We start from the raw sequence: 60,948 nt of genomic DNA on the forward strand, positions 1-60,948 counted from the left end.
GCGCACACTATTTGAAACAGAAGAGTAACAAGAAGAGGTTTTCAAAAACTTTTTTTTTTTTTTTTTTAAAAGAAAGAGGAGAAAGAGAAGAAACTAAAGCACTTTGAATTACTTAAAAATAAAAAAAATAAAGTGGTCAATAATCTCCCCGGCAACGGCGCCAAAAACTTGTTTGAGTTAAAATAATACCGCAAGCGTACGGGTCAATCGTAGCTACGGGTCGAACACGAGGAGATATACGCCACTCTATTTAATTAACTTAAAAGTAATGCAAAGTGGACCAAATTAAAGTGTTAAATTAAACTAATTAAACTAATGAAAATTAATGCATCCTAACTCATAAGCATCTAACAAAATTAAGGGATTAAATTGGCGTCCTAACACATGAGCATCTAACCTATCAAACTAAAGCGAATTGAAAGGAATAACAAAAACGTAGCCACACTTCATAATCACATAAAAAGAAATAAGGGAATAAAAGTGCATCCACATACCACAACCATATAAAAAAAATAAAAGAAATAGAGGGAGAAGAAGAAGAAGATAGAGAGAGATAGAGGAAAGGGAGAATGAGATTAAGGGTTTAGAGAATGAGATACCTTGATGTGCTTGAATACTTGAATAAACTCACCATGGCTTCCTCTTCTAAATCTCCATGTCTTGTCATCAACATAGGAACTTGGACTAGGAAGCTTTAAACTAAAACTATTACAACCATTAAACTAGACTTATGAAATCAAAACTAAGAACTTGAAATCAAAACTAAGAACTTAAGCCAAAAATAGGAAAAGATGAGAAAATTTCACTAAGTGAATGAAATAAAAATTACACTAAAAAACTGAATTAAAATTGAACTAGAAACTAACTAAAAACTGAACTAAAAAACTACTAAAAAACTAACTAACTTCTTACAACCCAAAGGGCAAGGGGTATTTATAGGGGGAAGAGAAGAGAAGGGAGAAGAGGGAAGTGTAGGAGAAATATTCCCTAAGAAAAGAGAATATTCTCTTCTCCTTCCTCTTTTACAATGCCTTGAATCCTAAGAAAAAAGAAAAAAATAGAAAGAAGAAGAAGAGAAGATTGTTTACATAGACCTTCTATTTCTAGAAAAGTAAACTTCCACTTCTAACAAGTGCTTCATTTTCTTTGTAGATATCTTCTCCAAGCAATAAAATCAAAGAATCTTTGATTTTTCAACTTTCCATAGGTGAGAATATCTTTCAAAATAAGTCTATCCCAAGTAGAATTCCAGAAGTGCCCTTGAGAAGTTGAAGGAGAGAGAGAGTAAGGGTGATGACTAGGATTCCTTCAAGAATAAATAAAATACCCATTATGTCCTTCAGAAAACGTGGAGCATGGGGTGTTTATATAGGTCTCACCATTGTGTTCCTTGCGAAAAATCACACAAAATAAACCCAAATTTCATCCAATTCGGAGTTGGGGAGCCCAAGATATCTCAAGTTGAAGTTGGACTGTCTAGAGCCTTCCAAATGGAATCTTTCGGGTACAGTAAAGTAACTTCTGATAATTGCATTAAGGCCCCTAAAATCTGAACTTCCGCTTCACTTTGTCCCCATCCGACTGTCAATAATTATAAATAAACCCCTGCAGACCATTTTCACGCGTCGTTACGGAAACGGCCATAACTTCTTCGTTTCAACTCGGAATTAAGTGCCGTTTGAACCATTGCGAAGCTGACTCGATGGGCTATGCATTCATCTACACTTCTAAAAAGCTTAAAAACATCTCCTTAGCATCATCTCCTTCATTTTCACAAGAATTCACCTAAACCCTGAAAAGCACAAGAAAGCACCGAGTAACTCTGTCCAATGTGGTAAAATGTATAATTTATGCCCTAAAATTTCACACATAAATGTGCTCATCAGCTTCCAGGCATATTCGCCCGAGGTTTTATGGTAGTCCTCATAATCATCCAACACCTTAACCCCTGTTGGTAAGGGTGCGTAGCACGGGTGATGAATCTCTAACCCCATGTCTATATGGCATCGTATGAGTCAGGAGGTGTCAACCGTATCCCATACGATGGGCTACCACAGGCCTCATTTCCAAGCCGACTACGGCATCTAGTCTATCAATCACAATCATCATGATATATTCAGACAGAGTTGATTAACAATCACACGATGTGTAATAATTATGAAATTGTAATTGATTAAGTAACACAGCATTATAATTAAAGAATTTATTGTCGGCATAATAACAATTATGTTACACGTACATACACGATAGCATTTCACTCACCTGGGTCTGGTTCTATGAAATCAGTTGTAGTTTTAATTTCGGCTGCGGTCTGGCAGTATACCTCAAGCGCGGGATCAAACCCTAAGTATAAATCAGAAATATGTCATTTAATATTCCAAACTATTTTTGGATGTCCTAGGGTTGATCTAGGCTCACTGGGTTGACTTGGGCATAATCAGGTATCACTTGGAATTCTCTGGGCCTTACACTAGGCTTTAGGCCTAAGTCTCGGTGCATCATCCGAAGAATGTGGTCTAGGGGCAGAATGGTCATTTACACCTACTATACATGGTTCAAAGTCATAACAGCCTTACAACACTGATCCTAAATCAGCAGTGCTGCAGGACCAACACAGACAGGGTTTCCAAGCCCTACGGGGCCCACTTGGGTACCCAAGGTATCCATAATTATGGACAGATGTGAGGAGGGGTATTTTGGTCATTTACCACCTCCTTACACTGTTTACAGTCCATGGCTGGAGGTCCCCAAAGCAGACCAACAAAATTGCCACATTTTATTCTCTGGGTGATGTCTGCATCACCCAGAGCCTGCTTAACACGTGAACAGGCTCCAATTCCTATGTTTTGCACCATGGGCAGTGCCTTGATCATTCCCCCATGCATGTTAGGTCATAATGGACCCCCTGGGGTGTAGTTTGTACTAGACTTCATGGATTTTTACCTGGGCCCACCACTTGGCTGCCAGGAGCTACCCAGATAGCCCAATGAATAGTAACCCAGCATAGCTTCAGCTACAGACCATGGATTTGCCTGCATGCAATGGTTGTTTCACAGGTGTTAGGGCCATCCAAGGCTGTTGCAACTCATGGCTAGGCCGCATGCAGCCAGGGCACATAGATCTGAGCCCAGACTGCCTGTTCTTGGTGTAACAGTGCAGTGCAGTCTGGCACAGGCATGGGTTTCGGTCCTAGGTATGTAACAGCCATCAAAACATAATCAAAAAGCTCAGATCCTTCATGCATCATGTTTGCATGTTGGATCTGAGGTGGTTCATGGCAGTCCCCAGCTGTTCTGGGTTGCCAATGGCCAGAAATGCTACCAAACAGCAGAGATACATGGAGAAGAATGGTAAACAGCAACATAGTAACAGGTGTGGGTATAGTTTTTATACCTAAACAGATTGGGTAGGCTGCTGGAACAGATTGGATGCAAGGGTGAGCTCTTCCCCTTCTTCTCCTTCCTTTCTTCTTCTTCTCCTTCTCTTTTCTCTCCAAGATGTCAGCCGTGTTCCAAGGTTCTAAATGAGCTAAGGGTCCCCCTATATATAGGCCAACCCCCACTGAGGCTTATTTGGCTGCTTAGGTCCCTTTTGGGAATGTGATTTTAAACTGATTCTCAGCCATTCTGGGCACTCAGGTGGGGTCCACAGGGATCCAAGGGTATGAGGTGGTCTCCTAAACTCCCTTCTACCTATGGAGGGTGTTCATGTCCAATATGGGTGGTCCCCACACATCTGTATATTAAAATATTGCATTTTTCTACTCTGGGCGATGTGTGGATCGCCAAGAGATTACAGCAAGGCTGTTTCTCTTTGGGCTTTCACAGGGGTTTGACCCAAGGTTAGGGCCTTGCACCCACATGCCACCCAAGGCCCTTTGCACCTATTTTTAGGTGTGGGACCCACATTCATGGAGAGGAGAGAGAATATCTGGAGTCCAAGTAGTACATTATGCTGTGGGCAGTGCAACTGCAAGGATCTGCAATCCATCTTCTGACAGGTATGTAGGAGGACATCCTTGGGGGTTCTCCATTAAATTCAATCACCAGGGTGATACTCCACAGTGTGCTAGGATGCCATATCAGGGGTTCCTGTCCTTCAATTAAAAATTCCAGCCAGTCAGGGGCAGGTTTGACATTTCTCCCCACCTTACAAAAATTTCGTCCTCAAAATCTGCTTACCTTGTAGCTCGAAGAGTTGGGGATTCTTTTCTTTCATCTCTTCTTCATGTTCCCATGAAGCCTCTTCTGTGGGATTGTTTCCCCATCGAACCTTTACAAAGGCGACCGTACGGTTACGAAGATTATGTTCCTTCCTATCCAATATCTCCGTAAGCTGTTCTTCATAGGTCATATCCACGTCCAACTGTTCAGGTTTAGTTGATAGTACATGTGTCGGGTTGTTGATATATTTTCTTAGCATCGACACATGAAAAACATTGTGGACACCTTGTAAAGATGGTGGTAATGCCAGTCGGTATGCTATGGGTCCCACTCTGTTGAGAATCTCATAAAGACCAATGATTCTTGGGCTCAACTTGCCCTTCTTGTTAAAACGTAGCAATCCCTTTGTTGGAGATACCCGGAGGAATACCTTTTCTCCGATATTAAATTCAATATCCTTTCTTCGATTATCAACATAACTCTTCTGCCTTGATTGGGCCGCCTTGATTTTCTCTCTAATGATATCTACCTTGTCATAGGTTTCTTGTATCATCTCTGGCCCGAGATATTTTCGTTCTCCAACCTCGTCCCAATACAATGGGGTCCGGCACTTTCGACCATAAAGAGCTTCAAACAGTGCCATGCCAGTGGTGGAGTGGTAACTATTGTTGTATGCAAATTCCACCAATGGTATATGGGCATCCCAACTGTTGTTCATTTCCAAGACACAGACTCTAAGCATGTCTTCTAGAGTTTGGATAGTTCTTTCGGATTGTCCATCCGTCTGCGGATGGAAAGCCGTACTAAGATTTAGCTGAGATCCCAGTGCCTTCTGTAGACTTCTCCAATACCTTGAGGTAAATCAAGGATCCCTATCAAATACAATACTGATAGGCACGCCGTACAAGCGAACTATATTTTTAATATATAGTTGGGCAAGCTTCTCCATTGAATAACTTATTTTGATTGGTATGAAGTAGGCTGCCCTCGTCAGTCCATCTACAATCACCCAAATTGCATTCATTCCCTTCCTAGTGTTGGGTTGATTTGTCACAAAATCCATAGTAATCCTTTTCGACTTCCATTCAGGTATAGGGAGCGACTGCAACAATCCATACGGTCGGTGTCTCTCTGCTTTAATTTGTTGGTAGGTGAGGTACTTGGACACGTATATTGCTATTGTCTCCTTCATCCCAATCCACCAATAGTACTTCTTCAGATCCTTGTACATCTTTGTGCTTCTAGGGTGGATTGAATAGGGTGAGGTGTGTGCCTCTTCAAGGATTCGGTCTTGGACATCATAATCATCAGGCACGCACAACCTATCTCGAAACTTCAATGCCCCATCATGGGCCAATGAAAAATCTGGGTCCTTATGGACTCCTTGTTGCACTTCCCATATTATTTTGGCCAACTCGGGGTCCAATAGTTGCTTTGCAATTATCTCTTCTTGTATTGATGGCTGTAATTCCATAGCTGCCAATTGTATAGCCATCCCTGCGATTATGAGTTCCAGATCAAACTTTTGAGCTTCTTCTATCAACTGCTCGCTCACGACCAAGGAAGCGAGGGATGCGGTTTGAGATTTTTTGCTTAATGCATCTGCCACAACGTTGGCCTTGCCAGGGTGGTATTGGATCTCACAGTCATAATCCTTCACCAGTTCTACCCACCGCCTCTGTCTCATATTCAGCTCCTTCTGGGTGAAGAAATACTTCAGACTTTTGTGATCGCTGAAGATTTCACTCTTTTCACCGTATAGGTAATGTCGTCATATCTTTAACGCGAAGACTATCGCCGCCAATTCTAAGTCATGAGTGGGGTAGTTTTTTTCGTGTTCCTTCAGTTGTCTTGAGGCATAGGCGACCACTTTACCCTTCTGCATTAAGACATCACCCACTTCTATTCTGGTTGCATCGGTGTATACCACCATTCCTCCAGTACAATCTAGAATGGTCAAAACTGGTGTTGTTACTAGCCGGTTCCTTAACTCTTGGAAGCTTTTCTCGCATGCTTCATTCCATTCAAATTTGGCGCCCTTCTTTGTTAGCTTTGTCATTGGTGCCGAGATGAGCGAGAAATCTTCAATAAATCGGCAATAATATCCAGCCAAACCTAAGAAAGTTTGGATCTCAGTGGCACTCTTCGGAGTCTCTCACTCGAGAACCGCTTTCACCTTGTCTGGGTCCACTTTAATGTCATCCTTGATGATGATGTGCCCCAGGAATCCAATTTGGTGAAGCCAAAATTTACAGTTGCTGAACTTGGCATAAAGTTGGTGTTCCCACAACCGCTGTAACACAAAGGTAAGGTGTCGAGCGTGCTCTTCTTCACTCTTGGAGTATACCAAAATATCATCAATAAATACGATGATGAACTTGTCCAACACGTCATGGAACACTCTATTCATCATGTCCATGAACACTGCCGGGGCCTTGGTTAATCCGAACGATAAGACTAGGAATTCATAATGTCTGTATCGAGTTCTAAACGCCGTCTTGTGAATATCGTTGCTCTTGATCTTTAACTGATGGTATCCGGACCTAAGATCAATCTTGGAGAAGACTCTTGCTCCTTGTAGTTGGTCAAATAGGTCGTCAATGCGTGGCAATGGGTATCGATTCTTGATGGTCAGCTTCTTTAGCTTGTAGTAGTCGATACATAGCCGCATGCTACCATCCTTCTTCTTTACGAATAGCACGGGTGCTCCCCAGGAGACACGCTGGGTCGTATGAAACCTTTCTTCAGTAGATCTTGTAATTGTATCTGCAACTCCTTTAATTCAATAGGTGTCATCCGATATGGTGCCTTGGATACCGGTGCTAGACCAGGGGTCAGATCAATTGCAAACTCGGTCTCACGGTCAGGCAGTAGCTGGGTCAGATCTTTTGGAAAAACATCAGGAAATTCTCTGACAATGTTAAGTTCCTCCAAGGGCTTTATCCTTTCCTCAGTGCCTATCACCGTGGCCAAAAAGCCTTGACATCCTTCATCCAGCAACTTTTGCGTCTGGAGAGCGGATAAGGTTATCCTTTTGGGTTTCCTCATCAGTTCACTTTGATAGGTGAAAACGGACCCATCCTTCAATTTGAATACTATCTTCTTTTCCGCACACATGATGTTTGCTCCATAGGCGGATAGCCAATCCATGCCTAATATCACGTCAAAGTCTTTCATATCGAGCTTTATTAGCAGTGTGGTCAAGTTCCTTCTACAAATTTCTACTTGGCAGGGGTTGTAGACTTCCTTCAAGCTCACGACACTACCCATCAATGTGCTGACTACTAAATTGTGCCCGATGTCTCTCGGTTGATCTTTCATCCTACTCGCAAAGGTGGTGGAAACGAAAGAGTGGGATGCGTCCGAGTCGAATAGCACTCGTGCAGGGATGGTTGAGACACTCAGGGTACCTAAGGTTTGTATATAGTTTAGGTCACAATATACACTGGTTTCCCCTACAATTTAGTAGAGTTCAGTGAACTTACCTGTCATTACATCTGGGTTTGCCTTAGCTTCTTCATTTGTTAACGCGAATACCTTCCCTCGCGTCTGATTGCCCCGAGGTTGAAAAGGTCTAGCGTAGGACTGATTCAGCGAGTTATTGTTGTACCCACGCTGTCTGCATTTTTTGGCCATGTGCCCTTCCTTGTTGCACACGTAACACTTATAAGGTGGAACAGCTGGTGTTGAGGCTTAGCTCACTTGGCTTGTGGCTGGTCAGGCTAGCGAAGCTGCTGTTGTCGCTTGACTTATAGCCGGTTGAGCAGGTCGATTGAAAGTGAGGCAAAAAGGGTTCTGGCCCACATTCGGCTTACGGAACGGAGTCAAATTGGGACTTGAACTGGTTTCTCAAAAAACCTTGTTTGGCCATCCAAAGGTCTAAAAATTACTTGGCCTTTTGCTCAACTCGGGTGACGTCGTAGCCTTCTCTTTTTCTTTCTCCTTCAATCTATCCTCCATAGTCTTCGCCTTGTCGACCATTTGAGCATAATCCTGAAAGTCCATAATTGACAGAACAAACCTGATCTCAGGTTCAAGTCCCTTCTCAAACTTCTTTGTCTTACTGACTCCCCCTTTCAGGTGTTCTGGAGCAAAATGGAACAGATCTTCAAACCGTTGTTGATAGTCCAGCACTGACTTGGTTCCTTGTACCAGTGCTGAGAACTCAGCTTCTTTTCTGTCCCTAAAGCTCTCTGGGAAGTAGTTCCTGAAGAAGACTTTTATAAATTGCTCCCACGTAGGATTCGGATGAGCAGCTTCAAGATTTGGCTTAGTAGCCTTCCACCAGGCTTCAACCTCATTCTATAGCTGATAACCCACACATATCAGCTTTTGCGCATCCGAACACTCGAGCACATCAAATGCCTTCTCTAAGGCGCTAATCCACCGTTCCGACTGCATTGCCTCGAAATTCAATCTGAAAAACACAGTTGGTTGGAGTTTCTTGAATCTCTCCATTACCTTAGCGATAGAGTTTTCCCCTAAGTGTTGAGGCACAGGTGTTGGGAAAAGTACGGGCTGATTAGGTGGTGGAGGTGGTACTGTACTTTCATGCATCATGGCCGCAAATTGCGTAGACATTTGACCCAGCAGTTCTTGTTGTTGTTGCATGGTCCGCATCATAGTAGTCATGAAAGCATTCACCTCACCGGCTGCTATACCCGGCTGAGGTGCTGCAGCAGTGGCTTGAGCAGCCGCTGGTGCCCCTGACGAAGCAGCCGATGCTTCAGAATTTTGGGCCTCAGTTCCATTACAGTTCAACCTCTGGTATAATGCGAGGGTGTTTTACTAGACAGCCACCTCGAGAACTTCTTGTGTTGACCATGGTTGTTTTTCTGAAAAGAGCAACATGTTCAATAATCCAACACCCTTTATCGAGGCCAACAAATAATTCCTAGTTATTACATGTACATACCTATTCCATAGTTCCAGTGAATCCATGTAGTCATACCAGCAAGGTGTGTTTTATTGGCTTATTCATTCAATTCTTACTTTTATTTGTTTTGTGTTATATTATGCATGAGGTTTGCTTAAGTTTTAAAAATTTAACAGGAATTCTTTTAATTACGTACCTGGCCCTAACAAGCAAGTAGTTCTAGTCTCTTTCCAATCATAAATTTTTACTTGTGCAAGTGTTCTATGTCACTCCTAACTTTGTTAGCTAAGGATAGGTAACTAACTCGGTCCTTCGGTCCACTATTAGCTGCAAGTCCCAAGAAGAAAATCAATTGGTTCTTGGCACGGGGCAATATCTCTTGTATCCTGATCAGTCTTCTCCTCAGTTGCCTAATATATCGCATGTTGCTGGGGTCTCCAGGCTTGAATGAGGTAGTAAGGTCCTATCATGAAGAGATTCTAAGCGTCAAGTCACTATAGATACTTAATTAAAAGAATTAAGTACATGCCTACAGGAATTTAAGTAGTCATGAGTAGTAGAAAATAAATGGGTTGGCTCGAGGTATCTTAGCGTCTAGGGGGTTCAACTTGATAGGACAACCTATCGGATCCTATTCTTGGTTGACCTACGTGGTGGGTAGGGTGAGATCTACGCTCCCTAAAATCTCGTAAATACATATTACAACATACCTAAATACCTGTGTTCAGTTTGCATAGCATCACTCCACCTTGGTTCATACACACATGGCAATAGGCACATAATATTAAATATTTAAGTATACCCTACTAATTTATAGGTATAGATAATTATTCATCATCATTCATCTTAAACAAGGAAAGAAATTTCTTAAATTCTCTATGCTTTTTATTTTACCATGTTAGCCCGCAAGCATTGCCTTATTTAGTCATAGATGTATTTTTAATTAAATTTAATTTAAACTTTATTATTATTATTTTTATATCCATACATTTGTAAAATTTATATTTTTGTGTTTACTATGCCATTTCTCGGCCAAACTCATAAGTTCACAAGTCTGTATGCAAAACAACAAAAACTCCATTCTCTGGGCGATGTCTCTGGGCATTAGATGCATCGCCCAGTGCTATCGCCCAGAGAATCGGGGCCCAATTATAACAGTCCGAGAGTGACCCAAATCATTTCATTTGTTCTCTAGAGCTTCCCAACCACCTAGGGCAGAGCTCCAAGGCCTAGTGTGACTATTTCCACACCATATCCACTCATTTCCATGGGTCCTCCGCGATCCTACGCGATCTTGGGTAAGATTCTTCAACTTTTTCTCCTGTTTTAGGTCATTTCCCATGTCTTTCTTGTCTTAGTTAGGGTTTTACTAATTTTTTTCTTGCCCTAACTAATTCTATCCTCTCATTTTTGCAGCCCTATCTCTACGAGTCATAGAACGGCAAGGAAATCCGTAGCACGTAAGAGGCTACGGTTTAAGAGCAAGCATTCCTCATCTTCCTCTGTGCCACACACCTCATCGAGAGAGGATTCTTCATCAGAGGAGCCGGGTTTTGATCGGTTCCTATTCTCTAGGTATGAGCATTCTCGAGATTGGGACAAATTTAGGTCCCTTCAGATTGTGAATGGGAGGATGGTACAGGTGGACGACTTCCACCAGTACAACTTATATTCTAGGTTCAATATCCTAGGTTGGGCTTCTATGTTGTCACCCACCGAGCCATGTTACCCTAACTTGGTTTGTTATTTTTACTATAACCTACTGCCATCTGGGGCACAGGAGTTTGGGTTGGAGAGCAGAGTTAAGGGGGTGGATATCAGACTTACCACAACCACTTTAGCAGAGATCTTGGGGTTGCCTAACACAGGCGAGAGGTGCTATTATAAGCCCAGGATAGACATATCAGACATGTTTTCCTTGGAGACCAGGAGGAGGGTCTTCAAAGCATTGACTGGTTCAGAGGAGACTCCTAAATCTGAGGCTGCCTATAAGCCCAGTGCCCGGGTTATTAGTAGATTTGTTTCGTATAACATTTACCCGAAGGGCGGGAATAGAGGTAGTATTTCTATGTTGAGAGCCTACATCACTTATTGCTTGTTGGGTGCGGGCAAGGGGGGTCCAGTTATAAACCTCCCATATTTACTACTTTAGGGCATGTTGTATCACGTGCAAAACCCTTCTGATGGGAACCTTCCATATGGAAGGTTCCTAACTTTGGTCTTCAGACAATTTGATGTTCCCTTCGGTTTTGGGTATTACCATCCTGGGTTGACCTTGTGCCCACAACTTCCTCGAGGCGCCCACTCACACCTTAAGTACCTACTATAAGCAGCCAGCTCTAGCAGTAATGGGAGCAGCTGACTCTAAATCGATCAATTTTTTGGATATAAAGGCCAATGAAGAGTATGAGATTAGCATTGCTGAGATCATTTCCGACAAACCCTATATTTGCAAAGCTCTAGCCCCGGCCAATGAATAGTCAGGGGGCAACCCAAATTATTTCCCCTAAATTTCACAGCTTAAGAACTAGAACAGGGAAGGGCCAGATTCTTGCTACGGGTTCTACTCTTGCCTTGGTAATCCAAGGACTTTCACAAAGATAAGTGGTATAACGGAGACAAAGGAAACGTATATTCACTGTGACTATGTCTGAGATGAACAATCTATAGTGTAAAGTATAAGGATACAAGAAACGAAATTCCTTAAGTTCACACCATTGCTAAGATTAAGGCTAAGAAAAGTAAAGATAAGTAAAAGTGCAGGCTTTTTTGGATATTTGATTGTCCCCTTCTTTACATCATTTCCCTGCTATTTATATGATGACCCAAATAACTGATCAGACGGTTACTATGCTGGATCCATCATGGCCACCAACTCTCATGATCCCCGAGTTCGCTCTAACTGAATGCACGAAGGTAACCACCTGGCCGATTGTAACCATCTGCACTTGACCGACCATAACTGCCACTTCCTTTTGGCCAAGTAGATCAGCTAGGCGTCTTCTGACCAAGTACTGCTATGGAATCTTTGGTCTTCATCCTCTTTGGCTCGTGACCGAAGTTTCTGGGCAAAATTTGGGTGTAAACAATGCCCCTCACGAGTTTCGTGGATGGATTCATCTATAGTCCTTGGTACTCGTGCTAATTTAAAATTTTGCCAATCAAAAATATCTTTTGTAGCACTAACCGTTAGATGGTACGAATTTTGCAAAGCACATTTTGCGCAATACGTGGGCCAATAAAAAATTGGCGCTCGAAGTTGTAATCAGTCTTCGTCGTTTCCCTAGGAAGTAATCATTCTTCCTTTTTGGTTTAGGACTTAACAAGCTGCTTGCTTAAGAACTCTTCCTCTGTTCAACCTTTCTCACTTTCCTCTTCCTCGTCTTTCTTCGTCCTCTTCTTGATCATTCGTTCCCAAGTTGAAATCGAGAAAATGAGTCAATCTGGACCTGGTGCGAGTGGCTCCAAATCCGTTACAGAGCGTCTTCAAGAGAGGCGGGCTGCGCTTCACCCTACTGTGAACTTAGAGGTACTTACCCCTCGAGTCGGTCATTTTGCCCTGGGTCCTGTCTTTGATGACCCTACTGCCACTGACTCTCTCCTACGATTTTTGTCTCACCCAGAGGACCATCCTTACTTTAGGAAGGGAATTCTAACCACTCTAAAATATAAACCCACCGCTGTGAAGCGGCATTGGGCCTCTGGATACACCGAGTGGAATGACTGGGTGGAACGCATGTCTACTGTCAAGAGGGAGTCTTGGCAAAAGCTAGGGATTTATGAAGCCATTTATATGTCAACCATCCATTACCCTTGTGATGCTGACCTCCTTCATGTCGCCCTTCATTTTTGCTCTCGCTTAACCAATTCCTTCCACTTTAGCTTCGAGATGTTGAGTCCTACCTTGTTTGATATTGGTGCCCTCCTTGGCCTCAAAGCTGAAGGAGAGGAATTTAATGGCAGTACCGATAGTTCCCGAGTTGGTTGGGACCTAAACTTTAACAAGAAATCCAGTTACACTTCGTACCTAGCCCATTACCGAAAACAGAATGGTTCGGTCAACAGACAAGAGTATGTGGCCTTTCTGCTATCTTGGATCTGCCGTTGTTTAATTTGCACTCAAGTCGATAAGATTACCAAGGCCTATCTCGGCCTTGCTAATGCTTTGGCAACTAACTGGCCTATCAACCTTGCTGCCTTTGTACTTTTTTCCCTGTACCAAGGTTGTAACGACCTCGTGGAGTCTGGTTTTGCTCATGGTGGGGGACCCTTTTGGGTTCTTCAGCTGTGGTTGAGCGCCTACTTCCCTGAGTTCAGTCCTCCTCGCCAAGTCAATGAGTTCCCTACAGTCGGGTTCAAGCTACTCTGCCCACCAATAGTCTGGTCTCTTATGGATTGCTTTCAGTTTTTCTTCTCACTTTTAGAAGATCGTCCCTCTGCCTCTTTCATTCCTTTTCATCATTCAGAGAGTCTACCCCCTTGGCTACGAGAAGCCATCCATGATCCCTGTAGGACATACGGTGTTATGGGCTTCGTACCTGATGTGTCAGGATCTTCATTTTGGAGTTTATCTCAAGTACACCAAAAATAACATGTGCAGCTCAGAGCCCTACAATCCCTAATTCTGGGCTCGATAGTTCGGCTTCGTTTAGGCCATACCTGTTCCCTATTTCTTCTTGGTCTCCGAAGGTAGTCTTGACCGTTCAGTTTTAAAAGATTATGAAAGTATTGAAGATATCACCCTTATGAGTGAGCTAGCCCTTTCTTCTTTTAAGTCTTGTTACTTCGTCCCTTTCCCTGCGACAACCGAGGACTTCCTTGCTTGGTGGTCGAAGTACTACTTTTTGGTCAGAGATGATGCTACTAACTCCTTTGATGATTGCCAATCTTCTACTTCTGGTCGAGATAACTCTAACAAATCTTCTGAATTGCTGCAAAAAACGAGGAAGCGACCGACCAAAGGTGAAGGTAACGTTGTCTCTCCCTTATACCAATCCATCGTAGACTATGAAGAGTTTTTTGGTATCAAGTATCACCCAGACTGGCTGACTATGAATGAGAGACACCGCGAGGTTGTTCAAAACCTGAGAGAAAGACAATTACTCGACTACATGTCTCGACTAGAGAATGCCAGTCGTACACTAAAAGGCTTACGAGTAGACATGAGGCATTTCGAGAGAGAATTTGCTAAAACATTGGATCGGCAACCTCCCCGGCCGAAGGTCCATTTTGCCATAGCTGATGTTGATCGACCGATGTCTTTTATTACCGCCCAAGATGTGACTTTTTTTGGTCTCTACGTCTTAGAGCATGAGTTTCGACTAGAAAAACTTTATGTTAAAATCCTCATATACCGCAATTGCCTAGGTATCTCTAAAGTTTTATTTCTGTAAATTCTTCTGACGCTTGACTCTACTCTCTTCTTTTGTCTTCTAGATGCACTGCCCCCAACAAAGCAGTCCAGCAAGACCCCCACTGACTCAAAAGCGACAGAGGAAGAGTAGCCCTTGAAGCGGCTTCGACGGGGACCAACCAGCAACTCCTAGAAGGTCGTTGATGTGGAGGCCATTGAAAGTGATGATTCAGACGCCTGGCCTATTGCCAAGCTCCAGCGCCCTTCCGCTAAGTCTGGGGCTCGGCCGATCCGATCGATCAAGATCAGGAGCAAGCAGGACGAGGAAGCTGATAAGGCGACTCTTTCTAAGTCCTCTCGATCCAGTTCCAGCAAGTCTACCTCCTCCATCCTTGAGACCGATGCTCCCAAAAGAAGTCTTTTTGGGCATGTGACAACTTCGTCGCCCTCCATCAAAGTTAGTTCTATCACAGCTTCACATGTTCTATTGTCCAAACTAACGAGCCTTGAGAAAGAGATTCCCCCAGAACAAGTACTCCAGTCGGCGGAGAATGTTCGTGCCGAGTCCCTTGCTGTTGTAATTCATTTGTCTGGGTTAGAGACCACTGCTGCGGCTATCCCTCCGATTTCTAAGTCTCCTGTATCCTTGGAGAAGGAGCAACCTTCCCGACTTCCTTCAATTCATGAAGAAGGGCAATCCTAAAAAATGCCCCAGCCAGAGGTAACTTGCATCTCTCCTCTCTCTTTCAGAAAATGACCGAGCTTTCCTAACTCCGAGGTTTTCTTTTGCAGGAGGGAAGTCATGACCCGGTGATCGAGCTACTTGATTCTCTAGAAAACCTGCTTACCGTAGAGGCCCATGACGTTCCTATCCTAGAGGATGTTGTGCTCACTCCCCCCAACTCTCCTGATGTGCCCATAGCATGGCAGTCTCTAGATGAGACCCACGAGCTTCTGTGGTTGAGATTCTCGGCCAAGATAAAGCGTCTGCTATGATTGATGCCCTGCAAACCATCATAGCCTATCCCGAGACTGACTTCAGTTAGCGCAGAGCTGCTCTAATCTTTGTTGACTTGCTTCGCCTTATGATCAATAGCCTCCCTCTGGCCCTTCAAGCCATTAAGGATGAAGAGGAGAACTCAAGACTGAAAGCTGACAAGAGAGAGAAGCTCCGGTTGATGGCCACAGAGCTATGGGGACTCCAAGCGGCCGAGAAAGGTCTAGTGGCCGAACTGGCAGAACTAGAAGCTAAGAGCAAGGCTGTTTCTGAAAAGCTGACCTCGACCCGGGAGGCATTCGCTAAGGCGGTTGCAATCGGGACGTCTAAGAAGGAGGCCTATAGCATGGTCTTGGCCACGAAGGGGAAGCTGTCGTGGCAGGTTTCGGTTGCTCGGATGGAAATTGGTAGGGTCCAAAAAGAACTTAATTCAGTGAAGAGTGACCTGAGGGGGAACCCAGGTGAATTTTAAGAACATTTGATTTGGCCATCTTTTCTTTGAACTTGGCCTTTTGTAATTTGTGGATGACATGTTTCGGCTAGGATAATTTTTCCTTTTTTTTTGCTTAGTCGTGTGGACAGTCGTCTGCTCGGCTAAATGAACTGCTTTTGGTTTAAGCTAGACCATTCTGGATTCCCCCATGGTGGGATAGTATTGCTTTAAGTATTTTCCATTTAATAGTCTCAGTTGAACCTGACCGTCTAAAGTCCGAAGGTGGTATGCCCCCCCCCCCTTTAGCACTTGATGAACCACAAATGGTCCTTCCCAAGTGGGTGACCATTTCCCATACATGGGATCCTTGTGACCGATTGGTAATACGGTCTTGAGCATTAGGTCTAAGTCCTTGAATGCTTTTGGCTTTACCTTTTTGGTGTATGCTTTTGCCACTTTGGCCTTCTGGGCTGAGATGCGATCGAGAGCTAGCAATCTCTCGTCATCTAAGCCCTCCAATTCGGTCATCATGGCATCGGTATACTCTTGAGGGGTTAGCTCCTATTGCCTTGATATTCTCAAGGACTTCACGGTCACCTCCATTGGAAGAACTGCGTCGTGACCGAAAGTTAAGGCATAAGGGGTGGTCTCTGTCACTGTCCTTTTAGAAGTTAAGAAATAAGAGGTGATCCCTGTCCCTGTCACATGGCATCCAATTACGCACAAGGAGTGAGATCTCACTCCTCGTACGAGGAGCTGAGCTGGACTCGGTAGTTGCAATCTTGTTATGTCTGGATAAATAACAAACCTTTATTACGTTAATAATTCCCCAAAAAAAATAGCAAAAAATGAAGATCAAGGAGCATTTTGGTAAATTCCAAAATATAGGAATCAGCCTTAACTGGAATTGAGATCGTCATCGCCTATTTCAATTCGAATTGGTTCGGCTGATTATTTCTGAAACTATGCTGACATTCGAAAGAAATATGTACAACGTCTAAAAATACGGAAACAGTTCCAATAACCCTAGAATTGGCCCTTTGATATGAAAACTCAGTGATTCTAAATCGGCAATCAGCGACCCGATTCCTCAACTTCGGGATCAATTCCAATCCAAATCGGTGATCACTGATCCGATTCCTGATTTCCATCTTGAAACCGTAAATGTGTGTTAAAATTACGGAAGAATACGGTAACTTCGCGTTGCGGTCGAATTTTATTCGCAATGCGTATTAAGACGGCCCAAAATTACGGCTATATGATGTTTCCCGACTCGCTCTCCGTCTCCAATCTCCTACTTCTCAGTTTGAGACCAAAAAAACCCTGCAACGAACTCAGCCGCCGGAAGTAGTAGGGTTTACTCTCTCCCTCTCTCTCGTTCGAACTCAGTTGCTGGAAGAGTAAGGTTTTCTCTCTCTCTCTCTCTTTCTCTCTCTCTCTCTCTCGCATCCATACATATTCTTTAATATTGAATGCCTGTTTTCCTTCCTTCTTTTTATAGTTTTCAGAGCTTCAAATCTGATGGTCGTTCATGTTAATGGCCCTTTTGCTCTTTCTGAAACTATATTTAACATTGTAACTTATATCCAATGGCAACCGTGTGGACTGTTAGCTCAATACTGCCTCTTCAACACTTAGTGTTGTGGATGCATTTACCATTCTCTTCTAGATAATATTATTCTGAATCGTAGAATCTCCTGTGCTGTATTAATTGGGTTTATTCAGTAAATGGGTTTTCACTTTTCAGAGTTATGCTTGTGGAGGAAGATGGGGAAGTTGCTTTCATATGAGAAAGTGTTAATATTTTCTGAGCTGTTGCTGAGCTTCTGACACTAGGGTTTATTCTCTGCAGTTTAGTATCTAAAGTCTATGGGTAAGAAGCGGAAACACAGTGAGGTAGCGGCTTCAGAACCTAAGAAGAAAGATGAAGCTGCTCCAGAGAGACCCAAACGGACCCTTGTGGGATGGAAGAACAAGGTTGAAGAGAAAGAAACTGATTCTCTAGTTTTTAGGAACAAAGAGAAGGTGTTGGTGACATGTTCTCGTCGCATCATTTACAGGTAATTAAAAATTTCCACTGCACTTCCTTTGCAAGGGTATTTATTGTCTATTCTTAAGTTTCGTTGGGATGGTGATCTAATTGGCTTTTAGGTACCGGCACCTGATGTTGAATCTGGTGTCACTCTTGCCTCATTGCAAGAAAGATAACAAGGTTGAGTCCAAAGAGAGCAAAGGGGCCACTCTGAATGAACTTGTTGAGCTGAAAAACTGCTCCGCCTGCTTGTTTTTTGAGGTAACTTTTGGAAATTTGATGATTGTTTTATTTGAATTTAGTTAGGTTTTGTTGCTCTTTTTGGGGGGGAGTTGTTCAGTGAATTTCAGTTGTACTGTTTGATGTACACTGACATGGTTTAACATGTTAAATTTCCTTCGACTTCTTGTTTGCTTGGTTCATTTCTTACATTTCCGCAATGTGAATTTTAAATGGAGGAAACAATCCAGTTCGACATTTATATAACATTAAGGGGGGGGGGGGAGACGAAAGAATCGGACTTGTGACTCTGCCCTTCCTAGTTTGGCAACTGCCTTTAGTGAGATATAACTTTTATGTTGTCATCAGCAACAAAAATTATGGAAGATAGTAGCTGCAAAGATCATACATAAACCCAAAATATTAAAATTTAGGGGGGGGGGGTTTAAAAATCAGTAATTTTGGAAACTACATTTCTTTTTAACCTTCTTCCATCTACACCACCACCAAAGATAATTAAAAAGCTCAAGAGAACCCCATAAGAAAGTTCTGATAGGCCCCAAAGTGCCAAGCCTCCTATTACAGACTTGTATAAACCTATTGTTGTTAAGGTGTGCTCCTCATCCATGTGCATTGCACAATAGGTGAGAGGCACACCCCTTGCAACTGTCACTACTTCAGTAGGGTGCTTACTGTTTAGTACAACTTTGTGCACTGTTTTTACCAGGCTGCTTTTTCCAAACAACACAGCATGACCTCTTTTAGTTTGACTATTGCAGCCTTAAGGTCTTGCTTTTGTTGAGTAAATAAAGCCTACTCTATAATATTTTTAATTGGTTATGCTATATAACGTCTTTGTTTTCTTTTCATGGGTTACTTATTACTTGTCTGGCATAAGATCACTAGTTAAGTAGTTATGTTCCTCAAGGTTATCTGACATATATGAATGTTTAAAAGGATCCGATAATTCATAGTTTTTCTTTTTTTTTTTCCGGTTCTTTCACAGCTTGTAGAGAGACTGAGAGAACCACAATGTCTTTGATTGTGGACTTTTTGAATCAGCAACGTTTAGTTTAGGGAGTAAAGGGTTAACAACAGAGAAATTAGCTGTCAATGGATCAGTTGTAGAAATATTAGAGATTGACCTCTTGAAACCAGACAAACCTGCAAATAGATTTTGAACAACATTTGAAGCCCAAACATCATGAATGCCTTTTCTTCACAAGCCAAAAAATGCAAAATCTATCGTTCCAGTTCAAAGCAGAATCTCTGTATTCCTCTCAATTATGAAATGGATGACAAAAAGAGGAAATGAATGCTTTGGAATATAGTGCCTGAGAATATCTGAATCCCCCAAGGGAAGGATATGGAAATCGAATCATCTCCTACTATTGTACACTGATTAAATGGAACAATTCTTAACATTGGCTGTCCCTGTGCTTCAAAGACTCTTCAATGAGAAAGTTAATTAGCAAAATCTGAGCAAATTTTTTTCTGTTACTTTTGATATTGCATATTCTATGGATCTATCATCTATGTGTCTTCATGACTCATGAGGTCACGGGTGGCCTGTTTTTCCATACAACTTTTTATTTTTGGGGCAGAACAAAGTTCTTTCTTGTAGTTTGAAAATGGAATAGGGTTCTTTTTCGTTTGATTTAGTTTATTCCTGTTTTGATCCTGATACTGTTGTTTCCTGATTTCAGTGCAGAAAACAGAAAGATCTTTACCTCTGGATGGCCAAGTGTCCTAATGGACCATCTGTAAAATTTTTGGTTAATGCTGGTAATTTCATTCTCTACTTATATATGATAAGAAGTTATTTCAGTTATGTTTTTAAGAAATGTGAAATTCCCGCACCTTTGTTTAGAATTTTATTTTGTATATCCAAACATAATGTTGGGGTTGTTCAGACTTCTTTGTTACCACCTTGGTGCAATCCGGGTTTCCAAAACCCGATTTGGATTGCTTTGGACCCACCCAAACACTTGCACAACCCAAGAATCACGAACAATGGTAAATCTGTAATTTCTATAGCATTCCAGTACTTAATAAAGGCAAGAGCAGATGGTGGCACTCAGGCAGTACAGTAATTTATTAGAGTCAATTATAAAAATAGGAAATGGTATTCTTGGAATTAATAACAACATAAGAGGGGAGGGGCAAGTAGGTCATTTAACTCAAAGGGTATTAAATCGTGAGGAGGAGGATGGTTGTCTTCTACCTCCAGATGCAACCAGAGGCCATTTTTCTCTTGAATGCAAGTAATATGAACTCCAACAGATCACAATGGTGAGGAGTATTTTAGTCTGCTACTCACCTCAGCGGAAGAGCAGAAATCAGATTCGAAATCTGATGTAGGGTTCTCATCTCAGATGGCTTTTCAACCTCAAACTCTACAATATAGGACAGCCTAGAGAATTTGAAGCAATCCAGGTTTCCAAAACCCGATTCGGATCACTTTGGGCCCAACCCAAACACTTAAACAACCCAAGAATTACGGGCAACGGCAAATCTGTAATTTCTATAAGGTTCTAGCACTTAATAAAGGCAAGAAACAGATGGTGACAGTACTGTAATTTATTAGAATCAACTATAAAAAATAGGAAACAAGTGAATGGAGTATAATGTGACTGGGAGGGATATTCTTAGTACCAAATAAGAGGGGAGGGGCAAGTAGGTCATTTAACTCAAAGGGTGTTAAATCGTGGGAAGGAGGATGGGTGTCTTCTACCTCCAGACACAACCAGAGGCAGGAAACAGAACCGACATGTATCGAATGAAGTTCTTCGTTCCAGCATCAATCTTCTTACATTGGAGAATCCCAGACCATGGTTCTCTTGAATGCAAGTAATAAGAACTCCAATAGATCACAATGGTGAGTATTTAGTCTGAAACTCACCTTAATGGAAGAGCAGAAATCAGATTTGGAATCTGATGTAGGGTTCTCATCTCAGATGGTGTTTCAACCTCAAACTCTACAATATAGGACTCCCTAGAGTGATGAATGACTGCCTAAAATATTAGGTAAAACAGATGTGCCACTAAGAGATTACTTCCAAGTTGTGGGTGGCTGTGAGTACTGCTAGAACAGGGTACTCCCAAGTTAGAGGGAAAGCAGAATGCAACAAAATAGAGGAGAAAAGAAGAACGAAGAAGGATTAAAAGAAGATACATGAGAAGAGAGGAGAGATGATAGAGAGACGCATAGTTAGCCAGCAAGCCTCAAAAAACCACTTAGGTAAATGAAATCCAATTTTCTTTTCAATTCGATTCCAATTCCAATTCCAATTCCCTTCCCCTTCTACCAATTACATTGGCAGTATAAAGAAAATTCGCTTGCGTAAAAATAGATATCCACTAAAGTAATAAAGGGGAGAAGTTTTGTGCATGGTCATGCAGCAAATTGTTGGATGGAGGTGAGGGGTTGTGCATCATACACAGTCATATTCATCCTATGGTTGAGAGTGTGACCATGCACAATACCTTTTTCCAATAATAAACTAACAAACTAGGAAATAATTCCTACGTAATCTACCCACCCAAATAAAATAAAATAAATTAAAAATATTACATTTTATGTAGTCTACCAGACCAGAAGATTGGTTCAGGACCAGTTCTTGGTTTGGGCCTCCAAACTGGGTCATGTCTGTCCAGCCAAGCTAGAGCAATTGCATCATGCCCCCTTGTTAGTTTTTTGGAGAGATGACTGGACCAACCTGGATCATTCATCTGATGGGTGATATCCTTAGTTTTTCATGTATGGAGTGTTACGAAATCTCTTTAGGACTCCATCTCCTTTTAATAAGTCAGTGTGCTCCGGTATTTTACAAGCTTGACTATACAAACTCTATCGACTTGCATAAAAATCTATCGCTTTTGCATGTAGTGTATATGAGAGGCACAGATATGTGTACTTGTTGAACTGAAAAACCTATTTCAACAGTTTGGTGGAAAAGATTTCAGGGAAAATGTTGAAAGAAACAGTGAAGCTATCAGGTTCCCAATTTCTTTCTGTTCTCAGTTGCTTTTGGCCCAAGAATGATGAAAACTCATCTTTCTGTGAGCTATTATGTGCTTACTCAAAACTTCATATCCGGGACCCCCTTCCTCATTTCAATTTTTTCTTTTCCATGGAACTGTGCATTGTTTGCACAAATCAGCTTTTTTAAAATTGCTCTAATTTTTTTTTTGTTTTAATTTTAGTGCACACGATGGAAGAATTGAAGCTTACTGGAAATCATCTTAAAGGTTCACGGCCAATTTTGACCTTCTCGTCTAATTTTGATAAAGATCCTCACTGGAAGCTTTTGAAAGAGCTGATCTTGCAGGTAAGATGCTATTCATATGTTTTTTTTCTGTTTCTATTAATAATTAGTTTGGTTTGTTGTTGAAACTTCTTTGTTTCCAAATTTGTGTGTCAAAATTCTAGTTTAATGCGTTAGATGGATAAGGAAGAAATGATCAAGATTAACTAATATTACATCAAAAAAATGATACTCTTAAACTCATCTAGTGTGTTTCTCATAGCTTTCTTGATCTAATAATTGCTGTGGTAATGATATGCAATGCATGCACACCAAGAATAATGGTGTTATGTTTTGCCCCAATTGTAATCTAATAAGACTTTTGTTGGATGTTGGGTGATGTAGATAAGTCACTTAGGGCTTATTGTAGTGGAAATAAGCTTTGGGTTGGGTCATATATGCATTGGGACTTTGATCCCATGGATTTATTTTGTAATTGGCCAATTTAATGAGCCTAAAATATGGGTAGAAAATAGGAAAACGGGATTTACTTCCTTAGTTTAGTTAGAGTCCTATTTTGAGTTTGTTTTCTTTATTATTTTACTTTCTTAGTCAATTTATGTTCCCCTATTAGTTAAGGATAGGGTTAGGCCTTTCCTTTTTAGTGTCTAAGTCTATTTTTGAGTATTCTATATAAGTTTGTAAGGGAGGCCAGCATTGTATACGAATTTGATTAATGAAATATTGGCTTTAGCCTTTCCAAAAATCCTGAGATAGGTTGGGTGAGATGCCCAGTGATGCAAGTACCTCTACGGGGTTGCTTGAAGATGGATAGGGAGAGTAAGGAACAAACCATTACAAAAGAGGCTCAACAGGACAGGTTTGCACCCTGTCAGTAAAATGGCAATAACTTTGTACTCAAAGATCGATGTAGGGTGATTCAAGACAACAGAAGAGGCTACAACCTTTAAGAAGAAAGTTTATTCGGATTCTCAATGTAGGTTATCCGAAATTGTGTTACAAGTGGTGACAATTGTAAGGACATGAAAATAACTTGGGTGAAGTAAAGGGTAGAGTGACTTACTTCTCTTCTAGGACGCAAAACAACTCTAATGGTGGCCTACAACTCTTCTAGAATGTAGATGAAGAACAAAACTCCTACTCTTCTAGGAAGGAGAGAAACTTCTTCAAGGTTTCTTGGTTGAACTCTTCAAGGTTCTCAAAGGAGAACTTGTCATGGTTCTTAACAAAATGCACTAAGCAATTTCCATACAAAACTCAATCTCTCTTACAAATAAATAAGATAAGTAGTCCTTTTATAGGCAAAACAAAAGAAATCCTAAAAGCTACTACGATATCTCAGCCATTAATTTTCTAGGGTTGAGATTACATGCTTAATTCCAAGAAAAAGAGAACTCTAGAAAACGAATAAATAAAAGTAAGTTTCAAGACATAGGGGCTGCTCCAAGGTGCCTTGATGGAAGCTCCAAGGTTGAAGTGTATTTCCCAATAGAGAAGATTTTACCATATGCATGTTTCTTCTCAAGAGAGTTCATGGGAGAAAGTGAGCTTTATGGGGAAATGAAGAGACAAGGAAGATGAAGGTCATTCACGAGCTGGATTGCGCATGTTCAGTGAAAAAGGCATAACTCCTTCATTTTAGATCCATTTGACCTAATTTCAAATCCATTGGAACGAAGACTCAAAGAGCTATAACTTTTATGTTTTGCATTTTTCCAAATTCCCCATGGAAATAATCCGAAATGTCACTTAAAGTGGAGACATGTGCAAAGTCATAATTCTGGATTATTCATTGGTCAACTTTGGGTGGCCACTTTGTTGGCCTTGGTCTTTGGTTCATTTTGGACCAAGAGTTGGTGCTAGACCTTGACATAATTTTGACCTTCATGGCTCGAATGGGCTGATGCCGGCCCACACGGTAGAGTTAGATCGAGGTCTTCCAGACGCGGGCTGGGCTTGCATCACCCAGGCTGAGATAGCCATTCCCTTCCCCCATCCCCTTCCATCGGTTCTTGATTCCAAATCCTAATTGAGTTTAAGAGTGCTACAAGCTGCTGGGATTTCTTTCTACTGATTGTCACATTGATTCTTTAAGATTAGTACATCAAGATTATTGCTGCTTCAACAGGTTATAAATTTGTGGTTTTTTTTTTTATTTGTTTCTTCAACCAAGGAAATTATTCCCTCATTTGAGTTTTTCCATTGTTCTCTTGTTTTCCCTTATTTTTAGTTTCCATTGTTTCCTTGTTTCCCTTATTCTTACTTCCCATTGTTCTCGTGTTTTCCCTTATTTTTAGTTTCCATTGTTCTCTTGTTACCCTTATTCTTACGTCCCATTGTTCTCATGTTTACCCTTATTTTTAGTTTCCATTGTTCTCTTGGTTCCCTCATTTATGACTTTTGTTTCCATTGCTCTTTTTCTTGTTCTTTGGAGATTTTCTTTTTGATCTTGCCTGGGATTAGACCTATTCAGGTTCTAGTCTTACATTATTGGGTCTTGGGTCACTAGAAAACCTTGTTCCATGTGAAAGGATTTCCAACATAAAACACATTTTCTAAGGGCGTACCCAGTGCATGAGGCTCGTGCCACTGCGGGGTCTAATGCCAGCCAATTGTTTTCTACCTCATGTTAAGGTTTACTTCATTGGCAGAAATCCCCGTGATGCATTCACTATCCTGTTATTTGGGAAACTAACCCATAGGACAGAATCACAGTGACCCAGTTTTAGAGATCAATAGGGCAGAGATATAGAAGATCAATAACTAAAGAAACATCCAACTGGTGAGGCTGAAAAACTGGTCAAAGGCTGGCCTAAATGATGTGGAAACCGGATCACAGAACCCTATTTGGGTTCGTATTGCAAAATCGACCTCGAACCAGGGAAACCAACTGGAGATCGGTTGCAGCAGGGTCAATACAATAAAAGGAATAAAATTAAATAACTGAAACTCTTTTTTTTATTGCTATTTTCTGTTTTACATATGAAGAAGAACATCAAAGATTAGGAAAGAAGAAGAAAGGGATATAGAAGGGGAAAATAAGATCACTTACATCCGCGGTGCCGCTGGTACAGATCACATACATCTAAGGCGCTGCGTGAATAACTGCAGGATGCACCCCACGGCGGGTGTCCCTGTGGCAGTGGGTACAACCGCAGGGTCCCAAGTGTGGCCAAATGACCGCCGTGTTCGGGGAAATTGAACAGTGCCTCCTTCAACCTTGGTAAAAAAGGTCTTTTTAATCATTATCATTATTATAGATGTGAGGGTGATATGGTCTTTGTGCATGAGCAAGTCTTCGAGAGAGAGATACAAAGGTCAATCCGCGTTCTGTTGTCGTCTTCGCCGGGCGGGGGGGGCGGGAGGTGGGGTGTGACAATTCATCGTCTACACAAAGACTCATACTCAACCTCTGAGACTAAGTGGTAGCCTACCCAAAGTAGAAGAAAAAAAAAGACTACAAGACAAACCCAAAGTAAATAAACTACTATCACCCCTTATTAGATCAAAAACCCAAGTTGGGCCACTTTTGTCTGGGTTTAGGTTTCCAAACTCGGTCGTGCTGGTCCAACCATTTGAGTGCCACTGCATCACCTGGTTGGGGCAGGGAAACTGGAGTTTGAATCGCCTAGGGAAGGGTGATTTACTTCCAAAATATTAGGCCAAATAGACTGTCCGAAGGAGATCAATCACTCGCGCATGGGCTGCACGATCACCCAGAACAGGGTAAGGTAACAATAACAGAAAGTAGAAGAGGGAAGAAGGAAGAAAGGTCTCGCAAGGGGACGGGAGAGAAAGAAGATATGAGGAGAGAGGGGGGGAAGGGATTGCACAAGCCACGCAGGCTTCTTCTAACTGGAGTAACGACGGTGGACAGAAAATAGAAACTTAAGGAAAAAAGAAAATAGTAAGTTTCTAAAACAAATATGGCTCCCAAGTTCCAGATCTGATGATGCTGTAATTCTGGACAGATATAGTCCTATTAGTGAAGGATTTAATAACCAAATTTGGACTCAATCTGAAGGTCAGATGGGCAGAAATCTTTCAGAGAAGACTGAGAACACAAGTGGAGAGAATGGATTCAGTTTACATTGTTATACATCCACACACTCACCTGTTAGCTTGCTGAAATTAAGAACAAGATGGAGAGAAGAAAGGAAGGATTTGACTTTGGAATCACTACCAAAGTTTGCGGAATTGGAATCACCACTAAGGGATGGAGCTGCTTCATCACTGACCAAAAGAGGGGAAAACCCAATTTCTCAATAACTCAAATCATAGGGGAGGTTTATGCCCCCTCTCCTTTATTTATATCTTCCATAACAATCAAGAAACCCCTATGTGTGGTAGGAGGAATCCTTCATGTATCTCTTTAAAATATGAACTATTTTAGAAGATTACAAAATAGAAATTAACTACTTAATCCCGTATAGGACCTAAATCTCTAATATTTAATCTTATAGAATTGGCCCATTACAATAGAAAACTCCAAAATACTACCCATGGGCCATATACCATAGGTTCAGTTGGACCCAATATACTAAACCAAACACAAAACAACATGCCCATCTTCTTTTCTTGCTGGAATTCTGCAACATCCTGCCATGTGGAGGACCGATTTTATCATTCCGACCATTGGATGTTGAAAGGTAAGGTTCCTTCTGGATTTAGCCACATGTCTGTCCCATGTCAATTTTTCACCCAAAAAAAAAACATTTGACTTCTCAACCAATATTCCCACCTTTATCTGACACATGGTGGTCTATTTGGGGCACTAGAACTCCTTGACGATGCTAAGTTAGTATCTTGGTTGACCATTGCATGCAAGCCAGAGATTTGAAAAAAATTAAAAATAAAAAATACTGCAAGCCAGAGATTCTGGTGTGGACTGACTTTATGGATCATGCAGTTATCTTGGATTTCCTCTTCATGGGAACAATGCATTTTTTTGGTTAATTCTTACTCATGTTATCACTTTAAGTTCATGTCATTGTTTCTTTAAGGATAAGTTTATTTTCTTCTATAGCATAAATCAAATTTTCTTGACTTCTTACAACTGGAAGGGTAAGTCAACATTGATTTCTTTTCCCAGATATTTGGAATACCAAAGGAGCACAGGAAATCCAAACCTTATCATGACCATGTTTTTGTTTTCTCCATTGTTGATGATCACATATGGTTCCGGAATTACCAGGTACATTGTTATTTTATGCCCTATCATTTCATTTATTGATCCTGTGTATAACATAGTGATATTTTTCAACCTTTCTAAATTCTTTTTGAGTTCATATATTAGCTGCTTCTTGAACTGTGAAGATTACACTGCTTCATTCCCTACCCTTCTTAGTTTATTGTACATCTGCGTACTATTGCATCATTCCCATATCCATTCATTTTGCCGCTTCATATGGTCAGTCACCCATCTCTTAATGTACAGATTAAATGTTGAGTCTCCACCTTGACAGTAGTTGGGAAATTTAGCTCAATCTACCTATACATGGTTCCTCTTGAAGTTAGTGTCCTCTCAGGCACTTTAACAAGTGCTTCAAATTGAGTTCTTGGCTTGTGAATAACTCATGTTTAGTCATCATAAACTATCTGAAAAGCATATGAACAGTGGTTTGAAAGACCTGAAATCTTTGAAATGTTTCGATTATCTGTCCAGGTCAATGTTCAAGGTTTCGCCAAAATTTCACGAAATATTTCAGTTTTGCATGATGTTGAAACAGAACTCCATGCAATACATAAAAAGTGCAAGGTTTTGGTCATAGTTTCGCTGGTTCGACATATTTCAACAATGTGTGGTTTCGGCCGAAACAATACAAACCTTTCATATAAAATGTATAGTTTCGAACGAAATGGGTCAAAATTTCGACCTGTTTGTTGGTTTTGCTGATTTTGACTCTTTAAGGTTTGTGGAAACTTGGGTTTTTTTTTTTTGCTCATTTTTTGCTAGACCACTCCCCATACAAGCATGGAACAAGTTGTTGGGCAGTAGTAGAACTCATCGAAAGCGACGATTTGCTGCATTTGTGGAAGTTTTGTGCAAGATTCGAAGTTGTGTGGAATAGGCCATATTAGAGAATATATACAGCAGCCCAACTTAGGGTCCGAAGTTAAACTACCATTTTGGGTGTGTGTTTCTACAATCTAAGGGTTCCACTATGTTTAGAGGGCCTCAAATAGAGTTTCCTAGAAGTATCGGGACCTAATTTGGCCGTTTAAGCTTTGAAACCTTCCATATTTTGACTGAAATTTCATGATGTCGTGAAATATTTTGGTTTCTAGCCTGGTCGGAGCCAAGTTCGAAATTGAAACCTGGAACCTTGGTCCAGGTCATGTTTTCAGGTTGGACTAGTCATTCGCCTGATAATCATCAACCAGAGAAACCTATTCAAACTCCCTGGGTTTTCAGTGAACTGTCTGACCTGGATGGTTGAACCTGTTGATTTGGGTAAGTGCATTATAATAGCTTCATGGTTGATTTGGAATCTTAAGAAAAGCAGGAAAGATAATTTATCACTTCTGAAATAGTGTGTTTATTTACAGAAGATCACTTTTACAAAGTTTTGAATACCTACCTTAAATGCATTGCTATTCTGTAATATCCAAAGGTTTTTTTTTTTTGAATCCCACTTTTATTAGGAAAGTTTATGTGGTTGTGTTTCACAACATCGAAATGATTCTGGACACATGGGATGTTACTCTCTTCTCTTTTGAAACTGAGATTTCGGAAAAGAAAAGATCAGAGTAGAAATATATTTACTGATGATTCAACCATCATTTGCATTAAAGATTAAAAGAAGGCTTTGCAACTGATGATTCAACCATCATATGCATTAAAGATTAAAAGAAACAACAAATTTATCTTTATGTATCTAAGTTCTCATAATCAGAAGGGAGGGGGATCTATACTATACGTCAAGGTTTAAAGTATCGGGTATTGTATCGGAAGGGTGATTTTAAGAGATGTATCATATTTTAGTAGAGAGACTCAAGATACACTAGATATGTGTGGAAATAGTCAAGAAACATATGGAAATGCTTATGATATATGCAAAATAAAGTTTTGAAGCATAAAACACTATAAATAAGTAATATGTAAAATATATCATGTATAAACAGGAGCACAGAGTATGATAAGACAAGTGAATTCAATTATTATATATAAAGGCTGAGGTTTACATCCTTGCTAGCGTTGTGTAATAGAATCTTGCACACTAGCACTTTATTGACTGTCGGATTATGTGGGAGGCATGATATAGACAAGTATTACAGGAAACAGTATTATCGCAGACCCAAGAAGAACAAGGCCCATACTTAGGCCCATGGTTCTTCAACTGGTCTTCTGGGCCATGCCAGACCAAGCCCATGGTCTGGGTGTTAGTTGGTTCACTAAAAACCAGAATTGTGGGGGGGGGGGGGGGGATATTATAGTTTCTAATTTGAGTTTTATTTAAGATACTACTTAGGATCTTAAGTTACATTTCCTTCTATTGAGATTTCTTATTGTACAGGGTTCCTACATCATGTGTGGGACTCCTTTTGTTTACTTTTCATATTCTGTCTTGAGTGCTGCAAGTACCTATTTAATTGGAAGGACCTTGAGTCTATACCCCATGATTTAGATGAATGACAAAACCTTGGTTGTTTTGACCATGGATGCTGTGAGATATTTAGTGAGGTCAGAAGCCTAAGAGGTCAGTGAGAGACTGACCAAGACCATAGGGGGGAGGCCTTGGTCATATCCCCCTTCTTCCTAGTTACTGTTTTGTTACACCTGCAACCAAGTCTCACAGTGAGGTATCAAGCCTGCAACTTCTCCCTGTTGTGCTTCTGTTTTATTGATTGAAGAAGTACTCCATCGATAAATCAACAGAATCTGACATTGAAGTCTCATTCCAACCCTGTGGCACTGCTGTTTTGGTCTCTTAACTGCTGCCATTTCAAGTCCATACAACTCCAGATCTGTCCAGCAGTTTCATCTCAGACTTTGAGGGTGTAACACCTTCACTGATCTGTTCCTTCAATATTAATTTTAGCCCTATCTAATGGCTGATTGGTGTTGTGGTATGTAAATTTCCTATTTTACTATCTAAGTTTCTATTTTCTACCTTGGGCTGTTGTGCCACATCAAGCCATCAATCTTGGCTGATTTCCTGAAGTCTCATAGTGTATGCCAGCCCCTTTCCTTGATATGAGTTATGGTCCCAACAGCGATTTCCATCGACCAGTACTGTTATCTTGTGGTTTTGGTTATGAGTTTCTATTTTGGGATTGCATCTGTAACCTGTGTTCTGATCACTAGTTGGTGGAGATAATTTTAATGGTATCATGTTGTAACCGAGACCTACTGTTGATGTCAATATGGGGGTATTCTGCTCTAGAGTTTTAAAAATAATACCTAGTTACTAAATTTGACAGCTAGCTGCCATATACTGTAGGCCTGCTGTAGTTGCCAATCCAACCATTGGATTGTGATCATTGTTTGGGGGGGTATAATACTGTTGTCGTGCCCGTACTGTTGACCTAATTTTAGGTCTGATCCAACCACTGAAACTATTGTTATTTGGGCCCTTAATACTGTTGTCTATCAGTATCTAATAGTCCTACTTGTGGGTTGGGTGTTTGTTTACTATTTAGTGAACTTAGTCCTATCATATTTGGTATTTGAGCCATGGAAGAGGGGAATTCCAATTCCAGCACTCCAAACTAGGCCCTTGACTCTAATGTTCAAGTTGTTGAGACAGTTGACCAATGGCATGACTATGATGGATCAACAGCTTGACTCTATATCATCACAAAGTGTTGGACAGCAACATCACTCTACAGCCAACAATGCTCATCGGTTCATCAACAGGCCAGCACATGGACCACCTCCATAAGCCACTTTTGAAGAACATTTTTGTTCTTACTTTGATCGAGGTGCACCACCATGGCATCAAAATGATACCTACAAGGTGAAGCTGGAACTTGAAGGAACTTAATGGCCGACATGACCCATAGTTTTTTTATGATTAGATGTGCTCCCTAGATCACTACTTTGACTGGTATGACTTGTCGGAGACTAGAGAAATAAAGCTAGCCCACTTCAAACTCATGGGGACAGCACGTGAGTGGTGGCGTAATTATGAGATGAAGTTAGCTTGATGTAGAGGAGAACCCACTACTTGGGATGAGATGCAAGAAGAAGGTAATGAGAAATATCTACCTCAAATCTATCAACGGAGGCTACATGACCAGCTTAATACTCTCCGTCAAGGTTCCCTTTTGGTGGAGGAATACATAGTTTTGTTCGATGCTCTAACTGCTCAAACGGCTTGGATGAGGAAGATGATCAGCTCATTTCCTGTTTTAGATTGGGATTGAGGCCTGATTTTTGTGATAAAATTGGGGTGACAAGCATCGATGATTTGCAAGATTGTTTCAAAAAGGCTCTCCTAGCGGGAAGACTTAGTAAAAACGTCAACCCAGAGATTTAACCAACATGCTGGCGAGGGTGGACGAAATTTTCCAGTCAACAAACTTGCTGGTTTTGCAAACCGAACTGCACCTACAGCATTGGATAAAGATAAAGAACCTATGACAAGTGGTGGAGCAACTAAATTGTACAATTGCAAGGTTACAGGCACTTTGCCAAATTTTGTCTGCAATGTCGCAAGAGTAACTCCATCGCAGCAGCCATTGAAGTCAGCTCAGAAGCTCAAGTTTGTGATCCCCAAGATGATGAGACTGCCATTACTGCAACCTGAGGATGAGTCCTATGATGTTGATAGAGAAGGTCATGAGAATGAAGATATATACAAATATATGTGGTGAATCACATTCTGGGCGCTGAGTCTAAAGGTGAAGATTGGCACCGACATTGTATCTTCTACACCCGAATGGCTAGTGGACCACTCAAAGTTCAAGTCATTGTGGACAGCGCCAGTTGTGTGAACGTTGTGTCACAAGCTTTTATCATTGAGGGTAAGTTACGACCGGAGAAGCACCCACAATCTTACATGGTTTCACTCCTAAATTGCAACACTTTTGATGTGAACTAGCGGTGTTCAGTACCTTAAAGCTGTCTGGTATTGAAGAGAACATGTGGTGTGATGTTATCCCCAATCCCCATGGTGTTGGCTGATGTACTTCTTGGAAGGCCATGGGTGTATGATAACAATGTGTTGGTAGGTGGCACAAAAAATCGATGTTTCTTTGATTTCAACGGGAAGCCCTTAGTGCTAACCCAATCAACATACCAGCTGAAAAGGCAAAGCTAAGAGCAGCCCAAGCTAAAAGGCAACAGATTTTACAGTCCTCAAATAAGGACCATCAAGCAAAAAAGTGCACAAGGCAAAAAGAACGACAAGAGGGTAAACATCTAGCAGGGGGTAGCATACAGACATGAAACTCTTGGCCTTACCATAACAAGAGTTTATAGAAACCAGCAAGGGTTTGATATTGACATTAGTAGCAAAAGTAGTAGTACCCACAATTGAATCAAACTTTCCTAAACCTATACGGGATTTGATTTTTGATTTTGCAGATCTAATGCCATGATACAACGGAATCGAGCAAGAGAACGGTAGAGAGAAAAGAACAAACAGCCAACAAGCTATCCACAGGCCACTCAGGCTCACTCAAACCAAATTCTATATCATTCTATTCAATTCTCTGGCGTAATGGTTGCTTACATATATAAAAGAAAACAAGCTCCTACTATAGCAAGTAGTCAGAATTAGAAAGTAAATTGGACTCAATCCACTACAACCATCCTAAGTAGCTAACTCCTACCAAAATAAAATGCAATTAAAAAATATCCCTATATAACTAATTAACCTCTACCAACCCTTGTTGGTCCAAAATTCGGGTAATCGGGTTGGGTCAGTTCTGCCGTGGTCTGGGTGATGCAGATCGTCGACAAAGGAAATGGTTTAGTTCATCATTGAGGCAGATTTTGACCCAAACGAGGCTATGGGATTGGGGTTATTTTGTAACTTTCAATTACTTGTTTTTAGATGGGAGTTTTAGATAGAATTAGCTATGTAGGGATTTGCTTAAAATTAGTTTCCTATTTTGTTTAGTTTCCTTATTGGATGTAATTTCTTTTCTTTTAAATATGCTTATATTACGATGGAGATAGAAAATGAAAATATGGAGTTTTAGTGTTGCCTGTGTGGCTGAGCAGCTGGTTGGCTGTGTGCTGCTACTTTTTCTCCCATTGATTCCTTCTTCCTCTCACGTTAATTTTCTTCTTTCCTTTTCTTCTGTTCTATTCTACTTCTTCCTTTTTTATTCCTCTTTATCTTTTCTGTTACCATGCCCTGTTCCAGCGACACACACCTATGATCAGTCACAAGTGGTCTTCAATCTCTCTCCTCTTCCTTCAACATGGAAGCCCTCCTCTGGGTGACTTGGCCCATGGAATCTTAGGCACTAACTTCTTCCCAATCGTGAGAACCAAATCAGGTTTCAGAACTACTCTTACTATCGCTGGACCTGAGTTTTAGAACTTATGTTTCATGTTTTGACCTCTGTTTTGGAGTGCTCTTTAGTTGGAATCAATAGACTGTAGTGTTAGCAACATTCCCTTAAAGTTTTGAGTTAATCCGTGACTAAGTGGGAGAGATTTCACATTCACAAGGTTACCCATCACTGCTGGTTTCTGGTTTTGTGTGAAAGAAGAAGAAGAAGCTGGTGATGTTATTTTAAACAACACCATAATCCTCGATCTTCCCAAGCTACCCTTCCCTTCTTCTAAACGGAGCGAATAAAACGCTTACACAAATGAAGAAGCAACAGCCCTACACCAATTGACAAAAGAGGTTCCAATTGAAAGTTACTTTTTTTTTATTTTTATTTTTTGATGAGAGGAAAATAAACTATATAACTTCAAAAAGCCAAAGTCAGTGAAGTGGCACTAGTTGAAGCCGCTTCCGAACGGTAGTGAAATGTAATATTCTTAAAGTTGTTTGAAATTTCAGCTAGACGCAAGAAAAGGGGTAATAAATTCCAAGGGATGGTAGTAGCATCTGGATTTGTAAGCCATGAGAGAAGCTCTTTGTCTCGCAGCCAAACATGGTTAAGAAGTATCCCTTCGCTTTGCGATCTGTCCCATCCTTGCAGAAGCCCATGGAGAGCCGCGGTTTTTGAGTCCTGTACATTGATACAACCTGCATTTGTGAGAAAACTGTTGCCATCTATCAAAATGTTAAAGGTCCACTTTGCTAAATTAAGTTCAGGTTCAAAGAGGCCTGCGACCATTAAACCAGTCATGTTTGTCATGGTGTCAGTAGGCTTCCATGAAGTCACAGGAGATAATTGGTAATTTAAAAAACATGGAGATAAAGATGGGGGGTAGATCCGTAGATCATTTGCCCATTTAATAACATTTCGAATCACAAACATCGGGTCTGCCTTGGCAGCCTGCATGGTCACATTGTTCCTTACAAGCCATATGAAATAACAAGTAATAATAAAAAAAGAAAAAAACCAAATGAGGGATTGCTTGTTGGTATCCAACGATGCAAGAAGGGAAGTGTTCAGATTGAGGAAAGAAGAGCCAGAGAGATGCTCAGTTCTTAGTCCAAGCGGTCCAGAAGCCCAAATACGTTTAGATCAAGCACATGAAAGGAATAAGTGCCAGATCGATTCATCACTATTGCCACAAAGAACAAATGAAGGGTCGATTGTGAGCCATTTCGAAATGGTAGCCCTGACAAGGAGTACTGCATTCAAGAGATGCCAAAAAAAAACTTTAAACCATGGATGTAGCTTAAGTTTCCAAACAAACCTCCACCATTTAGAAACTTGAGGAGGTTGGGGGGTAAAATTGGATATGTAATTGGCAGCCAATTTAACAGAAATCTTTCCATTATGAGAAAGGGTGCAGCTCCATTTATCAGCATCTTGTGAGATGGAAATCCTACGAATGTTATTAATCAAAGTAGAATTAAAGCATTCATAGAGCCTATCAGTATTCCAGATGTTTTCAGAGATAAAATCAGAAACTAGTGAAAACTTAGAATTAAAAGTCAAAGTAGAGGAGGAGATAGTACTTGTGTCTGTTGGGATCTAGGGATCCACCCAACAAAAAGTGGAGCGGCCATTACCAATTGTTCTGGTAATCACACGTTTAAGTATGGGGGCGGTTTTTGCAATCCCATTCCAGATCCAAGACCCCTTTTTTGCAAGGGTATGGTTGTCAAACAAGGAGGATCTAGGGTAATATTTGGCCTTGATAACTCTAGCCCAAACAGATTGTGGTTCAGAGATGAGTCTCCAACCCAATTTAAGAATGAGGGCTTTATTGTGGGTTTCAGACTTTCGCAATCCTAACCCACCAAGGCTCAAGGGTGTACAAACATTGGCCCAAGCAATAAGGTGACATTTGCGATTAGCAGTGTCATTATTCCAAAATTTTAAGTTGATAAGAGTCAAGGTCTAAACAGGTTTTTTGAGGGAACAGGAAATAGGACATGAGGTAGGAAGGGGTGGACGCTAAGACGGATTGGATCATAACTCATCGTCCGGCAAATGAGAGGAAATTTGCCTTCCAAGAAGCCAGCTTATCACGCACCTTATGAACCAAAGACTCCAGTTCACGGTACTTAGATTTAGAGTGGAAGAGATTAGTGCCTAGATAGGAGGACTTGTGGTTCATTTCCTTCATGCGAAGAAGGGAGCATGAATGTCGTCTAACATCAATTGGAGTGTTTTTACTGAAAAAGATTTCACTTTTAAGAGGGTAGACTTCTTGTCCAGTCAGGTCCGAGAAAAGGTCCAAGGTAGATTTAATTGAGAGGAAATCATATCCTCAGTCGCCCTGCAGAAAATGAAAGTATCATTCGCGAAAAGGAGGTGGGATACCTCCGGTGCGGAGCGGGCGATGCAGATACCTTTGAACATGCCGGCATCCCTAGCGGCATCCAGGAGTCTAGATAGGACTTCCATGGTTAAGAGAAAACGGTAAGGGCTAAACTGGCAGCCTTGTCTAATTCCCCTAGAAGACTTGATGAGGCCAAAGGGGCTGCCATTGATTTTGAAAGAGAAGGAGGGTGTAGAGATGAGTTTAAATATAAGAGAAATCTAGTGAGTGGGGAATCCAAGGAAAGCAAAAATTTTGTTAATCAAAATCCATTCCACCCTGTCATAGGCTTTTGACATGTCAAGTTTGATGGCAGCGTATCCCAACTTACCTTTGGATCTCCGCTGAAGAAAATGGAAGATTTCTTGGGCAATTATAATGTTGTCAATTATTTGTCGCTCAGGGACGAAGGACGACAAATAACCTGACAACATTATAATTGCCCAAAGTTTTTGATTCATCAGTCATTACATTATTATTATAGACAGCACTAACAAAGATAAAGTGACAGAAGTAAAAAAAAAAAAAAGATTGATTCATCATCTATAACATCTACTCATCCTGTGATTCCGAATTAACAGATTCATTGAACAACTCTTGAGTAAAGTAATAATAATAAGAACTGTATCAAGTAACTTCATTTCCTCCTTTGTCCTTATTTTATAATCCCTTCTAAGTTTGTCCCTGTTAAATAATTCCAAATCCCTCTTGTATCCTTTGTTCTTTTATTCTACTAGCCCCTTGAAAATTCTGGTTAATTACGAGATTGCCATTACATCGTTGTAATTGGGCTATATTTCTTTGAGTTGGTCCATAGTGATTCCAAATGGGGTTCTCGAACACGGGATTGCAACTCTGGGTTTCTAGATCCGGTTGTATCAGTCCAGCCACAAAAGCGCTACTAGATCACTGTATCATCCCCCCCCCCCCTAGTTTTTCATTCATGATTTTGATTTCAATATTTGCTGAGCCTAATTCCCTTTGGGATTCAAGAACCAGCCCAACACTAGATTTTAGATCTGGCAGTTGACTTAATATCATAGTGACTGAATCACTTGCATTTGCTTAGAGTTTGGTTGCAAAACCCTCTTCTGTGCTTTTCATACTTCCAGTCTGTCACTGGGTTTATATGCTCAGGATTGAATCTGTCTAAAATAGGGCTAGCATGCTTAGTGTTCTATAAAAGTTCACAATTTTAGAGAAGTGCCTAAAGGACCCAACAAATATCTAATTGAAATTAGGGGATCCCTTTTAATTGATTCTTTTGTCACATTGTGATATTTCAAACCATTGAACTATTGAAGGGACCCATTTGAGAACAATTGGACATGACAAAATTATCTAAGATTAGCACTCCTTATTTTGATTTCTCTAAGTTCTATTTACCCTTTGATACCTGTTATTCCTTATATAGAGGGGCTTTCCTTATTGTAAGAGCATAACCTGCATTTAATGCCCCTGTGATCCTTCGTACCATATCATTTACATGGACATTCTTTCGATGATGATATGATACATGTTGGTTCCCTTCTAGACATGGCATACCTTATTGATCTGGACAGACAAATTAGTAGCCCGAATGGCTCGTCTAGTAGATCTCCATCTCCAATTACATCCTGTTCTGGCTTTGCCTTCATGACCTACATTATTTTTATGATTTTGGCATTGCCCAAAAACATTACCGGATTGATGGTTAATCTGATTAGTTGACACCCCCCCCCCCTTTTGTCTTAGGCAAAAAGAAAAGCTAGATACAAGCACACCAAAAAAAAAAAAAAATCCCTAAGGAGCTGAACTATCAGACAGATAAAAGGCCTAAATATGAAGAGTTACACCCTCCCTAGCCAGCTTATTAGCAATAGAGCAATAGAGTTGGCAGACCTCAATCTCCAAGAAACGAATGATCCCCTTGAGAAGTCAGGTGCCTAGCTTTTCTGAAGAGATTATGATATAGCCAAGGTTTTGTCGCTTGATTCTGCACCCTTTGCATCAATATCAATGAGTTGTCCTCCATCATCACACTCAACCACTCATTTTGAATCACCACTTCCAAAATTTTATTTATGGCCCTTGACTTGGCAGTAATTGAGTCCACTACTTCAAGGGGCGAGGAAAAGCCTACATTATCATTCTCTCATAATTCGTGAAATATGCCTAGAATGCTGGCATTGATTGGTCAACTTTGGGCATGTGTGATCTGAACTCCACTGAAACCACATCCATTTGATTTCATTATTGTACACTTTAAAATGTAGGGTGATAGCTTTGTACTAGTAAGATGATTCATATAATGAACAGATTCATTGAATATAGTTCCTTCCATAACACTGCTTGCTTGAATAATTCTGCCATTTTAGCTTTTTTTTTTAATCAGTCTGAGGTCATTACTTACTAGAGTATATTCCTTTTGTGTTCACAGATTACTGTACCTCATAACGAAACGGATAAAATGGACCGGGGTGGTCTTGACAAAATGACCCTTGTTGAGGTTTGTGATCATATACTTCCGAGTTTTTGTTGTTGAGGTTGTTAAGATAAACATGCTTAAAAAAAAAGGTTTAAGTTTCCAGCTTTTGAAATGATATGAATGCTAATTTTAACCTGGGAACTATTTGTGGATAGGTTGGTCCAAGGTTTTGTTTAAATCCCATCAAGATATTTGGTGGCAGCTTTGGAGGTCCCACACTATATGAGAACCCCTTTTACGTATCTCCAAACCAGGTTAGAATATTGTTTTGTGTTCATGTTGATGGATTTTGGGTACAAATCTCTTGGATTTTGTGTTTCCTTTCTCTTTAGTATATTATTTTGTTGGTTCGTCAGGGAGAAAGTAGATACTGTGCATATTAATTACACATCCAGATCATGAGGCATTTACCATTTGATGGATTTCTCCAATGAACGTCTAGATCATAATTACCCTCACTGATGATCCGAATTATCTAATATATGGACTTCATGTCAGATTGCTTACTACACATGCATTCTTCATTGAAGCTCAACAGTGGATGGTTTAGGTTTATCACTTATGTTTGATCTTTACCCTGGAGATTTTCTTGCTCAGACTTATTGCTAAACCCTACCATGCAGCACCTCCTCATGGGTTCTCTGTTCAACTTAGATGCCAGGACAGCTGCCATAACCCATTGTAATCAATCATCTTCCTGGTGCGGTCGTCCTTTTCACTGATTCCTTCTCATTGTTGATTTACTCAGATTCGAGCGTTGGAAAAGAAGAAAAAGGCTGGCAAGTACGCAAAGAAAGTGAAGGCCAAGACAAGGAGGAAGATGCATGAGCTGTCAAATCCATTGGAGCCTGATGAATTTGCAGACCTATGGAAGGGTTGATGGAACAACCGATGGAAGAGCATGTGGTGGCTCAATATGAACCAGAATCATTCCAATTCAGATTTACCCAATATGCAATATATGCAGATTTTGACATAAAGTTTTGCAGTTTTCCCCCCTCACCAAGCCAGTGGTTTCTTAATATGATCAAATAGCAACAATTTTAAAGAAAAACTTTGTAAGGAAATGAAGGTGCTATTTGTTGGATCAATCAGTTGTCTTGATACTTAATTAGTGCCTTCTATATAAATTTTGTTTGTTAGTTCAAAAATATGGGCAAGTCATATAAATCATTCTCAAGGTTTCTAAAATCATATCTGATCGTGCTTATGTTTTTGATGTTCCTCTCACCTTTGGAGGTGCTGATGGATCAGGTTGTGGTCCTACTGCCAATTTTTCCCCTTTGGAGGTGCTGATGGATCAGGTTGTTCCTACTGCCAAATTTTCCCCATATATTAGATATAAATTTTCCCTTCTGCCGTTCTATATTTTCACCTTAGCATCCAAACATCCTAGCTTTATCATGTTTATAGGAAAATTGTCAGGTTTTTTTGCACTATTCATTCCAGTTCCACTGGTTCCCCGGCAAACAAATGGGGCCTTTTGAGATTGTTTGAATAATAGTAACCATTGAAAAATGAAAAAGAGAAGTAGGAAAAGGCCATATGATGTAGTTTATACTTTTAAGATTTGACATTTGGTCTATCCAAAGAAATCCTTATCCAACAACACGAGAAAAGAGTGTCTTAACAGAAAATGTTCCTCTAGTGGGGATGTGAGAATCCTTTTTTCTTTTTAAATATGGACCGAGTTTTCCTGTACAATGAACAGGAAGTGGAAGAGAGTGGGAATGGGTATCGAGAGGGAATTTTGAAACATAACAAAACCCTAGGATGATGGGTGAACCATCTTCTACGGATGTAGGAGGAAAACTTTGTCCAACAAATATACTACCAAATCTTTTCCAAAGATCTTAGATTTATTCGGCTTATGATGAGAAGTGATAGGATATATACTACTAACATATACGATTACCCTTTATTTATCTTTTATTTATTTTGACTAGTCACTAGACCAAGTCAAACTAGATATTTCAGTTTATTGCTAACGGCTACTGCAGGTGATTTTATAGTGCACACCTTATAGTGTGTTTGGTTGGAGGTTTCTGCGGAGTCAAATTTTGATTTTGGATCAGCTTCATACGAATCTGGTTCAAGTGGATTTGTAGTTGAGAAAAAAAACTGTTTGGTTACCCTAAGTCTGTCAAATGGAATCCTTCTGAATCCATCTATAAAACTGTTTGGTTACCCTGAGTTTGTCAATTGGATTCATTTTGAATCTATATGAAAAACTGTTTGGTTACCCTGAGTTTGTCAGTTGGATTCTACTAAATTTGATATTAATTACAATAATGCTATTATTTCCTTCTAAATTATACCAAAAAAATACTTGTAAAATCCTTTTCTCTCTTACCAACCTTAGCATAAAATTAAAATATCTCATTAACATAACCAAGATATCATTAAAGTTGGGTTCTTGTGTGGATTAGTGTCATAACTGACTATACTATAAACAGTTGAATAAAAAGGGCCTTGGTGGATTCGAACCACCATCACCATGGAACATGCTCATGTTCCAAGTGCTCTACCAATTTGAGCTAAAGACCCATGAAGTAGAGTTTGGAATTTACAAGTAACCATAAAGTCAAAAGACTTCAGCCAACAAGGTGTTTGGAAAGTACCTAGATTGAAGATAGAAAATTTTAATACAAACTTTCAGACTAGGTAGAGAAGAAGTTTTAAGAACATGGCCCAAATATAGACAAGTAAATAAAGTCAAAAGACTTCAGCTTTGATATGATATTGAGATTTCTGTTATAATGATATGGGAAAAAGATCTCTGTCCGGGAGTGTGTCCTACGCCAGTACTCCCATGAGTCTATCTCTCTCCTCCCCATGTGAGAAGACATTTCTGCCACCTTGTTTTAAAAAGGAGAGAGATAGACTCATGAGAGTGCTGGCGTAGGCCACACTCCCATACAGAAAACTGCTTCCCGAATGATATATACTACTAATAGAGACCTTAAAGCAGCATCCAAGTCATCCTCTTCTTTATAATTGAAAGCCTCATCAAATCCAAACTTGTTCTTCAACAGATCAACCTTAATTTTCTGCCCAAAAGAAGTCATTAGCCACTTATAATCCTCTCTTCTTTTCATTTCTTTCCTTTTTTTGTCAAATAAATTAGTGATTGTGTCCTGGGTTAACATGTTCATAGAAAGAAGTGACCTTGATGAAGACTCACCTTTTCTTTGCTTCCAGCACTTCCAACAACGTAACAACCCATTAACTTAGCAAACTGTCCGACAAGTTGGCCAACTGCATGCACCAGATGCAGCTGATATGACAACAGTTTCTCCTTTCTTAGGAGAGCACACCTCATGAAAACCAGCATAAGCAGTCATCCCAAGCATCCCTAGGAAGCAACAAATGTACTGTTAAGATGAATTGAGTTTAATACATAAAGCATATAGATAGTGTTAAGAAAAACGACACCAAGAATGGTGATTTGCAGAAGAAAAACGGAATAGAGAAAGCACACACAACGCACAACACAGAGATTTACGTGGTTCACGTCCAAGATGGAAGCTACATCCACCGCCGAGCAAATAGAATAGGTTTCACTATTTTCTGAAAATGTTACAAACCCTCTTAACCCCCTCTCAAAGAGATAAGAACATTATATAGGGAAGCCCTAACCCCAAAAAGTACAAAAGTGCCCCTGACCTAAAATTGCCAAAAAAACAGGGCCGGACCAAAACATAACATATGGCTCAAAAGTACTCATTTCGAAGATCTCGATGAGCCCAACACAACTCCAGAGCCCCACCATTTTTCGGCATTCTGAGATCATTTCGAGGCCGAAACGGCCCTCCGAAAGTCTCAACCACACTTTCTGGACCAAATCAAGCTTCACCAACAACAGATAGGTGTATGTGCATGCCACCAATGAAAAGATAAAATCACAGATTCATAGTCCCATCATCAAAGTACATAAGCTCTTGGTACAAGCACTATGATAGTAAACGGCTTCCCATCACCAGGGGTCCAACAAGACAATACAAACAAAGCTTTCAAACTGAAGATTTCAATACAGGAAGAAAATATATTCATTGCCCCCGTCTCACAAATGGCACACTAGCAATTGGTTTGAAAAATTAGACCTAGACAAACAGGTTATCTTAGCATTCTGTTTCATAGAACCCTCATAAAGCACTTTCTCATTATTTTCTCAGAGTCCAAAGAATCTATTGGATAGTTGGTACCAATATCCCAAGCCCCTTAAGCCCAGCAAAATAGAGCTATAAAAATGCAAGAAGGAAGCCGTGCTCCAGGGCTCTCATAAAATTCTAAGCATAAGGAGGGATATTCTTATAGTTTCAAACATTATAAAGGGGAAAAACAAATGAACAATGATCCTAACAGCCCTTGTTTTTTGTGATAATATTCTTCCAATAGCCCTTGATTGTCATGTCAAGTGGTCAAAAAAGTCATATTTTTTCTAAGGAAAGGCTTTTGTTTTAAGACAAAAGAATGAGAAAATGAGTGAGTGAAGGTTGAGTTAAGAGTGACAAAGCTGTCCATCAACATAAACCCATCTTAGAAGAAGAAGCTCACTATTCAAAAGTAACAGTGAAGGATGCTTCTTGTCTTCATTTTCAATGGAGAAGCCAGAAGGGTTTCTTAAATATTACCTATTCTCAATCCCTTCCCCCCCCCCCCCCCCTTTACATAGTTTTAGGCTAAAGATAGATATTATCTCTCTCATTGCATAGGTATTTTCCTAATAAAATCTTACTTATGAAGAACTAGCAACTAGTGGAGTGCATATGGTTCTTGGTGAAAGAAACAAAGCAGAAACAGATTTTGTTTGTCTTTAAAGCTTTGTACACATGACACAATCTGATCTTTTTCTTCATTATGAGAGAGAAGAGAAATAGAACTATAAACAAGAAGCTCAAGAAATAATACTATCAATTGGAATGTCATCCACACAGAAAGAAGAAAAGAAGAAGTGGAAGGGAAGGGATATGACCTTGGAATCACCACCAAGGCCTGCGGGAATGGCTTCAGCACCAATCCCAGGTTGTTGTACAACAGGGCAAGATCTGCATCACCAGGGTCCAAGGAACAGCTTCACCACTGTACCTAGGCAAAAACCAAGTTTTTTCGATATTCCAATCATATGGCCCTTGACCTTTATTTATAACTTCAATTACAATCACAAAAATAGGAAATCTCTATGTATGGTAGGAGGAATCCCTTACAACTTGGATCTCTCTATAAAATAGAAACTATGAAGAACATTAAAAACTATGAAACTATGGCTGGAATGTAGGACACCTGCCCAGCCCTTATAGAAACACTACTAAAATAAAGAGTACAACAACAACTACAACTAAACTAAATGGGGTTGCCTACATGGAACATTGCAACATCGAAATATCTCAATTGATGATTATTAAGCATGATTCCATCAAACACATAAATCAAAATACAAACAGAGGAATCACCAAGGATTGAGAAACTTGAAATAACCTGAGGTCATCAGACTCAGCTGAGCTATACTATTAAGTTCATTAATGGTCCTAATTAACTATGAAGAAATTAATAGTCTGAATATAATGATTTCTAGATGGTTTTGTATTACAGACCCAGTGAGCCATCTAAAACCGATTATGGTTTAACCCAATCATGGCCTTAATGCAGACCCGGGTTGGAATAACCCTTATTGGGTTGCTTGCAGGCCCGCCCAAGTAAAGAAATAACTCAAATCCAAACACAAGTGGCAAAAGAGTAAATATTTAGAGTTTTAATAGGGCAATGGCAGAATGGTGAATAATTGAAAGATAATTGGAATTAATCTAAGGTTGTAAAAGAGATGACAGATTCGTAATTAACAGAAGCACAAAAGGTTAGAACAACTAGAGGAAAAGGTAACGTATGAGTGAAAGGGGTAGTTTTGGAATGGAGGAACAAAATATGGATATGAGTAATATTAGAAGGAAATGGTAAAATAGAAAAAAGGAAAATAAGGAATTTAATTACCAAAGGAATAGAGATCGTTTTCAACGTGTGAGCACAACAAGATCAGCAGTGATGGAAATTCTGTGTGATTGATTCAGACCTCCAACTCAAGCTCCAATTGCACACAAAACCTCAAAAGGGTTCGTAATCCTTAACGATGTTGTTTCCAGATTATAGGGACACCATCAGGTAAGCAACGACACAAAGATCAACTCCAGAACTGGATTTGGCAGTAAAAGGGAAACCAGATCTGCAACTAATTTACCTGCTCGCAACAAAGATGGGTTTAGGAAAAGAAATTCCAGGATTCCGATCGCCCATGAAAGAGCTACCTTTGATCAAGATATTCGACCAAATTGAGTTCTGCCGAAAGAGTTCCAACAAACCCTCTATTGAACACTCTTCTGTTAAAACAGAACCTGAGATTGGGAAGATGAAAAAGAAATAGAAAATAATAGAAGAAGAATAGAAGAAAGGGATAGAAGTGGGAGGAGATGCACGCACAACTCACGACAGCCATCAAACTAAACCAAATAAAATTTCTTTTTAAAAAAAGCTGAATCCCATCGTGGGTTACATGCTATTTTATAGTATTAAGTAAACGAAATCCTAATTCTACTTTGAATCTAAAAAATCTGAAATCAGAACTAAACTCTAACTCTACTTAAGCCAAAACAGAAAACAAACTTAATTGAAATTGGACTCTTATCTTCCTATGATTCTAATAGCATGAATAAAATAAAATAAAAAATTAAAAAGAATCCCTATTGGACGCATCTCCTAACTGCATCAACTTTCTTGGTCTTAAAAGAACTCGACTCCGTCAAGTTAGGTTACGAACCCAAGATGCCTCTGTAATTATTTCGATGGTGAGGTGGCATATATCTTGAGGTAGACGATCGAACTGCAACTCCATGAGTAGGGAGGAGAGAGTGGTCCATAGCTGGAGAGGAGAAAACCGTTGTCGCCGCGGCATGTCGTTCAATGCATGACGCAACATTAGAAATATACGCCCTCCTTGTTTTACTTTGGTGTTTCGAGCACCATCGTAGAGAATACCAGCCTGTCGTTGCCAAGGTCGCTCTAAAAGAATGTCGCAATGCGCCAACGAGGTGACTAGGCAAGGCACATGGTACTGTAATGGCCCAAACTGTAGGTGTACTCGAACTACTGTAGTGGCCTCTTCTCAAGCTATAGGTTCAAAACCTCGCATAATATTCTTGAAAAGCTGCTTGTGTGGAAGGTTATGTGCTTGAACAAAATCAACAGAGATGAAATTGGCTTCTACCCCGGTATCTACAACGGTATGAACATTTGTAGAACCAATAACGTACAGAAGAATACCTTTTGCCTGAAGAGGGGACCTTTATCAACAAGCCCATTTGCGAATGATCTAGGACTGGCAGAGTGAGCTTCAACTTCATCACCATCATAAGTAAAGTCATTCTCGTTAGTTGGGTAAGCATCAAAACCTTCACCATAAGCATCATCCTTCTCTGTTGGTTGTTTCTCTGTTATATGTATAGGGCGAGTTCTATTGGGACATTTATTGCCAAAATGACCCTTTTCGCCACAATTACGGCACACAATGTTTTTCAACCAATCATTGCCTTTGTTAAATTCCAACTTCTTTTCTTCCACTCTATGGGGTTCAGGTTTCTTTTCTTCGATCCGTGGTGAGGGTTTATAAACTGAAGGAGTCTTGAGCATATTCTTCAAACAACTATACTTCTCTTCACCTGTCTTGGCATGAGCTGCAGCCAAATCAACAGACCTAAATTCATGTTAGCCGACTCTAATCATATCTCAGTATTTAACCCGCTGATATATCTCATAACCCATTGTCGATCTGTCTCCTGAAGTTGGCACATTGAAGATAATTTGTGGAACTCCAGAGTGTAAGTATCCACATTCTTGCTATCCTGTTGAATATTGATCAATTTGTGAAACAATTCTGTCACATAATTAGGAGGGACAAATTTCTCGTTCAGAATATGTTTCATGACTTCCCAATTCGTAACGGGTCCAAGTTGCCTAATAAGCCTCGAGTGTAATACATCATCCCACCATGACCATGCATACCCAATAAATTTGGTGAAGATAAGTTCACACTTTTTCTCGTCCGAAAAGGATTTATAAGCAAAGATCCTTTCAACTTTGATAAGCCAATCAAGAAATTCCTCTGGCCCCTTTTCACCATTAAACTCTGGAACCTCAATTTTGATGTCATAGTCCCTATCATAAAATTATAGGGTGATGTCCTGGGGTATAACTGGATCAGGTTGTCTTTGAGGTGTACCTTCAATCTGTAAGTTATGAAACTGAGGAAGTGGTGCAGGCATTCCTACTTCAACTTATTTATCGATTCTCCTCATAAAAGCAAACATCTCTTCCATAAATTTGTCAAGTCTAGCCTCATTCTTTTCAAGTCTAGCCTCAAGTCTGGCATCACTGTTCTGTTGGTTCTCAGCCAATTCTCGATATAATTTGTGCAACTCAGTGCTGGTGATGTGACCACCTGTCATGATTAAAATTGTCAGAAAGTTGGCTCTGATACCAATTTAATGCAGACCCAGGTTGGAATAACCCTTATTGAGTTGCTTACGGGCCCACCCAAGCAAAGAAATAACTCAAATCCAAACACAAGTAGCAAAAGAGTAAATATTTAGAGTTTTAATAGGGCAACGACAGAATGATGAATAATTGAAAGATAATTGGAATAACAATATTATAATTAATCTAAAGTTGTAAAAGAGATGGTAGATTCATAATTAACAGAAGCACAAAAGGTTAGAACAAATAGAGGAAAAGGTAACGTATGAGTAAAAGGGGTAGTTTTGGAATGGAGGAACAAAATATGGATACGAGTAATATTAGAAGAAGGAAAGGGTAAAATAGGAAAAAGTAAAATAAGGGACTTAATTATCAAAGGAATAGAGAACGTCTTCAACCTGTGAGTACAACAGAACCAGTGGTGATGAAAGTTCTGTGTGATTGATTCGAACCTCCAACTCAAGTTTCGATTGCACACAAAATCTCAAAAGAGTTTCTAATCCTTAACGATATTGTTTCCAGATTATAGGGACATCATCAAGACATCATCAGGTAAGCAACAACACAAAGATCAACTCCAGAATTGGATTTGGCGGTAAAAGAAAAATCAGATCTGCAACTGATTTACCTGCTCATAATAGAGATGAGTTCTAATCGCCCATGAAAAAGCTACCTTCGATCAAGATATGAGACCAAATTGAGTTCTACCGAAAGAGTTTCGACAAACCCTCTATTAAACACTCTTATACTAAAACAGAACCTGAGACTAAGAAGATGAAGAAGAAACATAAAATAATAGAAGAAGAAGAATAGAAGAAAGGATTAGAAGTGGGAGGAGATGCACGCATAGCTCAAATCGGCCATCAAACTAAACCAAATAAATTTTTTTTTTTAAAAAAATTTGAATCCCATCGTGGTTTACATGCTATTTTATAGTATTAAGTAAAAGAAATCGTAATCCTACTTTGAATCTGAAAAATCTGAAATCAGAACTAAACTCGAACTCTACTTAAGCCAAAACAAAAAACAAACTTAATTTAAATTGGACTCTTATCTTCCTACGATTCTAATAACATGAATAGAATAAAATAAAATAGAAAATTAAAAAGAATCCCTATTGGACGTATCTCCTAACTGCATCAGGCCTTTTTGGTTTCCTATCCTTCATTAAAAAAGAACAAATGGTTTTCTCCTTCATAAATAAAATAATGAAGAAAAGTTACAGAAACTTCAATTCAAATGTAACTCGTAATCAAATACAATAACAAACAAATGGGTACAATAGAAAAGAAAAAATATTCATGCAGACACCAAGACACAGAGACATAAAGAGTAGTAGATAGAGAGAAACAAATCACATTCGGCAGATATGCAGAAGATCAAAACAACTTCCAGAAACACAAAAATCAAAACTAAAACAAAGGCATCACCAAGCGTGTAAGATGAATGAACTCAAAAACCCTAAAATCCACATTTTAACAAAACATGCCCTAAAATCATACCTTTGAAGTGTTCTTTTCAAGCTATTAGATGAATGCACCAAAAACAAACGAAGGACCAAGTGATTCAGAGGTTCAAAAGTATCAACGCTTTTTCCTGAATGATGTTAGGGCTGAAATAACGACAATCGAGAGAGAGAGAGAGAGAGAGAGAGAGGGTTACATTCACCGATTGTGAGTGAGAGAGAAGGAGAGTAACGATCAAAGACAGAGTTTACAAATGAGAGAGAAGGAGAGTGACGATCGAAGGCAAAGCTGAGATGTGAACTTGAGTCTCGATATTTAGAATCCACTAGAATCCATATTTAGTCTCGATATAAATACCTAGATCTAGAAACCTGGATTTAAAATACACATAAAAATAGATTTCTATGGATTCTTAAAATCCAACACGGAACCGTGTTCCGAAAAACCAAACACAATAAAAAATAAGAAATCCAGATCCCGTCAAATCCAACTCCTTAGAAACCTCCAACCAAACATGCTATTAAATCGTTCAACACTCAATGGGAATTCGGAATGAGATATTTTTAATGTAGCCTAAGTATGGTTAGACTAAGTTGTCACCATCCTACTGGATCATAAAAGACAAGATATAATTACAACCATGATACCATTATAAAGTACATCAAATGTTAGCCTCTAAGGCAAGTAGAGCTAAGTTATATGTATTTGTTGCTAAAACATTAGACGATGTAATCTCCCTTCGTATATGAATTTTTTTTCTTTTATCATAAAAAAAAATTTATGATTTCTAGAGGACAAAATGGATCACTCTCCATTGTATGAGTTTCCTACTACACATACGAGCATTATTCAAACCTATCCCACCTACTACCATTTTAAAGCATACAAATGGACATTTCTATTTGGATCAAGTAACGAGATGATGAGTATTTCAGATTTGGGGCTCCGCAAACGTTTGCAATGGATTTGGTGTTCATCAAATTGTATCTTTCTAACTACCAATACCCAGTCTTTATAGGAATCACATTACATATTTTGTTATATAATATATTATATATAAAAGAATAAATGATAATATATTTTATTATAGTGTTATTTTATGTAAAAGTGATAACTTTATCCTTAACCCACCCAACTCAGTCCAATCCATGCATCTCTCCCTTCCCCTTACTCCATGATTAGGGCCAATCAGGGTCAGCCCAACCCGACCCTGAGGGCGGGTCAAGGTTGGATTTTCAGGCCCTAAGTCAAGGTCGGGACAGGCCTGGGCCCAACTAAGGGGATTCAGGGTTGGGATGGGGTTTTAAAAAGTCTAGCCCAACTAGACCCTATTGCAGCCCTACGAGATGTAGCGGAAAAATGTAAAATTAAAGTAACATATATACCTACGAACGATATGATAGCAGGTCCCCTAACAAAAGGAGTTCATGCGCAGCTTAGATTAAACGTGTGAATTTAATGGGACTTAGATTAGTCTAAGTCTGGAATAGAAACTGAATATTCATCATCATGATAATGAAAATCTTATAAGATTGTTCATAGAAATTGGAACGAAAATTGAAATATCATGACAGAAAATTCTGGAAATGGGAACTTGAAATGAAATGCAATTCTTAGAAATGGGAACTAAGAATTTGCATTCGGCCAACATAGCTAAGTGGGAGATGTTAGGGATATGGCCATGTTGCCTCATCCAATATTTTCCGACATTATCCCGTAACAGAAGGGATGATGGCCTTATCTAACATTATCTCATAACAGGGCTACAGAGAAAAATCAATGAGGATGGACGATTCTGTGTTTACAGAAGGGAGCCGTTGCTCTCTCCAATGACTCCCATATGTGACATTTAAAGTTTATAATATATGTGGTATATCAATATATACATTTTACAGTACAACTTAAAACAGGGTTGGGCTGACCCAAGTTGGGTTCAGCCCGAGGCCTAAACCCTGGCCCGATCCGACCCTGACTTAGGACCAGAAATTTTCAGTGCTGACACACCCTCAGGGCCAAGTATCTCAGCCTAGGCCCTATTCGGGCTCAAGGCGGGTTTGGGCCGACAGGGCCAAACTTGCACCTCTAATATCTCGTATATAATGATATTGTATTTCTATATGTTTTCCCTTTGAGCTATTTGCACCAATGTGTATCAAGCTTATTGCTGTCTGATTATCACAGAAAATTTTCACTAGATCATTTACAAGATCCAACCTAAATTCTACTAAAAATGCGTCTTATCCAGACTGCATGAGTAGTTGTCATATTATAAGCAATGTACTCGACTTCTTGTACGTGCCTTACAATATACCCTTATTTTTTGCTATCCCAAAAAACAACTGCACCTCCAAATATAAACACATGGTCAGAGGTGGATTTACACTCATCTCTATCACCTCCGAAGTCAGCATCGGAGTATCTAATGATCACAAGTTTTTTTATTTGGAAATATAATTTCAATTGTTTAATTTCTTCGATGTACTTCATAATCCTTTTCACTACTTCCCAATGGGTAGAGTCAGGATTACTTTGGTATCTACTCACTAAACTGATTGGATAAGCTAAATCCGATTATGTACACAACATAACGTACATCAAACTACCTACTACTTGAGCATAAGGTACAACCAACTTTTCCTGTCCTTCTTGAGGACATTGACTTTTTGACAAAGACTTTTTCAACACAATTGGAGTTGATGAAGGATTGCAATTCTATATCCCTAATCTTTTCAAAACATAGTTCAAGTATTTTTTTTGACTTAAACAAAAACTTTGTTGTGTTCTATTCATTAAGATCTAAATTCCTAGGATATAAGATGTTTCCCCCATATCCTTCATTTCAAATAGTTACTATGTTCATACTTAGTTCTGTTTAGCATATCCAAGTTATTCTTAGCCAATCATATATCGTAAACATACAAGGAGAGAATGGTAAAACTACTCCCATTCTTTAAGATATATACACAGTTGTCCAACTTATTAGCCAAGAATCCTAATTTAAGAATCATTTTTATAGAATATTTAAATACCACTGTTGTAAGGATTACTTTGATCTATACAAAGACGTTTTAAGTCAACATACTTTATCTTCTTGTCTGATTACCGAAAAACCTTTAGGTTGTCGCATGTAAATGGTTTGCTCCAACTCGCCATTTAGAAAAGAAGTTTTCACATCCATCTAGAATAATTCTAAGTTCAGAAGTGTGATAAGTACCAATATCAACCTAATAGAGGCACATTTTACTACTAGTACGTACGAGTGTCAATTTGGAACCGAAACCAAAATCGCCAGCATAAAATCGTATCAAACTATACCGTTGCAAAAATGGGACGGTATGATATGGTCAAATGGTATTGACCACGGTATGGTACGATATCGGTATTGGGTACAATACCGACGGTATGTATCGAAACCGTACCATTATACCGAAACTGTACCGAAATCATACCGTGTTGGGGAGCGTAAGAACAGGTACAAAAGTAATAAAAAGCTTCTTCACTTTAGTGGCATTTCTAGTAAATAAGTAGAAAAAATAGAAGAAAATTAAGAGATGTGAGCGTCTAACATTGTAAACAACGAGTAAAATAAGATAACTTTTGACTTCTTTAACTTTTCCATATCGAAAATCGTGATAAGTGTGGCATTTCTAGTAAATAAATAAAAGAAAAAAGAGAAAATTACTAGGGGTGAGTGTGTGACATGGTAAACAATGAGTAAAACAAGACAAATTTTGACTTTTCCATATCGGAAACCATGACATCAGACACACTTTCCTATTAACTAGAAAGTTGTCCCAAATGGCATGTCAAGTCATACATGGGATGGGATCATGGTGACATGGTGGGAGCCTCATACATCATGCATGAATTGTCAAATAAGATTTTCTAAATCGTTTCTATACCGTTTTTGTACCTTTTTTATACCATACCAAAATCGTACCAAAATGGTACGGTATCGATATTAAAAATATGATTTTTAAATAATATGGTACAGTATCGGTATTGGGTACCTGTTTTTGGTACCGTACCGGTTGACACCCTTACTAGTAAGTTTCCTGGTAATCTATATCTCCCTTTTTTGTATATTCCTTTGTAACTTATGGCATTTTCGAGCCTTGAATTTGTTGACAGACCCATCTATACTTTTTCTCGAGCACCCATTTGCAACTTATGGCATTTCTACTATGGTAAGTTTTCACACTTGAAAAAGATCTTGGTAGGTCACATAGTTCCCATACTTGATTCTTGTGATAGAATCAATTTTCTCCTGCATGGCATTCTAGCTATCCACTTAATTCTCACGATTTTATCTCTTCACTATAGGTTACAGGATCAACTATTTTTTTCACATGTGTGTCAATTGTGTGACACGATGACTCACATAGATAAATGTAGCAGTTAAAAAATAAGCCATAGGTGGTTTGGTTCTCTTACTCCCACTTACCCTAAGTTTTGGATTTTGTCTTTGACGGTCAATTTGATCTCCAGGATCTTGAGTTCCTTGATAAAAAAAATTCCTGGTTATCTTGAGAGTCAACATCATAGTCATCTTCAATGACATGTAGGGGTTATGGATCCTCCTACAACAGTTCCTCTTCTAGTTTCTTTAGAAATTCTGCGTTACAACTCTCAATAACCCCTTTTTCGGGGTGATAGAACCTATATCCTTTTAATCCTTTTGGATATCCTGTGAACTTGCATCTGATAGTTACAATCTAACTTTATTCTATATGGCTCAGGTATTAGTACGTGGACTACTGATCCCTATTTTCTTAGATTTTCTAAGTTAGGTTTCCTACCTATCCATAGTTCATAGGATATAGACTCAATAAACTTAGTAGGAATTCTGTTCAGAATATAATTTACTATGAGAATGGCCTCTCCCCAAAACATCTTGGGAGAGAGAAGAATGTGATAACATACAACGTACTACATTGAGTAACATTATGTTCCGTCTTTCAGCTACACTATTTTATTACGGTGTGAAAGACATTGTCCTCTATTTGATAATTTCAAGTTCTTCACAGAATTTCTCAAACTCAGTATAATAAAAAATGGATCTTTTTTTCCCAGCAACACAAAACCTGTGGCATAGTCGAAACGAACTCATAATCAAGAGAAAAATATAGTAGCAAAGAACTCAGATACAGAGAGAGATTAAAAGAATGAATATATACCTTCTTTGTCAGTGATAATCAGCAGAGAATGATGCATTGTGGAAGACAAAGTGAGCTTACCCAAAAAAAAAAAAATGGAAGAACAGGAAGGACGGGAAGAAGAAGAAAGTTAACATTTCAAAAGATGGAAGAACACAAAGGCGGGGGAGGGGGGGAAGAAGAAAGTTATCAATACAACAGAGTTAAAATGAAAATTAAAACTTTTCGAAAGTTGGAAGAACACGAAGGGATGAAAATTAACGTTTCGAAAGATGGAAGCACACGAAGGGATGAAAGTTCACGTTTCGAAAGATGGAAGAACACGAAGGGTGGGAAGAAGCAAGTTAACGTTTTGAAATATGGAAGAACACGAAGGGGGGAGGGGGAACCACAACAGATGCATAAGGAACTCTCTTCATTACCTCAATGTCATTAGGAGTCTTGGGGCACTAAACTTTGGAGAGATTTACACAATGTCTAAAAGGAAAATTTCTTCTCTTAGAGTTTTGTAAATTGAACCTAACCAGAATTTTCTCAATGTAGTTGACTTGTGAAAGTCCTAGCATCCTATTTTTCCAACCATAAGCTTGGTGTTGGGATATAACTCATCTCTCCTAAGTCCTTCATTTAAACGTTAGTGTACAACCACACTTTGATAGATTGTAGTATGCCCACATTGTTCCCAATCAACAATATACCATCTACATAGAGGACTAAGAAGCACACTGTATTCCCACTGGTCTTCTTATAAATACATGATTCATCAATGTTTTGAGCAAAACAAAATGTCTTGACTATCTGATCAAAACGGATGTTTCAACTTCCTAAAGCTTGCTTGAGGCCATAAATAGACCTCAATAGTGTATATTTTGGTTTCTTCTCCCTGAGAAGTAAACCTCTCTGGCTACTCCATAAAAATATGCTTCTCAAGACATCCATTTAAGAAGGTCATCTGAACGTCGATCTGTCAGATTTTATAATCATAGTATGCAACTATTGACAATAAACTCTGAATAGATTTAATCATCTGGTGAAAAGATTTCAACATAATCTACCCCTTCACGTTGAATATAACCGTTCGCCAATAGTCTTTCTTTGAATCTCTCTACATTTCCATCCACACTCTTCTTCTTCTTATAAATCCACTTAAATACAATGAGATTTATGCCTTCAGGTGGATCCAGACTTGATTGGTATGTCTAGGCTCAATCTCATAGTGCATAGCTTCAATCCAATGTGTCTAAATCATTGATTGCCTCAGAGTAAGTGTTGGGATATGAGTCTGATGAGCTAGATACCATATAGAAGAGTATATCAAACTAGAGTTCTAATAGTCCTCCCACAACGTCGAGGCTCACTAGATTATTCCATATTAATCGGAGTGTTAGTTCAAGTTGAGTTATAACGATTAGGACAGAGTTACTAGACAATTCTCTAATGTCTACAAGATCAAATCGTGGAGTAGCTAGATCCTCTTCTAAAAATGTTGTATGCTTACTGACAAAGGCCTTTTGTTTTACAAGGTTATAATAGTAATACCCTATAGTAGGGGTGTCAACCAGTTGGGCCTCACCAATTTTATAGGCTGCACAGTGTCCAACCGTTTAGGCCTTCAGGCTTGCCTTGGGCGGGCATGGTACGGTTTCGTTTTGGTCGATCGGTGTTCGGTCTTTAATCAGGGCAGCCTTATTCGGGCTAAACGGGCCTGAAACGGGTCTCGATTGGGCTAATGACCTATTTAACTCTAAACAGTTGAGCTAATTGATGAAGACCATAATGGGAGGGCTATAGTCAATATGCTACCATAATGGGAGGGCTTTTGGCATGATGGAGACCATGAGTCCTAAAGCAAATTCTCTACAGAGACTTAAGCTGGAATCCTTTAATAGAGGGACATTATGGTGTTATGCACCTCATCTTAAAGATCAACAGATCTACATCCTAATTTTTAAAGAAGATTGCAGAACATCAGAGAACAACAAAACAGACATTGATGTATCATATTGAAGGTAAATCAGATAAGAAATTAGTGAGGAATGCAACTAAACAGAAATCGAACCAGAAGAGATAAGAATGGCTTACCTTATCACCAAAATACCAAATCAGTGCCTCACAAGTCACAACAGCTTTATATCTTAAAAAATAGAGGAATATTGGAAGTGATCGACCAAGAAGCAGAGAGAGGCAGAGAGCATTGCATCTGAAACAACAAATAAAGAAAAAAATAATAGAAAAAGATTAGATGAAATAATGAAAGAAATTAAGAATTAGTTGAGCATTAGAGAATAAGAGAAGGAAAAAGAAATGGGATATTGAATACCTAGTGGTAAGGGTGTCAATTGAGTATGGAACCGGGTATTCGGTTCGGTTCCAAGCAATGATAGTGGGATCCAAATCCGGGCCAAGTCCCAGAATGGTTCTAGAATTGAATACTCTATCCGTTCCCGGACGGTTCCGGTTCGGATCTGGTTACAATCTGATTCTTATATTCAGTTCTTATCTGGTTAGTACATCCGGTTACTATATCCACTTTAAATTCGGTTATGCCATTTGGTTCTTGTTCGGTTCTGATATTCACGAGACAAATCAATGTTTGCTTCTCCATAAGAAACTTGTAAGAAATCACTCAATTGACACCCTTAGTCTGCGGTAGATCCTTCGTTTGTAGTTTGATTACCCTAGGGAAGAAGCGATAAAGACTAAAGAGAAAGAAGTGAGAATTGAAGGGTTAAGTTAACCACGTAACCGTCAATTAGAGTCTTTTAAACCTAATAAAATATTAGGGTTTTATTTTAATTTTTAAGGTGGGTATTCGGTCCAGATCCGAATAGATCTGCCGGATAGGTGGGTAGATCCGGATCCGAATCGAATTATAAAGACATTTTCAGATCCAGGACTTAACCATATTAAATTTGGTCTGGATCCCGATTCGGTACTTGGTTACTGGCTACTCATTGTCACCCTTGCCTGGTGGAGTGGTACTTGATTGCTTGGATCGCCATGTGGTGTCGTGGTGGGTTGCAGCGGCAATTCAGCGAAGCACAGCTACAGGGGCTAGCCGACCAGGGAATGACCTAGTGAGGAAAAAAAAGTGAGAGAGAAGAACCGGATATTGAAAAAGAGAAGGAGAAGGGGAAAAAAAGAAGAAGAGAGAATCAGTGAAGCACCGTGTTTTGGGACTTTGGGTCGCAGCGGCGGCCGATGGAGCATAGCTTCAGGGAGTGACTGGTCAACTGTGTTCGTGCTTATCAGTCGAGACTCCAGAGAGAAAGGTGTGTATCTTTGTTTGAACTTTGAATCCATTTTCCAAGCTCCAAGCTAAGGTTTGCAGGCTTGTAGAGTTGTAGTTGCAGCGGCAGAGCAATACTTTAGACTTCAGGCCAGGGAGTGATGATGATAAAAAGTTAAAAACCAAAAGGAGAAAGAGTAAAAAGTGAAACTTTAGGGCTTAGGGTTTGAGACTTTGCATCAATGAGTCGTTTGCCACTTTGAAATTTGACCATTTGGGACTTGGGAGTCCTTTCTGAATTGTGACTCAATAGATTCCAAAATGAGGGTAGATTAGGAAATACCCAAGTCCTATAGGGTCGGGCTTAGACGGACGCAAAAGGGTCGGGTTTCAATCGGGGAAGTAAACGGTCAATACGGTCGGGTACCCGATAGTTCAAATTGTACACCGAGAACAATCGAGTTTAAACGGTCCGGGCTTAAGCCCGACATGTTTACAATTCGGGTCTGTCCGATTTGGGTTTTAAACGATCGGGTTCGGTCAGTTTTGCCAATCCGGGTCTGGTATTGACATGCCTACCCTATAGTACCTTTAAGTATCCTAGAAAATAATTTCTATTAGTTCTTGATTCCAACATATTGACCATCTATTTCCTGACATGTGCAATGCAACCTAACACCCTAAGATGTTGTAGACTAGGATTTTTCCCTTTCCACAACTCAAAATGTGTCTTTGACATAGATTTTGTAGAATTAAACCTTGTTGAAATTATAGATAGCCATTTGTAAGACATATCCCAAAAGGAAGGTGACAACTCAGAGTAGATGAGTATGGAGTGAACCATCCAACAGAGTTTGATTCCTTCCCTCTAAGATACCATTTTGTTGCGGTGTCACAAGGGTAGTCAATTATGATAAAATTTCATTTTCTTTCAGATAGTCCCTAAATTCATTAGGGAAGTACTCCTCACCTTGATCAGATCCAAGGCATTTGATTCGTTTGTCTAATTATTATCAAACTCAGCTCAAAATTCCTTGAACTTTTCAAAGACTTCTGATTTATGATGCAGTAGATAAACATATCCAGGCAAAAGTCGCTTAAGGAGAAGTGAAACCTTAAAGTAACGGCTCTGAACTTCATCTTCAACACTGTTGACTTCCCTTTCATCGTCTCTCATTCAAGATGTAGCACCTCCGCCCCTTTGGCATGAACCATTTATGCTATAGTGGCGTGCCCATCTCCGCCCCCAGTGGCGTGTTTTCTCCTTTTCCCTCTTTCCCCTTCTGTCTCCTTTATCCTTCTATTTGATGGATCTCAGATCTTCATCCAGCCCTTTCTTGCCCTTATGTTCCAATTATGGCCACCGTCTTCATGATCTGCGACTATGGTTTCTTTAAAGGATGGCTTTTCCATAACATTTGCTTCATCTACGACATTTTCGCCACCGATCTCCTTGGTCACGGCCGATTTGCAGATCCCTTGTTCTTCGAAACGATCAAAGCCACCGCCGACATGTTCTGTTGTCGCATGCAACAGCTGATGTGCTTGCTTAACCAACTGAGCTCCCCCTTCAGCGACACCAAATGTTTGTCTCCTTCATTCAAGGCATTGTTCGGCAATATTTCAGACCCTAAGGAGTGTTGCTTCCATACTCTCATGAACACCCTCAAGATGACATGCTCCTTTGTTTGTATGCTCCCAGGTGATGCCGACTCAGGTACTGCTCCGAAGCTCTAGCCGCCGTTCAATCTTCGTCATCCCTCTCCTGTTGCCGAATGATGCTCCACTCGCCGATCCAGCAGATCTGTTCAAAAGTAGGTTGTGGCAGCGATTCTAGTGGTCCTCTTGCCGTCGGTCAAAGCTCCACTCATCGATCCAGAAGACCTTTGCCGATCCGGCAAGTCTGTTTGAAAGTAGACTGTGACAGCGTGTCCGCACGAGTGGGCAGTTTGGCGTTGGACTTTTCGGCATGTATGGGGCCCCCCTCTTTTGGCGTGCTTACGCTTAATTTTAGCTATCTACAACTTTTTTTTCTAGGGAAGCGATTGTAACCCATCCCCTAGTTTGGATGACCCAGTCAATGGCATGTGAGACCGGGTCAATTTCCACTCCTTGGTTTTGGATACCATATATCTATACCTTGTGTTTATCATGTTCTCTATCTGTTTTTTGTATCTTGATTTCCTTTGCTTGGCGTTGGGCACATATGAATGAATAGCCTTCTTTCTATCAAGAAAAAAAAAAAAAATTGATAAACATATCCAAAACATTGGAAGTCATCAATAAAAGTGATAAAAGTATTCATATCCATATTGGACCTGAACACTTGTCGAACCACATACAGCACAATGAACCAACTCTACCATAAAACTGACTCTTCCACCCTGTTTTTTGAAAAGGGTTCTATGGCCTTCTTGCCTTGTAAACAAGACTCACAAGTTGGATAAGATTCTACCTTCAGACTTTCCAAAGGTCTTCAAGTTTCTATTCACATTCCGGACCCATCATAGAATACGTTCTTCATATCTAGTTCATGATGAAACTTGAACAAAAACTGATCTACTTCGAGGGGGATAACTTGAACTGAAGATATAGTATTCCATGCTAGAAGCAGGCCCTCTGTAACCAATTGTTTATGATAAAGTTCGCCAACTAAGATCCTCCCTATTAAAGAGTTGGCGTGATCAGCAACAATGTGGTCTTCAATGTCATCATCCAATGTATAAGTATCGTCGTCCCAAGATGAATACTCATCAAACGTGTTGGTCATACGAGGATGTTGTGGCAAAGATGGGTGATTACGATGTGGGGAGGAGGAGGGGTGATGATGCTTTTGGTAGTGGAGCAGAATGCGGAAGGGTATGTGAAATTGTGGTGTCAAAGACTCTTAAGAGAAGGGAGGGTATTAGTTAAGTTTGATGAAGGATTAGTAAGGGCGATTGACGAGAGGCTGAAATGGGTAATGGAGCATTATGGGGAGATGGGTGATTTGAGAGAGGAGAGGAAAGTGCATTGGCTGGATTTGGATTTGAATTTGTATCAGGATTGGAAGAGGAAACTATGATTACCCCCAATCATTAGCAGAGATGATTGATGAAAAGACAGAGTTGCAGGTTTCACGAACAAAAACAGAAAATGTCAAAGCTTGTTTCAAATCTCTCTCTTCAAACACATTTCAAATATTAAATCCATCCCCACAAATAAAGAGAGACAGATGAAAGCAATGCCATGAATGTCAAGCAGTTCTCTTCCTCTAATTTGTCATTTAACCGTGTACTGGATGAAAAAATAAAAGGGACAGTGATCCAGTTCCACTCATAGGGAGGCGAAAATTAATGATCTAACTTCCGAGGGAGGTTAAAATGTCATTTCCGCCTCCTTATGAGTGGAATTGGACCATTGTACCGGATAGAGAACAGGACAGGAAAAAAAATTCAATCCAAGATGAGTACTCATGGCTGAAGGAGAGAGAGAGAGAGAGTCAGGCTCTGCATTTTTTTATTTAAAACAAAAAATCAACCGAATTTGTCCCCGACAAAATTCCAATCCCAAAGTGTTCCTCCAGACTTAAAAATACCAGAAACACTCCCGTCAAACACAAAGCATATCAGTTTTAAAGTCCAAGGGTCCAGATTGTATATTCCATTTATCTACGACCATGAACAGGGCGGCGTTACAGCTCCAAAGCCGGATCTAGACGTTATGAGGATGAGGCCCCACTCCTAATGTTGAAGAATGGTTAAGTTCACATTGAAAAGCATTGTCATTCAGTCATTCATAGCATTACTATATATATTCACATTTTACCAAAAAAAAAATAACTATATATATTCACTGTAGGATTATTCATCGTCAACTAGGTTTTAGCTTATGATGTATTATTTGGGAGCCCTCGGCCAACATTAAGTATTTTACAC

At 39.8% G+C, this 60,948-nt stretch overlaps 1 protein-coding gene across 2 annotated transcripts; it reads left to right on the forward strand.

Annotated features, from left to right (window-relative positions):
* Positions 1-17,108: 17,108 nt before the first annotated feature.
* Positions 17,109-39,771, forward strand: LOC122659870 (ribosome biogenesis protein BRX1 homolog 2-like). 2 transcript variants are annotated; one of them, XM_043855016.1, is made up of 9 exons: positions 17,109-17,227; positions 17,680-17,882; positions 17,974-18,115; positions 19,780-19,858; positions 22,280-22,404; positions 27,434-27,535; positions 38,613-38,681; positions 38,816-38,914; positions 39,409-39,771. In XM_043855016.1, the coding sequence occupies exons 2-9, from the start codon at positions 17,692-17,694 to the stop codon at positions 39,538-39,540; spliced, it is 939 nt and encodes a 312-aa protein (XP_043710951.1). In that variant the 5' UTR covers positions 17,109-17,227; positions 17,680-17,691; the 3' UTR covers positions 39,541-39,771. The 2 variants fall into 2 exon arrangements, with proteins under 2 accessions (XP_043710951.1, XP_043710952.1); XM_043855017.1 differs by lacking the exon at positions 17,109-17,227 and having other exon boundaries at positions 17,367-17,882.
* The last annotated feature ends 21,177 nt before the right edge of the window (positions 39,772-60,948 follow it).

This window comes from Telopea speciosissima, chromosome 4 (genome assembly GCF_018873765.1).
Source record: "Telopea speciosissima isolate NSW1024214 ecotype Mountain lineage chromosome 4, Tspe_v1, whole genome shotgun sequence".
Lineage (NCBI taxonomy): Eukaryota > Viridiplantae > Streptophyta > Magnoliopsida > Proteales > Proteaceae > Telopea > Telopea speciosissima.

Bases quoted from the DNA above. Each gene is read 5' to 3' on its own strand.
- LOC122659870 (XM_043855016.1), top strand. From the start codon at position 17,692: ATGGGTAAGAAGCGGAAACACAGTGAGGTAGCGGCTTCAGAACCTAAG. The intron at 18,116-19,779 runs GTAACTTTTGGA...TCCTGATTTCAG, and splicing joins CCGCCTGCTTGTTTTTTGAG to TGCAGAAAACAGAAAGATCT. The intron at 38,915-39,408 runs GTTAGAATATTG...TGATTTACTCAG, and splicing joins TTTACGTATCTCCAAACCAG to ATTCGAGCGTTGGAAAAGAA.